This window comes from Agelaius tricolor, unplaced genomic scaffold (genome assembly GCF_023055355.1).
Source record: "Agelaius tricolor isolate 1412-34295 unplaced genomic scaffold, bAgeTri1.0.p SCAF_28, whole genome shotgun sequence".
In the NCBI taxonomy this organism is placed as follows: Eukaryota; Metazoa; Chordata; class Aves; order Passeriformes; family Icteridae; genus Agelaius; species Agelaius tricolor.
In genome coordinates, this window is record NW_027269288.1 from 1,636,656 (window position 1) to 1,706,842 (window position 70,187).

Consider the following 70,187-nt stretch of genomic DNA (forward strand, 5'->3'; position numbering starts at 1 on the left):
GGGGGTAAACCCAGGCTTGCTTCCCTCCTTTGCTGATCTGTCTGTCTGAGCTGCACTCTCCTCTCTCTGCTGCATCTATAAATATCCTCCCCATCTCAGTGACAGCCAGGTGCAGGACCATGGCTGAGGGACGTGGCAAGAGACTCATCAAGGAGAGGAGGCAGCAGCACTCAGCAAGAAGGGGGAGGCAGCTGGGCTCAGGCCAGAGATAGCTGAATGGGAGCCTGGGGAGAGCTGCAGGTGGGGAGAGGGACAGGGATCCTGGTGTGATGCCCTCCATGCTTCTGTTTCCTGCTCTCTTTGGGGTTCCTGGGATGCCTTGTGACCACCCCTTGTGGCTGCACATGCATCCTGGTGTGGAAGGGGTCTGCATTCCCAGCCAGGAGCATCCCAAAAGTGTTTGATCCTGTACCAGCTCCAGCACCCCTGACAGTGCCCAGCCTCGATGCACATGCATTGATTACACACTCAAGGCACATCCTGACCATGAAACCAAGTGTCCAGGGAAAGCAGAATGTCTGCCCCTACCCCTACAGCCCTTCTGTGCCCAGTGTGTGTGCACTGTGTTGTGGTACAGAGTTCACACTGACCCCACTCCCTGCTGCACCCACCTCTGCTTGCAGGCATCCCATTACACCCATCCCCTCTCCCCAGAGCTGACAGTGTATCTGAGAGGCCTCCCATTCCCTGGCAGGGATTTCAGGGCATTTCTGGTGTGGCTGTGTGTTGGCTCCTGCAAAGCTGCTTTACAGTGTATAACAGCCAGCACAGCTTCTCTGCAGTCCTGGAGCACAGCAAACCCAAACCTGGGGGGACGTGCAATGGCTGCTGGCTCTTGGCCCCTTTGCAAGACCCAGAGGACCCAGAGTCCTGTCACACATGGGGCTGGGAGGGCACCAGGGGACTAGAGAGCCCATGTGGGTAGCTGGGATATGCTGAAGGTCTGCAGGGTTAGGGGCATGGCACTGGGAGTGGAATCACTCAGTGCTGGAAGGCCAAAGCTGGCTTCTCCTCCCCAGAGCTTTTTCCAGAGTTTGGGACTGAGATCACAGAATCATAGAATTGTTTGTGTTGGAAGGGACCTTAAAGACCATCTCATTCCACCCCATATCCAACAGACCATGTTGCTCCAAGCCCTACCCAGCCTGGCCTTGAACACTCCCAGGGATGGGACAGCCACAGCTTCTCTGGGCACCCTGCGCCAGGGCCTCACCACCCTCACAGAGAATATTTTCTTCCCAACATCCCATCCATCCCTGCCCTGTATAAGTATGAAGCCATTTCCCCTTATCACTCCATCCCTTGTCCAAAGTCCATTTTCTGGAGCCCCTTTAGGCCCTGGAAGGGGCTAAAAGGACTCCCCAGAGCCTTCTCTTCTCCAGATGAGCACCAGAGTTGGACGTAACTCTGCAAGGGGGTTTCAAAAGAGCCAGGCAGATGGTGGCAGTGTGAATATCATCCCTCTGGAATGCCTGGCTCTGCTTGGGCACTGTGGGACAGAGAGCTGAATGATCCAGCACTGAGCTGTGACAAGCCCTTTCAGCAAATGGAAATGTCTGGGTCAGAGTAGCAATGTGATAGCTGGCAGAAAATTTGCTTTCCCACCAGCTGCAGGGGTGCAACTACTGTGGCATCATGAGGGATTTCCTGGTGGCTTGCTGTGATTTTGGAGGCCATCAGCCCTGACCTTTGCTCCAAGGTCCACTGCAAAGTCCCCTGTGTAGCTGTACCTGTCACCTGACAGCCCCGCTCGGCCTCTGCCGGCTGCCCTGGGAGTGTCTGGTGTCCTGAGGCACAGCTGTGTCCCTGCCTGAGCCACTCTGCGAGCCCATCCTGTGATACTGCTGATGACAGGATCTCTCCAGCACTGTCTCTGCACTGACTGCTTCCCAGGCAGGCAGGGTACACAACCTGGAGGGACCTGAGGTTCTGTGCTGTTCCCAGGTCCTGGTGATGAGTGGTGCAGACACGTCCCTGCAGGTAACAGCCCTCATCCATTCTGAATGAGAAATTGTTACCACTACATGCTGGGAGGCGGGCAGGGAGCTCTTCTCACTCCTCCAGGCAGAAAGCTGCTGCTAGCACCATGGGGTGCCCCAGCATGGGGTCTAGCATCTTCAGGGAACATACAGGGTACACAGAGTGGAATGGAGGGTGTGCAACAGCTCCCTGTCCCCACTGAGCAAATCTCCATTTCCAAGGGATGGCCTGACAGACAACAGAAGAGATGCCTATCCTGCCCTGTGTGCCTCGCCCATGGGTAGTTCCTGGGGCAGGGTAGAGCTGCAGTCACAATGCACTGGCCACGAGTGCATGAAGGAGCAAATAAGTCACTGCACGTGGCGTAGATGGGAGTCAGCATCTGTGGTTACCACGGGCAGATATTAATGATTGTTCAGCATTTAGATGGGGAAGCAGTAGTGGCTGTAGGGGGTCTGTTGACAGATGTCGAGTGTTTAATGCTGAGCAAGGTACTCACCTGGCTCGGCAATTCTGGTGGCTCCAAGCAAGAGGGATGCAGAGGCTGTGGGAAGGATGCTTTGTGTTTCCTAGGTAATCCCAGGAGCCTGTCCCAGGACACCCTTGCCCAGTGCCCAGCCTTTCTGCCTTGGCACAATTGCTGTGTCTTCCCAAACTGCTTTGGAGAGGGTTGACCCTCCGTCGGGTGACAGTAAACAGTGCGTTGTGAGCCCCGTGTGCTGTCCCCTGCTCCCACTGCCACAGGTCAATTGTGAGCAGAGTGTCTGTCCCAGAATGATGTGGCACGGAAAGCATCGGGATGGGGGTGTCCTACCTGTCTCCTACAGACAAGCAAGGGCAGCAGTTACAAGGGGTTTTCCTCTCCTTGCACACCGGGAGGGACGTGTAACCCCATCCCCTTCACACCTGGCCCCGGCCGAGTGCAGGGCTCCCCTCAGCGCTGCAAGTTTGTCTCTGGCCGCGGCCGGTGAGGAGAGCGGAGCGGGATGGGGGTCACAAGGTGCAGCGGGGGCTGTCGGAGCTCCCCGAGGGCGGGGGGTGCGGGACAGCGGGGAGCGGGAGCCCGAGGCCAGGCGCTGGCTCTGGGCACAGCGAGCGCGTGTGGCGCGGAGAGGGGGGCTCGCTGCAGAGCCCACCCAGCCCATTGGCTTGCGAGCGGTGACGGGCAGGCTGCTCCCTCCCTGCCGCCCGCCCGTGTGCTGCGAGCAATGTGCGCAAAGTGCCTTTGCAATACCGGCCACTGCCGGAGCTCTGGGCAGAGGTAGCTCGCTCGCAGAGGTGCTGGGACAACCGAGGTGGCCCTGCGCTGGTGTCCGCCGCCGGACCATGGCATGGGCACAGGAGGATCTGACATCCTCGCTCTCCATCGTCATAACCTTGGCTGCCTGCCTCTCGGCCACCAGCAGCGAAGGTAGGAACCGGGGTGGCCCTGGCGTGACGGGGCAGCGTTAGGGGCACTCGCGGGATCGCTGTGGCTGTTTGGATGCACCCACATGGGCTCAGCCCTGCCGAGCTTTGCTTCTCTGTGCTCCCAGGGGAGTGCAGCTCCAGGTTCCTGCCTGCCTGAGTTTGCTAATCCTGGAGCTTTTGCACCAGAGGCAAAACTTCGGAGCTGGTCAGGAGAACCCGACTCTGCAGCAATGCCGGCAGCTCTGCCTCCCTCCTCTGCCCAGGCTCTGCTGCAGCATGCAGGGGTGGCTGCAGAGAGGACAGGGACACCGGCACCAGCTCAGCCATGGCGATCCCCATCACTGGAGCTGGCAGCAGCGCGGGGCCGGGCGCGTTGGCTGAGCAGCATGGGCTGTGATGGAGCGAGTGGGTGGGCACAGGAAGGTGTGTGGAGGATGAGGGGAGCTGGAAAGAGCATTCAGGTGGGAAACTTCTCGTGAGAGAAAGGGCTGGAAACTTCTGAAGTAGGAAGCAGGGATGCAGCTGAGGATCCTCTCCCGACATCTTGGTGTCAGCCACGTCAGGCCTGCTCTCCCCAGCCAGCCACTCTACCCAGCTGCTGGCTGCCCTCATCCCCGGCCCTCGTCCGTGTCCCTGCTCCAGTATTCCAGGCCCCCCTGGGTTTCGGCAGTGCTGCTCCTGCCACCCACCCGCTCGCCTGTCTCCCTCTGTGCTGGCAGCGGCGGCACGGCTGCTTCCCAGGTCTGCTGATCTTCATCGCCAGGGATCTGCTGTTCCCGCTCCCGAGCATGTCCTTGGCACCGGCAGCAGCATCCTTCCTCCCTTCTGCTGTGCTTGAGAACCACGGCCAGCACGGCACAGGCTCTGCAGTGAGCCCTGGGGCCGGTGTCCCTGCCCCATGGAGATCTCTCCCTTCTCCTGCCCCTGCATCTCTGCCATCCTTCCAGCACACTGGGGCCCAAGGGCTGCCACCCCTGTGCCTTGTGCACTTTGAAGAACCCTGCTGGATTGGGTCCTTGTGCTTACTGCCATCATCCAACACCCACTAGCATTTTCCTCGCTCTTTCCCCAATTTCCAGCTATTTGCTGGTCCTAACTCTGTTTTCTGCCAAATGCCTACTTCCTGGCCTTCTTCCTGCTCCTTTTCCCATCTGCTTTGCTGCCCACACAGGGGGATGCATTGGGGTCTCACTACTGGGGATGGGCTGTGATGGTGCAGAATGGGGCCCCAGCACACCGACACTCCTAGCCCTTGCTTGGTCTTTGCTCTGGGATGCAGCAGCTGCCCTTTGCCCCATGCCCCGGGCAGGGAGTGGTGCAGGATGCTGCCTGTGCAGCGCCAGGCTCTCAGTGCTGCAGCCCCGCAAAACCAAACAGCCCTGCCTGGACTTGGCGCATGCTGGGCACTGACAAGTGAGGCAAGGGTCTCCTTGCTGTACTCTACGGAGGAGATTGCTGGATGCTGAGTTGGGCTTTATGGTGTCTGCATGGACAGCCAGGCCCTGCACTGCTGTCTGCCTGTCGCCAGCTGGGACGGACCTGGCTTTCCCACAAGATTTGTTGGAAAAGAAAGCTATCCTCAATCACAGCCTTGGTCAGGAGGTTGCACAGGGCTGGGGATATGCTGGGCTCTGGGGCAGACCAAGCAGTCTGGATCTCAATTAGACCAGACAGGAGGCACTGAATGGCATCAAGAAAAGGTGTGGGAGCCTGCAGAAATCGACTGGTGCTCCATCCACCACCACAATGATGCTCATGGCCGCGCGGATCCTGGGGCTCTGCTGTGCCCTGGCATGGGGCACTCAGTGCCAGCCAGGTCTGCAACATAAGCAGTGGAGCTGGGATGTGGCTGTGGGCTCTGCCAGTCCCCAGTGCGCCAGTGCTGGGAAGGGCTGGGAGCAGCGTCCGCACTAGATCGGCTGTGGTGGCGGTTGTTGAGCACCCTGGCATGGGATGGGACTGGAAATGTGGGAGATGCTGCAGAGTAGAGCCCAACCTTGGTGCATGCGACCCTCCAGTTGTGCCAGACTTGGCTGCCCATCCCAGAGCGTGTGGAGGCTACGGGCACGGTGTGAGGGTGTAGCCTGGCTGCCCATCATCTCTGCCTGCTCCCACAGCCTCTCTGTGCCCTGCATTTCTGGCTGTGCTGCCGAGCAAACCCAGTGCTGGTTTGGGAACTACAAGGTAGAAAATTACAACCACAAAGCAAATTTCAGGCCACGGTGTGCTACACTCTGCATGCATGTATTGGGAGGCAGTTGGTGTATAAAAACATGTATTAACCTGTTTAAAAAAACAGCTTCAACCCTAGTTTTTTTTCTTGCCAAGAGCTCCCAGTGCCTTTCTCTTTCCTGAAATATTTGTTCCAAGAAGTTTTAAGCTTATATTTTTTATTCCTTTCAGTCTTGTGTGCAGGCGTGTCTGAGAAATAACAGGAAAAGGGAATCGCTATTCCATGGGAAATCCCCCATTTCAGCACGGCAGCCATTGCAAAATGCATTGAAAGCCAAAACTCAGATTTTTTTTAAAGAGGGGTAAAAATTTGCAGGATGTGGAAGATTTTTATTTGGAGTACTGAAAAAAGAATTGTCTGAAATTATTAAATTGCTTTAGAGCAGGGAGGTAGAAAAATTATTTTCGATATATATAATATTTCAATATAAGATATGTCAATAATATGAAGTATGAGAGACTAAAAATATTTACACTATTGCAGATGGAGTTGCATAGGTGAAAATATTAAAGCGGGTATTTTATATTATAGCACAAATTGAAGTTAAATAATAAAATACAAAATATTTTCATTAAATTGAAAGAAAATCAGACAAGCAGAAATCACCACATTTGGAACTTGGGTGGGGGGTAACAAAATTGTATTTTCTGTCAAAAAATGGCACTTCAAATGCTGCTGCTGGGGGTCTACTCCCTCCCAGGTGGTGCCCCCCATCAGCTCTGCCCTCCGTCCATGAGACGGGTGACTTTCCTCCCCATCACAACATGGACCCCATGGCCCGTGGGTGAGCTTGGAGAGCTCCATGTGGGGACCTGGTGAAGCAGGGGAGAGGGATTTGGGGACATTTCCCCCAGCTTTTTGGGGCACATAGGGCTGGCTGAGCCAGACAGCAGGTGATGGGGATGGGGTGACGTGCAGGGGAGGATGCTGAGCCGAGGAGAGGATGCTCATCTTTTCCTTGTACCACAGTGATGGGGTTTTGTTCCTCCACTCAACAGGGATGGGGTGCGGGAAAGCACCAGAATCCTTGGGAAAGCCCAGCCGCTTGCTGCGCCGCAGAAACGGGGGCCACAGGAAGGGTTCATGGGGGTCTCCCCCGCTAATCTCTCATTGTAATCTCATTAATTGCCCCTCTGCTCAAACAGAAAAAAAGGTAAAAACTAATCTGCATGTTTATTCAATGCTTCTTTCCTACTTCTCTGCAGCAATGCCGAAGTCGAGGCTGCGGGAAAAGCAAGACATTGAAAGGGAGAGGAAATCGCCTTTTCCGTTTTAAAAAGGTTGTGGGGGTCTGTGTCTGGTCTCTGAGGAAAGGAAACAAGAGTGTTTAAGCTTATGGACTTTTGATGATGGGGGATGGAGAAACATTGGTTTAAAACAGGGAGCTGGTTTAGGCTACATTAGTGAAAAAAAAATCTGGGGGTGTTTAATTTTTTGATTGCTCCCAAAATGCTGATATAAAGCAAATATTTGCATAATTTTAGGTAGGCTTACGGGGATATGTTTCTGGTGCCATCTTCATTTCCATCCCTCTTGTATTAATAGCTTATAAAACTTCTGGAAAATCAACCTCCAAAATTTGCAGAAAAATAACACACCTGTGTACAAAACACACCTACTTTGGCAGGTTTTTCATTCTCCTTGAATTCTCGTTTCCTGAAATTGCAAGGGGTTGTTTCCAGTGACAATAAATGAGCACCCATTTTGGTGATGGTGGAAATGCATCTGATGAAGCCAAATTTAAGTACAGCTGAAAACCTGATGAATTGCTTCGGGGAGGAAAAAATTCCTTATTTTTTCGATTGCTGAAAAGTGGTTAGCAAAATATTTTACTCAAAAAAACCCTCAACAAGCCAGCAGCAAACCCCAGCCCCAAAGATGCTCAGGAAGGGTGGAAGCTCATCCCACACATCCCAGGTCAGTGCTGGGTGCCGGCGGCAGGGCTTGGGGAGCACTGGTTTTCTGGAGACATCCCGCCACCTCCGCTCTTTGTTCTGCTCGGGTCCTGTGTTCTGCCTGTCCCTGCTGGCCTCGCTGGCAGTCTTCGGTGCTGCCTTTATCTCCAGGGGCACATCCATTCATATGATAACTCTATTCATACCCTGACAGTTTTTGATAGTTCATTCTTCTAACCCAGCCTGTTTGCCTGGCCAACACTCAAAATGATTCCTCTGTCACAGAGGCGATTAACCCCTTCAGCCTTACCAGTCCCAAAGGCAGTGGTTAGATAATGCACTTGTATTACCTTCAATACGAAACAAAACCCGTGTCGGTGCGTGATACTCTGTGTCATAAACAGCTGTGTAAAGGATGGAACTCCTTGATGGATCGGATCCAGGCACACCAATAAAGCCTAAGTATGTAACTCCTTAATGGATCAGATCCAGGCACACCAATAAAGCCTAATGAAGTGTATTTGGCCCAGGGATAGTGGCCAGAAAACTATTCACTGTTTATCTAAAAACAATCGGCAAAGGCAGTGCTGCTTTTAATAATCCCTTCCAAGGGCTCGTCAGCCCCAGCCTTTAAAAATCAGGCCCCTCTTTCCCTGATACAAATTTCCCTGGCTTCACCTTCCAGCCATTTGTTCTTGTTAGGCTTTTCCTGCAGGATTAAAGAGCCCATCTTTTGCGGCGGTGAAAGTGGTAAACTCAACCTGTGCACCTCGCAGCCCTTGTGGGCATGAACAGATTGAGCTCTGCAGGTTCCCTTCTGTGATTTTTCTTTACCTCCAGCCTTGGTTATCATAGTTGTGCCTATGGTATCTTCTGCTCTGTGTCCAGTTTCTCATATTTAAAATGCTTATTTAACCACACCAGTGAGTGACAACAGTGCTGGCTGCAGCTGGATAGATGAATCCATCCCAGCTCCATCCCAGCATCAATGATGCCGCAAGTTCCAGGGTCTTTCCTTGGATGAAATACCTTCTGTGTTATGCACCTTCCATGCAATTATTAAAGACTTTTGTGATATTTAATTACCAGTGGTATGAGATATTCAGCCTGTCCCCTCAAAGGCAGTTAGTATTGGTATTTTTGTCTGTGAAAATGTTCCATTTTAGAAAGCTATTTTTAAGAAAGCAAAGGCAAAAGCCTTTAAAAGAAATTATCTTGCTTTTAAAATGTCATTGGGGTACAAACAGCTCAGCACAGTTTAGGGTGGCCAACTGGTGCGAGAGCAAAAATGTCCTCAGAGAAATTAGGGAAAAAGCATACGACAGCCTGAAAAACTGCCATGCAAAGCCCCTCCAGATAATCCAGATAAGCGAGCACATTTGTAAAAACCCACGTTTCCTTAGTGAGGATTCCAGAGAGGATAACACTCAAAGCTTTACCAGGACTGCAGGGACACAGGGACCGGTGGGAAGGGCAGAATGGCATTTTCAGGGTGCTGCAAGGTTTGCCCTGGCTCTGATACAGGCACAGATCTCCAGTGCCAGGTTTGCCTGAGTCAAAGTGGGTGGTATGGGAAGAAGTGGCAGTATGGCATAAGAAATCTTCCAGATCCCAAACAGGCAGGACATAACTGAGGGGGCACGCAGCTTACGTGTGGGGAGTGAGATAGTCTGGGAAAAGGACTTAGGACAGTGTTAGCAGCATACGTGGCATGAGCTTCAATGTCCAAACAATGCAGCAGAGGTTGGAAAACTCAGTGACTAAAGCTGAAAATGCATTTGTGTCTATTTTATTATACCAAACAGATGTGAGAAAAGAGAAGAAGGAGTCAGGACTAGTGTGAGGACACTGGGACAAACCCCTCTGGACACAGCTCCCCTTTCTTGGAATCTGTACGACAGAGGTGTTGCTGACTGCAAGCAGAAGACATTTATCTTGTGTTAGAAAACTCCTGTGTAATTTTTAAAGGCTGTCACAATATTGCATTACTGGTACCATGAGGTGTTTAGGCTGTCCCTGTACCTGAACTGCAGCTCAGAGGGAAGTCCCCATTTGGGTGCAGGTCCATTACCTGTTCCTCAAGCTTCTGGCTTTGGTCAAGGATGCCAGGAGCCACTCTTTGGTGGTGTGGGAGTTGAATAGATCTGTTCTCATAGGGCTTTAGCCAGATGAGATATCAAGGAGTGGCTGTGCCAGGCATGGGCTCCTCTCTGCTGATGGACAGGGCCATGTCGTTGTGCTGTCCCTCAGGCTGGGGACGTTGTGGAAGAAAAGACATGTGTGACTCCCAGATGGCCAAATCCAGACCTGAGGGCACCAGTTGTGCCTCCTCCAGGGCCACAGGGACCCCAGTGCTCCATCCCCAGCCTCACTGCAGTCTTGCTTCTTCCCCTGCTCACTTTTGTTGTTTCCATGGAATTTCTTGAATCCCTGACCTTTCTCACACCCCTATCCCCAGGGCCTTCCCACCTCCTCCTCTGGCTTCTGCCCTGAATTACAACAAGCTCAGTCACCCCTAGAGCCTGACTCCGGGACCAGGGACACAGAAGTGTGGGGTCACCCTCACTCGGAGCCCTGTCCAGCCCCGCGCACTCATCCTCAAGCCCTGGGACAGCCCAGGGCATCCTGACATTTCCAGTTTCAGCTTGCACTGGAACCAATGAGTGCCACAGTGCCAGGCTGCACACCTGTACTGGGGCTGCACACCTGTACTGGGGATGCACACCTGTACTGGGGCTGCACACCTGTACTGGGGATGGCTGCACACCTGTACTGGGGATGCACACCTGTACTGTAACACCCTGCCCAGTGGTGGGTAGTGTGTTTAATTTGGGTCTCCTACACCAGCATGCCCAGTTCTCCCTGTCTGTCCCCCTGCACACAGGCATTGGGAGTCTCTAAGCGAGGAGGATACATGACCATTTTACATCTCTATTTTCTCACCTGTAGTTTTGAGAGGGAACATCTTTTTGTTGTTCAGCTTTTGATGTGCTTTTTTTTTTTTTTCTGGGAAGAAAAAACCTGCCCTATAATTTCAAGGGTTTTAGCCTTAGAAATACTTTATTCAGGGTGTTTTGTTTTGTTTCATTTTTTGCATTATTTCACAACACCTCAGTCCTACCATGGGTAGGTAAGGTGCTCTTGCACTGCACATTATCTTACATGATATCATGCAGGGGCTGGAAGGATCAGGTTGATAATTTTATTTTTAAAACCTGAACTGAGGCTTTTTGTTAGCACTGATTGAACAAACAAGCTTTCTTCCTACATCAAAGTATCTCCTGCTCTGGGTATATTGAAAAGGGGTGACCCTCTGGGCAGTCCTTATGGGCATTGCCGCTCCTGATGCATTACAAAATGATATAAAATTAAATGCAGAAAGTTCACAGCAAAAATCTGGAGGTCTGAGAAGAAATCCTGAAATGGGAATTAGGGCACAGCCAAAAAGCAGTACTGCTTTCATTTGAAAATGTTTCTTTTTAGCTTGGTGGGTTGGTTTTTGGTGTTTTTTTTGTTTTGTTTTGTTTTGCTTTTTTTCCTTTGGTTTGTTTGGTATTTTTCATCTCTGTTTTTTTTTTTTTTTCTTTTCCTTTTTTTGTTTTGTTTTGTTTTGTTTTGTTTTCCAGCTTGATTCTGGCATTTCCAGAAGTGTGGAAATCCAAAATTCCTGCCAGATTTCATATTTCCTGGACCTACCCGCACTGCTTTTCTAAACTCCTTCTCTGGGCAGCCGAGGCCGGTGGGTGCCGAGGGTAGCCCCATCCCCACTGTGTCCTTACTATGTGCAGCCTTGTGGATGAGCAGCTGCAGGAAAAATCCTGCCTGAATCTGGCTGCTGGTCTGGCAGAGCAGCAACCCACTGCTGACCTGGATCTGTGGGGAACATCCCTGCACACAGCTCCCGAAAGGGGGGAGCTGACCTGCCCTCCAGGCAGGCTGCTCCTCCCTCTGAGCCCTACCCGTTGGCCTCATGTCTTGGGGAATAAATGGCTATTTTTCATTCCTTAAAGATAAATACTGCCCCAGGGATCAGGAGGCTGAAAGCAAAGCTTCCCATCCTGTCCTCTTGCCATATTCCAAGGCCAGTAAGACTTGACTTTGTGTCTCAGCTTTGCCTCCTGATTTGGAGAGGTCACAGATGCCTATTCAGCTGGCCTCTGCATTAAATGGCGGGACACAAACAGCTGACCCACCCTGGCCCCACCTGCCTCTTCCAAGTTTTGCCCCAGATTACAAGAAATGATTGCCACTGGCTGTTGTTCCCCTCCTCTCAGGAAGCCTTTTGCTGCCTCTCTTCCCATGCGGATAACCCTCCCTGTGTCATTCCCCCATGAAGAGGGGCTGGGGCTGTGGGGCTGCTGTGGGCTGTGCAGACCTGCTTGGAGTTGTGGAGCTGAGCCTGCTGGTCTTTGGGTAGTGGGGAGCAGCCAAGCTGTGCTGGTAAGAGTTTAATTATCGATGCAAAAGGCATTGTTGCATGGGAGGGGGGGGGGGGGGGGAGCCTTGCTGTGAATCTTGGGAGGCCTTTGAAGTTGTGATGGAGAGGAACTGAAGCCCAAGGGAACAGGGCTGCTCCCAGTGACCCTTCCTCCCCACGCCTGCGCTACAAAGCCCCTGCCTAAGAGGGAGATGGTGGAGTAATTAGAGGGAGGACCACAGTGGGTTAACAATTAGTGAGGGTGCTCAGAGCCCTCTTTGGTCCTTCACTGTTTTTCCAGAGGCTGGGACTCAGCACATCCACTATGTGTGTCACACATCCACTGTGTGTCACAACAGACTTGTTCTACCACCCCACCATGAACACGGGGTGGGCTGAGGATGCACAAGCTCCCCTAGATACCACAAGCCCATTCCTGAGCCCAGGATGCTTGGATGTGAGATTCCGATGTGCTCCCACATCTGTTTGTAGGGATACAATACATCCCTGCAGGAGCTGTGGCCAGCAGTGAAAATGTTGGGAAGGGTATCTAAGCACTCACTCTTTATATGTGATATAGATATATATGATACAGATATAAATAGAGATATGGATATAAATATATAGATAATATAGAGATATACATATGTTATAGATACAGATATAGATACAGATACAGATACAGATATAGATATAAATAGATATAGATACAGATATATGGCACGAGATATATGGTCCCAAGTAAAACTCACATCCTCTGGATACTAGTTCCAGTCTCAGGTCCCTCACTTATCCCAAGCAGGATATGGAATTTGGTTGATATGGGTATGGAAATGGATACAGATATAGATCCAACAGTAGAGATATAGGTATAAATACAATATATACATACATCATATACTGACTTGCACACTTTGACTCCTGCCTAGTCTGTATCTATGAGGCTGCAATGTCCACTACTCATGCACCATTGCACGATGCAACTTTATGCAGCATGAGGGTCTGCCCTATGTGAGGCTCTGTCTGCAGACCCCAGTTGTGCTGGGAAACGACCTGCTCTCTCCTAGGTGCTTACATTTGAATGGGCAATCAGACTTGACAGCTTTTCCACCAGGGCGAGAATTTCCCCTGACACCTCCTGGTGTTTTGGCTCAATACGCCGAGGCAAGGCCAAGGCACAGAATAGGGAAATGACAAAATGGTGCTGAGGAAAACAAAATGGAGCTCACGGTTTGAGACTGATACGTGCAGACAGTCCATAGCATCAAAGAGAATTGCCCAGCTGTAGGAGAGAGGTCTCCCAAACCAGCACTTTTTCTGAAAAAATGTTTGAGCTGAAAGGGGTCCTTTGTGGTGGTCTTGCTCACTCTGCGCCTTCGAAGGCGGGCGCTGAGCATCACCCCCGAGAGGCAGCACGGCCAGGAGCTCACTGCACGGGGCTGAGCAGGCACTGGCCACAGCAGGGGTGGCAGCTTCCCTTGGAGCTGGGCTGTAACCTGGGCTGTAACCAGCTGGGTTTTGGGAGAGTGTTGGTGTCCCCATATAGGAGCATGTCACAGTGCTGCTGGATGGACACTGGTATCCACAGGGGGTGTGCTATTCATGAGTTAACAGGAGCTCTAGGACACACAGTGCCTTTGTGTTTGTGCAGTTTGCTATGTGGGCTTAAAATGCAGGGCTCTGTGCACTTGGCTGAAGTGAGGGAGGAGAAGAAACTTATCCCTCTTCCTGCAAAGGGGAATCTGATGATGGGTGGGATGCAAGCTGACATAGGTTGTCTGGGAACCAAAGCAACTGAAAGGAGAAGACTCCTTCAGGTCATGACAACATCTCTGTGAGACTGGGTGATGACCACATGGTCAGGGTGGTGGGATGGGGTGTAGCAAGCTGGCTCCAGGTCCCACACACTGTTGGCAGACAAGTCTGGGGTACACCCCACTATATGCTCTCAGCATTGTTCCTCATAATGCGATGATCCCGCTGGACCCCAGTTCATGCAGGCTCCTCATCCTGCTTGCAGAGCAGTGGGAGGCAGCCACATCCATTGCTGAGCATCCCAGCGTGGGAAAGAGGGTGCAGAGACCACGGTGGGGGGGGAGAGAGGGTCTGCAAAAGCTGTCTCCTCCCTGCAGCCTGCCTGCTGAGGGTCACCAGGACTGTGGTCCTGCACTGCCAACAGGGAAACTCCCAAGCCTGGGCTCCTGCTGGGTGAATTACCCAGGGAAAATAGGCAGAAAATCTTCAGATTAACAATAACAAATAAAAATGGATTTGAGATCTCTGAGGTAATTACTCTGTGCTGAGGGCAAGGGGCCTCTTTAGCAGTGGGAGCAGTGCTGCGCAGGGAGTGGAGGGGCTTGGCCTGCTGTTGGGCCAATGGAACCACACAAGAAACCCTGGAAATTCTTTCAAATTGTTCTGCTAACATTAATAAATGCCTCAAAAGCTCCTAATCTGCTCTGTCAGGAGCATGACGTCTGGGTGTTTCACAGCCAGCTCACGTCTCTGCTCCTCTCTCCTCCCCTCTCCTTCCCTGCCTGGTAATAGTAAATGAAAGTGGCACCCGTTCCTCAGGCTACAGAGAGCAGCCTCATGCTGAGCCCAGGCTCTGCAGGGACTGGAGCCACTGTCCTGATATGCCCTGTCCCTGCTGTGACAAGCTGGTCCTGGCAACAAGACCACCATCCCTCCTGAGCCCAGGGACCAGCCCAGCCCTGTTGCTGCAGAGGGATGCTGTGACAAGGTGCCTCCAGGTCCAGTTTGGTGCTCCTCAAGGGTGAGGAAAGGCAGCCAGCAAGGATGAAGCTTCCTGCAGCATTGACCTCACTAGGTGGCTTCAGAATAAAGGGAGTGGGGAAAGCTGGAGGCACTGGGGGTCCCTGTGGGAGTCTGGTGCTCTTGGGGAGGTGTTGAGGCATCAGGGTCCTGGTGCCCACTGCACCAAGGGTCAAGGCACCTTGCTGGCAGCCTCCCCCAAGCCTCCATCCCTCTGGGTCTGCACCATGGAGCTGGGACTGGGGCTCCTTCCCCACGTGCTGAGCAACTCGAGCTTATCAGGCAAGGCAAGGCTCTCCTCTGCTTGATGCTGTGGGATCTGAGCGTGGGATCTGCACAGGTTTCCACAGGAAGCTTCTGAGCACATTGGAAGGCATCCTCACCTCTCCTACCATGCAATCTGCTCCCCTCTTCCTGCAGTTTGCCTCTGTCTCCTCTTTAAGTTGGGCTCCTGGTGATGGCAGGGATTTGGAGGGGTTGGCTTTGATGGACTTCTCCAGTGGGGTGTCAGCCAGGACCATGGGGAGTCTCTTTGTGCTGGAGCTGGGCACTGCAGCGTGCAATTACAGCAGCTGCTGGAGTGCAGACTTCAAACCAGTGATGCTGAGAGGGAGCTGAGCCTAAAGGGCTTCCAGAAGAGAAGTGTCCAGCTGAGAAATGATGCTCCAGTTGCATCAGTCTTGGCCCACGGTGGGACTGGTAGACAACCTGATGCTGGGAGTTTGTTTCCACAACCTTCCTTGCTTTGCATTCCCTCCAACCTGCTCTTTGCAGCTTCCTCCCCCCTCAAAGGTCACGCTGCTCTCAGTGCTGGGGCCAGGACTCAACTCTATCCTGAACCACCAGCTCTGGGGAGCATCCCTTATTGCCATCCCCAAACTCCATACCTGCCTCATATCCAGCCAGGCAGTCCCTGAAGAAAGATTGATGGATGGGGGGCATTTTCAAGGAAATGGCAAGTGAAGAGGGCTTCTTCATGGTGGCTCTGTTCCTTAGGGATGGGGACAAAGCTTTCTAACACAGCTTTTGCTCCTGTGTTTTCCAGTGAACTTGCTAGACACGTCAACAATCCTGGGAGACTGGGGCTGGATGACTTATCCCTCACATGGGGTAAGTATGAGGTGACTGTTGGCAGAGGGGGACCCCAGTGGGATGGGTCACCATGGGTCACTGGGGCAGGGGTCAGGGGATGAGTAGGGAATGGACATCTCAGCCCCAAGTCAGTGCTGATGAGGCAAACAGACCATGTCTGTTGGGAAAATGCCAGCCTGATAGACTGGCAGAGGGATACAGCTGTTTTGAAAATGCCATTTAACCCTCCATGTCCCCTGGTAAGGACCAGGCTGTCACCAGGTCCTGAACTCTGAAGGGACTCAAGAGCTGGGACATGCTAAGAAGTGTCTCATTCCTCACTGCACTGGGTGAGCATCAGGGGGAACAGCCCCAAATGACCAGGAAGCCCCAACCACCTGGAATCCAAGGAATTTCTGTGAGCACTGGGAACGAGGGGCAGGGGAGCCTCCCCTGTGGATTGCATCTTACAGGAATGGGAGTGCAGACTCACAGCCCTGTGGCATGTCCAAGAGGGATGGTGGCATGGTGACCCCCACGTGAGCCTGCCATCTCCACCAGCTGGATCCTTTCCACTCTCTCCCTTCACCTGCATTTCCATGCCCAGGTTTTCCTGACACAGTAGCTTTCTGGAAATAGTAAGTTTCAGATGTCAGGGTGACCTGGCTGGAAGGATTTTGCTCATTCATTTAGTGAACAGAAACAATCCCATAAATACCCACAGGACCAACTGCAAGGCACAGTGGGGCTTTCTGCAGGCACAAAACATGCAAAATTGGGGTGCCTACCTGGCTGTTGCTGCTGTGTTGATTTTTCATGTCCATTCTTTTTATCCTCTCTCTGAACTAAATGGTCCTAATCTTTTCAATTCCACCTCCCACAGAAATCTTCCCAGGTCTCTAATAATTTTCATTGATCTGTTGCTTGAGACTTTCAGTCCCCGCACTGCTTGAGCAGGAGTGATCAGAACAGTGAATTCATAAAAATACCAATGATCAGATTTCTATCAGACTTTATCATACATGTAAATATATTAAATTGTTAACTCAAGTCTAATTTTAGCAGTTAGTTGTTGCAATGATGAGTATCCTGGGAATGTAAGAGATTGAGAGGTACAAGGTCAGAGGGGACTGTGGAACTAACATGATGTGATCTCCTGCATAAATACGGGCCTTCAGACCTGTCAATTCATTCAGCTCTCAAAGCAGCCCAGCTTTGAGGAAAAAACATCCTTGGCTGCAAAATTGCTGGTGATGGTAATTCCTCCAGGTCCTGTGGCGATGCTGTTAACGTGCCCCTGTTAAAAGCGATCGCTCTGAGGGTTTGCCTGCCTCTGGTCTGCAGCCAGGGACCTTCCTCTGCCTCTGCCTGGGTGAGGCAGATGCTGTCCTCCTCATGGCTGCCCTTGGCTGTCACTGCTGTCCTGTCACTAATCAGCTGTCATCTCATCCCAGCCCTGCTGCCAGATTGTGGCATCCTGGAGGAGCCTGACACACATTCAGGGCTTCCTCTGCTCTCCTGCAAGGGAGAATGTTTTTGGGATTTTCAGGGAGACAGGGCTGTTTTCCATTGTTCACATCTGTCCTTAACCCCTCCCCAGGCAATTCCTCCCCACAGTCAGACCACCTGCTGCTTGCAGACTGCCCAAGATTATCCTTCTGGGTGTCCCTGTGCCCAGGCCCTTGGTCCCTGTCAGGAGTGCAGGTGGAATCCATTGCATCACTGAGGTGACTTGGGTGAGGATGAATCCACCTGGGCAGGCTGTGCTGGGCAGGTCCTTGCACTCCCAAAGCAGACAAAAGGATTGAGCCTACAGGAGCCTCATTCTCAGCACACCAGGGACTTCCTTGGCCAGCTAAGGTGCAGTATCCTGTACTGGACATTGACAAATCCAGAGCCCCACCCCATTTGGACTGTCAGCTGTGACTGCAAGGTAACCACAGGGGCTGGGGCTGAGTCTCAGGGCTCTCTACAGCAGATGTCCAGCAGTCCTTCACCAGCAGCTCTTGAACACTACTACATCTGAGTTCTCCATCTTATTGGTGATGTTTATTAACAATAAATAATAATATAATGAATAATCTATATAATAAATTAAATAATATATAATAAATTAAAGAGTAAGTAAATTTTAAAAAGAGTAAATAAATATAACAAAGAATAAAACAAAATTATAATACTGGATGCCAAAAAAGTAAAAGAAAACCAAAAAGGCTCACAACATTAAATGCTGTATACCACTCAACATCAGAGCCACCTCTTGGCCATGCTGCTGAGTCCTACAGGACCTTAGTCAGGCGTGGGGTAACTCCACTGTGCACTTACCCTGTGCTTTTGCCAAATTTTGGCCCTATTACCAACAGGATGACCACATACCTGTGTGGAAACTGTCTTGAACACCCTCAACTTTTCATATATTTTTCCAGCTGGATGTTTTAATGGCTCCTCTGAACACTGGTCTGGACCATGGTTCTTCCTCCATGGGCCATTGCATCACTAATCTGGAAAGTACATCTCACTCCTTTCCCTCCCTGCTGGTCCTTCACCTCCAGGCCCTTTCTGAGTAGGAAATTTGCTCTGGGATCTGTTTGCTGTCACCAGGAGCTGCATTAGGGTGCTGGTGTCTCAGGGAGGCTGGGGTAGAATCCTTGCTGGCAGTGCCAATGCTTTGGCTCTGAGCAGATGCCTCTCAAGCAGCCTCCACAGTGCAGTTCAGGTTTAGGTGGGAGAGATCTGGTGTGATCCCTGCACAAAGAAAGGAACTCCCTTTGCTGGTCACCATCTGTGCCCAGTGCTTTGGGTGTCCCTGGGGCTGTCCCTGCCCCTGCCCCGTGCTATAGCTTTGGGCTGGGGTTGTATAGAGGCATTGTACTGTGAAGCCAGATTTTCATGGAGGTCGTTTATTTTTGCTGCCATTTCCTTAATTCAGATACTCTAGCTGAAAGATTGGTGGCAGTGGCCCCCCATTCCTGCTACCTCCCAGCTGTCCTGCCTGGGCCACAGTGCAGGATTTCCCCACAGCCTGTCAGCTCCATCCGTGGGCAGACACAGACAGCATCCTCCTGCCAAGGGTCCAGCACTGCTGGCTGAAGTCATGTTTGTTTTGCTTTACCCACATCTCCATTCCCCCCAGGGCCACCACATGGGTGACAGACAGTAGGAGGTGGGTAGCTCTGCCTGGGTCTTTTCATGGCACTAAGCAGCACAGAGCCTTGGTCCCCAGCCTGAGGAGCTTCTGAAGAGGACTTGTGTCTGCTAGTTCACTGCCTAGTGCCCTATGGCTCGCCCTGTGGCACTGCAGGTCCTGTCACACCTGGGGATCCAGAGGAAAGGCAGCAGCTTCAGAGGCTTCATCCTCTGACTGGGAGATCCCAGAGCTACCTGCACAGCCAAGGCAAAACTGGACGGGTGCCACTTCATCACACCTGTGGGCAAGGTGAACTTGCCTCTCTGGAAGGTTACTTCCCTCTCTGGCTTTGCCAGGGCCAGCAAGAGCAGAGGAGCAGGAGCTGGGAGCAATGGGCACAGTGAGGGTCAGCAGTGCCGTGGGCCCTGGGGAATGTCAGGCCATCAGGGAGCCATGCCTGGCCTGTTTTGACATTTTCTCTTGACAGACAATTAACTGAGGGGTAATTGGCTGTAATTGCTGCTCAGGGGTTTAATTGCATCCCCCCCCTCACCTCCACCCCCCCTGCAGAGACACGTGCAGGAAGCAGAAGGGTCACCGGGAGCATCCCTGTCCCGCAGGCTGCGGTTCCTCTCAATTATAACTTCAAAGGGCTCCCGGGAGCTTTGCAGCTCGCTCCTTTCCCAGAACAATTCCCTTTGCATTGAAAATTAAACTCTTATCAGTGTGGTCAACCCCTTCCCGTGCCATGCCTCCTGTATCCCAGTTCTCCCCAGCAAAACGCCCCAGTGCCCCAGTGCCCTTCTCTCCCTTCTCCTTGCTGGGCACGTGACCTGCTGGATCAGAGGGAGCTGATCGGCCCCTTTGCAAATTGCCTTTCTACTGACTAATTAAAACACTGATGAGATAAGTCAACATATTATTAATAATTATTGTATCGTCTACTTTGATTTACAAAGTCAAACAGGAAATTATTTTGTTCAGACACAGGGCATCTAAGGAGCTTGAATGATGCCTTGCAAAAGGTTATTAGAATGGGAGCACCTTGAGTGCTGGAGGAAGGCCCCCCATGCTGCCCATGACCTCCCCATCCACCCCCACCAGCACCTTCTGTGGTGGCCCCACAGTTTCCCTCTTGCAGCAGGGGCTGGGGTCAGCCCAGAGAGCCGCTGGGCATTGCCACCCAGGCAGCTGCCCCATCATCTGTCACAGAGTCATGGACTGTCCTGAGCTGGAAGGGGCCACAAGGGTCATCAAGTCCAACTCCTGGCCCTGTACAATCCCCAGCAATCCCACCTGGCATGCTCCATGTTGGCTTTGCTGATGGGAATCAGGAAAGAACTTCAGAGGGCTTTGGATCTCCCCATCCCTGCCCCTTTGATCCTCAGAAAGGGATGTATCCTGAAGCCCCTGGGCACAAGGGTGTTCCTCCTTCATCCTACAGTACCCAGAGAGAACACTGTCAGAAAGGCACCAGATCTGCTGAAACCCTCAGCTGAAAGCACAGACATGGCCACAGGATGGTCTCCCAGCAGTATTTGTGCATTAAGAATGGGGATTTCAGCCCTGGGCCTGAGATATTTGCAGAGCTGTCCCTACACACCAGGGGACGTTTTTTACGTGGGTCTGATGCTGCAGCCAACAGCCAGTTCATGGCTGGGATGAGCCTCATCTGTCATGAAGCAGGGTCTCCCTTTGCCCCAAGCTCACTCTGTAAAATCCCATCCCCAGTGTGAGCTGTGCTGTGTCCTTGCTATTCCAGCCCCCTTCAGGTTCATCTCTTCTTCTCAGACCACCAAGAGATATTGGGGCTCTCCCATGTGCCTAGGCCATGTCTCTGCTCTCCTTCACTTTGAGGTCTCTGTTATATTTCTTGGGTTTCTCTTCCAAGCTGGAGCCTCTACCTGGGTCCAGAAGTACCAGCAAGTTACAGCTCAAGCTGTGGTGAAATTAATTTTCTTTGAGAAAAAAAAAAAAGTGTAGGAAAGGAACATTGGAAAATAAAGATTTAGACTGGTAATTGAGATAAAAGCTCATCTCCCAGTGCTTGTTCAGTAAATCCTGGGTTATTGCTAATTCCCCAGATGCTGGTCACTACCAGTAGTTAATCACCTGCAGTGAAGCTCAGGGTAGTTAACTGCCTGAAAAATCCCTCCTTAGGCACAGCAGTGACTGATTTCATGGGGATTATCTCCATTAAGTCCTCCCATCTAATGATTTATAGCTTCAATAACAGCCTTCTCTTTTTTTCCTCTCCCAGTGACAATGGTGTGAGAAGGTGCCATGGCGTGCTGGGAAGGAAAGGGCTGGATGTCTCAGTGGCCACAAAAGCTTTTCTATGCCAGGCAGACCTGGCATCCCTCCTGGAAGCTGTCCCAGGGCTGGGGACACTCGTTCCTTTGCACTCTAAGGATGGAGGGAGGCTGAGCTGCTGCCAGGGGGACACAGTCTCTCCTCTGCTCCTCCTCCTTCTCCTCTGCTGTGCCACACAGGCCCTGGGAGACTTATAAGACCTTACTCAGCTGCCCAGATATCTGGTGTTTGCATCTCTTTCCTTTCATAATCTGACAAATATTTTATAACTGGTGTTGACTTTAATTTAAACTATTAGGCAAACTCCTGAATGCAGATGCAATCACATCCTCCCCAGCGCGTGCGCTCACCACGTTAATTATGATGTCCTCATTTCCATCTCGCTGGGGGATCTTATCACACTGCTGGGGCCCAGCTGATCTTTGGTTCAGAAAACCACCTCAGCCCATGAACTGAGAGCCAGCAGTGCCTGGGGCGTGCAAGCTGCCTGCATTCCTGAACCAGTGGTACCCAGTGTCACAGAGGTCCCCTCCTGCCCACAGAGCCTGGAACTAAGGTGAAACAGAAAAACCCCTCCAGTCATGGGGATTCCTGAAGCAGGTCCTTTCATCTCCCTTCTGGTACCTAAAAGGGCCTACAGGAAGGTTGGAGAGGGACTTCTTGCAAGGTTTAGCAGTGATAGAATAAGGGATAGTGGCTTTAAGCTGAGGGAGGGTATGTTTGGATTGGATATTGGGAAAAAATTCTTCCCTGTGAGGGTGGTCAGGCCCTAGCACAGGGTGCCCAGGCTGCCCCATCCCTGGAAGTGTCCAAGGCCAGGCTGGGCAGGGCTTGGAGCAGCCTGGGATGGTGGAAGGTGTCCCTGCCCATGACAGGGGGTTGGAACAAGATGGTCACTTCCAATCCAAATAATTTCTTGGATTCTGTGATCCCAAAGGCCCTGTAACTCCTGGGACCTGGCAGGGCCTATGGGACCTTGGTTGACCTGTGACACGCTGGGAAGATGAATCTGTGGCATGTAAGCCATGAGCTCAGGTAGCCTGCCTGCCCCATTCTTAGTGCACTTTCCCTGCAGGCCAAGTGTGGCATTTTGGGCTGGTCTCAGACTGGGATCCCAAGGGACCGTGGGACAGAACTGACAGTGCAGCTGCTGTGCAAACAGCACTAAGTTTGGAAGAGTGATGGTGCATATGCAAACTCTCCAAATTCACCTCAGAGGGTGGAGGTGTGGCTGATACTGACTGTTGCTGGTACTTGGAGATGGGCATTTATCTCCTGCTCTGTCAACAGGGAGGATGCTGCCAGCTCTGGGACTGCCACAAGGGGACTGCCATGTGGGGATGTGGCAGTAGTAAGCTCCATCTCCTCTGCCAGATTTAGGAGAGAATGTCTGGAGACCAAAACCAACCAGATGAGCTGGATCCAAAGCATTTTGGTGCTCACAATCACCTCACCTTTCCCTTGCCCGACCCTCGTAGAGAGCTCTGCCCGCCCAGGCAGTGCCGAGGGGAGATGGCTGTGCATTGTGGGGACATCCCTGCTCACCCCCACAGCTCTGCCCTCACACTGTGTGGCTCCTCCCGTGCACAGCTCTGCTTCCCTTCCCCTGGGAAACCCAGCAGGGAAAAGACAGGAAACAGATGTTGTGTTAATTTGTGCTCAATTAATTTCGACAGCAGCTTCCACCCCCTCGGAAGCACCGCAGCAGCCTGAGCACCAGTGGGTGTGGGACTGGGGACTGCTCTGCTCTGCAGCACTGCCAGCGGCTGGCACACACTGCCAGTACCCCTGTGCCCCCCGGCCAAGCAGCAGGGCAGGCTCCTGGGTGTCACAGCACCTTTGACAGGCTTGTCCCTGGGCTTGGGAAGCTGAGGGCTGCTGCCCTCATCCCTCTGGCCAAGCAGACCTGTAGCCTGGCCCCTTTCCATGTTGTCCACCTGAGTACTGGAGTGCAGGGCATGTTCCCAGTGATCCCAGGACAAACCTGGGCATTTCTGGGAATTCAGAACACAATTTTTTTAAATGCATCACAAAACATTTTTCTTCCCTGGGAATGGTTTGATTTTGACCCCCTTTGCCAGCATATTCCCCTTAAAATGAGCTTCCATTGTAGTTTGCACCTGGAGCTGCTGCCTTTTCCAGGTTGCTTTAAGCTCTTTAGGACAGAGAAGCAGAGTTTTCTCCTAAATGCAGGAGAAAACTGGAGATGCTGGAGAAAACTGAAGAGGTACATGACTGGAGTGAGTGTTTTGATCACCCTCACATGAGCAGAAGGCATGATAACGTGTCCCCAGAAGTAGCAGGTCAGGGAGGTCAAACAAGGAAGGACATTCCCATCTGAGAGGGGAGAAGGGAGTGACTGTTTTACAGGTATCGCTGATACCTCTTTCCATATCTCTTATGTTCTGGAGGTGTGCTGCCCTCTCCTAGCCCTCTCCCTGCACTGCTGGCAGCCACCCAGCGAGGCTGGCAGGTGCAGGTCCCAGGGATCTGCATCCTTGTCACCTCCCACATCACCGGGGTGAAGGCTGCAGGCTCACCTCCTTTGAGCAGAGCATCCTTCTCTTGGGACTGCTGGTTTGTGTCTAATGAAACAAAGTCACCACTTGCATAAGAAAACACCATTTTTGCCCTGTCAGAGCAAGCCTAGAGGTTTATTTTAAAGTACTTAAAATGCTGCCTAAAAGATTTGTTTTCCTGCTCTGTGCAGCATGGCTGGGGATTTACCTGGCTCCCCCAGGTAAATCCCTGATTTACCTGGGACAGCTGGGTACACACGGGTGCCGAGATGGGGGGCTGCTCCCTGCCAGCTTCCAGGCAGAGCCAGGACCCCAGGAAGGTGTTGGAGGAGGATGCTGAGGCTGGGGGTAGAAAGGTGGTGATCATTTGGAAGGCAAAGGAGCAGAAGTGCCAGAGCCTTCCCCAGTTTCTGCAGCATTGCATCTGAGGCTGTCCCTTACAGCTGGATTGGGCACGGGGGTGGGACTTCAAAGCCTGTTTCTAAGTTTGGGGAAAAACCAGATGGTTTGAAGTTCTCCTCTGCTCCTCTTTCTCCTCCCTTTCTCTCCTAAGAATTCAGGGGTCCCAGATCCGTCCATGGGGGTATGACTGGAGTACCTGGTTTGAGCAGAAATGTGAGCTAAAGAGGTGGTGAGAAGCCCCCAGTGCAGCAAAAGTCTGTGTGTCCTGGTGAGGCATTTGGTGAGAGTGGAGAGGGAGATGCCAGGCAAGACTGAGCCCCCAGAAGCGTCATGTAGCTCCCAACAGCTAAGTTCTACTTGTTCCTCACCCATGGAGCTCATATCCAAAATATCACTACTTCTTCTCACTTCCTATCACTTAAACCCATTTCGCTCCCTCCCTTGTGTGACGCCCTGTCCCTCCGAACTCATCCAGACCACGTTCCATTGCAATCCTGCTTGCTGCAACCTGCTTTTGCCAGTATCTCTTCCCCAGGTTTGCCCTGCAGCCACAAGTATATGGAATTTTCACCCCTGAGCTGTCAAGCCATGAACATTCTGGTTCCCAGAGCCAGCCCTGATCCAGCCTCTCAGCTGGGTTGGGCACTGTGGGCTCACACTGAGGAGCCACACTGGCACCACCTTGCAGGGAAGAAGAGACCTCTGAGCCCCCATGAGTCCACATTTCTTGCTGACAGTCTTGTGCTCAGTACATGCTTCCCCTTCACCCTCTGGTATCCACCCAGAAACTCCTTCTCCAGATGGAAAGCACCCAGTTTAGTTTGTGCATGGGCAGTGCATGAGCCAGTGGAGATCCAGGTGAGCACAAGGCAGGTGGTTCCTGCTGCTGCTGGAAATGACCACCCAAATTAGGGCAGCTAATGAGTGTTCCTCATTTCCCTTTGCTCTGTGGCAGCAGTGACCTCCCATCCAGACACAGGAGCAGAGATGGCACACATCCCTGCATGCTCCCTGCTCCCCCAGGAGTTGGGAACATCTGGAATGACCCGTTTTCTCTGTCCTGCAGTGGGATTCAATCAATGAAATGGATGAGTTTTTCAGCCCCATCCACACCTACCAGGTCTGTAACGTCATGACCCCCAACCAGAACAACTGGCTCCGGACCAACTGGGTGCAGCGGGACGGGGCGCGGCGGGTGTACGCAGAGATCAAATTCACGCTGAGGGACTGTAACAGCATGCCAGGTGTGCTGGGCACCTGCAAGGAGACCTTCAACCTTTACTACATGGAGTCTGACCGGGACCTGGGCACCAGCACCCGCGAGAGCCAGTTCCTGAAGATCGACACGATCGCAGCAGACGAGAGCTTCACCAACGTGGACCTGGGCGTGCGGCGCCTGAAGCTGAACACGGAGGTGCGGGGCGTGGGGCCGCTGAGCAAGAGGGGCTTCTACCTGGCCTTCCAGGACATCGGGGCCTGCATTGCCATCGTCTCGGTGCGCGTGTACTACAAGAAGTGCCCGGCCACTGTGAGGAACTTGGCGTCCTTCTCCGAGGCTGTGACCGGGGCAGACTCGTCCTCCTTGGTGGAAGTGCGGGGAGAGTGCGTGGGCCATTCCGAGGAGAGGGACACCCCCAAAATGTACTGCAGTGCCGAGGGAGAGTGGCTGGTGCCCATTGGGAAGTGTGTGTGCAGTGCTGGCTATGAAGAGCAGCGGGATTCCTGCATGGGTGAGTGCCTGCAGTGCCTGCAAGGGAAGGGGTGGCTGCAAGGGGCTCTTGCCTCTTTGGGGAAGGGCTGAAGACAGAAGCCTGCTCACAGAAACTGGGACAGCCAGTCTCTGTGGAGGCCCAGGGCTGTCCATGCCTTTGCTGGCTGGCTTGATCCTTCCAAAATATGTGGCTGGTGTGACTGACAAACTCCCTGGGAGTTCCTGTGGCTCTGACAGGTCCTGATGCACAGGGCAGGGCTTTGAGATGGGGACTGGCTGACATCAGGACAGGGGCTGCTCTGGTTCCATCTTTCTGTACCATGGATCACTGGCCCAGAGATCCCAGCTCAGTGCCCCCAGCAGCTCTGACTGGTGCTGAGATCTCTGGTGTGCTCCAGCAAGGCACTACTTGGCCTCTCCAAAACACCCACTGCTGGAATGGGTTTAAAAGGGAGAAAAGCAAAAAGGAAAACACTGAGCTTTCATGGAACAAGGTCATTGCCTCCATCTCTCACCTCCCAGGGCTGCTACAGAGCCCCTCATGCAGGGGTGTGGGGAGCCTTCCCAGGGGCCCTCAGTGCCACTGGGCAGCTTTGAGCTGCCAACTGAACAAACTGTGATAAGGAAGTGGGGTGACCAGCAGCAGCACAGGGATGTGTGCATACAGAGCACGGGCTCCCCGGGAGAGCCCTCCACACAGATTTGTTTGCTCTCTGTTTCTTCATGGGATGTGTTGAGGGGGAGCAGCACAAATATGAGTGCGGGGCCTTTGTTTGAGTTTCATGGTAACGTCAAGTTAGGGAGGCTTGGCTCAAGGTCAGGACGTCCAACACCACACTGGAATGGATCCAGGGGCTGCTGGGACCCACGTTGGCTCCTGCAGGTCTCCAGTTAAAGAGTGGGAAGGATGGGCAGAATAAATGCTTTTATGTCAAACTCCTTCTGTCTGTGACAGTCGATTTGAAAGTTGTCCTGGGATAGATCTAATAACTCAGAAAAGGTCTTCCATCATGTTAAAGAGTGGGTGCAAGATGTATGTGGGGCCAGGTGTGTGCTACTGCAGGAGAGGGCACTGGCATGGGCCTCCTGGTTGGCTGTGCTAGCCCCACCACTACAAGGAGCTGCAAGTTGGCTCAGACAGACAAAACAGCCCTTCCTCTTGTTCCCCTCCAGCAGTCCTGTACGGCACACTCTGCCCCAGGACATCCCCACCCCAAAGGCAGGAGGCTGAGCAAGGCTGTGGCATTGGTGCTGGGCTCTGCCTGCCTCATTTTCATGTGATTCCTTGGACAGGTTTGCTCTCTCCTGGCAGTGAAGCTATGGCAGCGCCCCTTCTCTGCCCTCCTGTCTGTTTCTGGTGGGATTGCTCCTACCACAGGCATGGCACAGGAGGAAGTGTGGTCCAGCATGTGTCCCCAGGTGGCTCCACAGACAGCTCAGACCCAGCAATGCTCTCTGGTAAAACTCTCCAAGCCTTGTGGCATCAGAAACAGACAGAAATGTCACTGGACTTTCTCTGACATCAGTGTTGTCTCACCCTCCTGCCTTCCCTGTACCATTTTTCTGGCTCCAGCACAGTTTGATGACTCAACATCGAATGAACAGGGGCAGCACCTCCTTTCCTGCATCTCCTTTGGTGGGGCAGCAGGACATATATTTACACATGAAGGCAAACAGATGCAAATCTCTGATCTTGTGCCTGATTGGGGCAGAGTTCATTTTTCAGGCTGAAAAGTGCCTTTTGGGGATGATTTATAAGCCCAGCAGATCTGTTGGAGCTGGAAATTAGCCATTTTAATTGTCAGGCGGATAAAAGCAGGATTCCAGTGGCAGTCGCCCCAGCAATTTTTCATTCTTGGTCACAGGGATGAGATGGTATAAATCACTCCTTGTGGCCCTAATAATCTTTCTATAAATATCAGGGAAATTCATTTTTTGCTTGGGGAGAGGAGGTGTGGAGGGGGAGAAATTAGAGAAGATACTTTGCCTCTATGGCAGTGTTTAAAATCTGATTCCAAATTAATTTCCTTCTGCCTTTCACAGCCAGATGCCTTATTTGTCAAAGCTAAAGATATTTGAATAGTGGAGGTTTCTTCCTCTCCTCTTTAACATTCATTTTCCTAAGGGCCTGCCAGAGTGATGGAAGACAGTTCAGGAAACCAGACCATAGCCAGGGCTGTTCCCAGCCCTTCAGAGGAGAAGTAAGGCAGTGCCACAGACCTGGGGAGGAAGGGGTGAGGTGGGACATGGTGAAAGATGTATAGGAACATTAGGAACTTCTTTGCCTTTCATCCCCATTACAGAGTTGTAGAATCCCAGACTGGTTTGGGTTGAAAGGGATCTTAAAGCTTATCCTATTCCACCATCTGCCATGGGCAGGGACATCTTCCACTTGACCAGGTTGCTCCAAGCCCTGTCCAGCCTGGCCTTGCAGGGATGGGGCTTTGCTGTCATCTATAATGTTGGATCCTTCACTGCCCTTTTTTGGGGCAGGGGGATGGTGGCTGAGGTCTCTGACTCCTGCACTCATCCCAGCAGGATCCACATTTTGCCTTGCTTTGATGTCCTGCTGTTTGCAATAAGGATGTGAAGGGCAGTTTCCACGGGATTGAGGGGGCCAGATCTCAGCCCAGGGTCACTGGGATCAGGATTGTCTGAGGATGCCAGCTGGCTTGGCATTGAGTGTGTCACAACCCCCACACACCACACATTTGTCCCTAAATCTGTGCCTAATGCCTTGGCCAGATTCCTCTCCAGAGAACCCCCTTCTCTAGCTGGGACTGGGCACATGTGCTACAGTACCTTACTGGACAGATACGGGATTTGAGCTGGAATTCCTACATCTGTTGATGACATCCTGGGGTCTGCCAGCTCCTAACATTCCCAACATTTAGCCCCACAGTATCTTGTGCCACAGCCACCGCAAGGATAAAACTCCTCCTGGCACAGCACGGCCCACTTGTTTTTCCCTCTGTTTTCAAGGTTCTGAAGGACTTTTCTTCCCTCACCCCCTAACCCACAGCCTCAGACTGCTCTTTGCTCCTTGAAATGCAACAGTCCACACACAACACATTAACATCTCTTACACACTGCAAATAGCAACTGCTCTGCCTAAACAGCAGAATAAGCAAGAGCAGGAGGGAAAGGGATCTGTCCCAGCAATTTAACAGATAAGGAGACAATCAGCATAATTCACCTTATTGATATGCAACTGCTGTGCAGGACACATAGATACCCATTTCAATAAAGTCAGTGCAATTAGAGGGATGGGAAAGGGGAGCCTGGTTGTGCTTCTGTGGGCAAGGAAGGGCACATAATCCACTTCCCCAAAGGCTGAGAGCTGGAGCATTGGTACCCTGTCCTGTGTGTGGATGGATGGAGAGGTGGACATGGAGGGTCAGACAGGTGGGGGCAATGGCTCTTCAACGACATCCCTCCTACCCTCTTTGGGGAGGGCTGTCAGGCTCCTGAGCCACCAAGACCTTGGGTTTTGGTGGTGGTCCTTGGTGGATATACCTTGGTCCTTGGACCATGTAAATCCATGGTCCTTGCATGAGGGTCCCCTTTTTGAGCCAAGTCCTGATTATTTCTTGGGCTGCGTCTCTCACCAGGTATCAGTGAGCAAAACTTCAAGTTGGGCTAAAATCTGTTCAGCTGCTCACAGGTTGTACATGCAGAGGGAGTTTGTTTGCAGCATCAGCAGCAGTGCCATGGCTACAGATCATGGTGCTGCTCTCTGGGAGTTGACACAAACCCATCCAGCATCCAGCCATGGGGGACCCCCAGGAGCACAGAATCTCCCAGGAAGGGTTTTTGTTAATAATCAAGTGGAAAAGAGGGCAGGCCCTCTTTCCTGTTGTCAGAGTGGGTGGATGAGCCTTTGGCAGAAATGCCACTCTCAAAGAGCTTCTTTGTTGAATATCCAGGGCTTTCAGGAGCTGTTCAGACATTTCTGTCTGAAGTTTGGAAACAGGCATCTTATCCTCTGGGTGTTCTGGTTGCTCTGGCTGCTTTCCCTCTGTTCTTGGGACCTTCTGTTTGGCTGTTCCCTTTAGATGGAAAATGGTGATGAGGGAGCAGGAACTGAGCAATTCCTAATTCCTGCTCCAGCAGCCCATTTGTACATGAGGATGGGCGTTTGTAGCCTGAGTGAGAACAGCCACCAAACACAGGTCTGATGTGTGTGGCTGAACAAGGATCTGGCCCTGGGTTAGATTTTACCCAGCTCTGCTTCAGCACAAAAATGGCCTTTTTCCTCTGGGCAAAGGAGGGGGACACTGCCACTGCTGGGACCCTTTCCCCTCCAGCCCCCAAAATGAAGGAGAGGTGGGAACAGACCAAGGACTGCTGAGCTCTCTCGTGCCTCCTGTGGTACACAGCTGGTGGAAATGGATCTGGAGAGTCTGGTTAGCAATCTGGAAGCCAGTTAATTTTTTCCAGTTGGTGGGATTCATGCTGATGAACCAATCAGCAGATTTAATGTACCTTAAAACTTCCTTGTGGGCAACTTTAATCGAGCAATTAAAGCACCACAGCATTGCTAATTAAGAGGAGAAAATACCCAGCTTGGTAATTATGTGCTTGTGAATACAGCTTTGTATCCATGGACATTTATGAAGGAAGTCCCACAGCTGGTGGGGCAAGGGGGGAGCAGAGCTGTGTGAAAGGAGGGGAAACCCTATCCAGCTGCACCCCATGTTCTGTGCTGGGGGCAAAGCCTGGAACAGGGGCAGAGAAAGCCCTGGAAACACCTGAGGAGAAACATGCCAGGAGAAGGCACTGGATGGGGATTGGAGCAGCCTGGTCTACTGGAAGGTGTCCCAGCCATAGGTGGAATGAAATGGGCTTTAAGGTCCCTTCCAATCCAAACCATTTGGTGATTCCATGATTCTATGAGAATATCCTGTTATGGCAGCTCCAAGCAAATATCTTGGAAGATGTTTCAGTTTTCATGGAGTGGATTTCAAGAGGAATTTCTGTGCAAGTCCCAGCACACACGTGGTAGGCCCAAGCCACAGCCTTACCTGCCTGCAGCATCCTCTGCCTGCTGTCTGGTACCAGGCTGTACCTGGTACCCAGAGCTGGTGGCACCAATGCCCCAGGTGTCCCACACAGAGGGGCTCTGCCATGAGTGTACCAAGACAAAGCTTCCAATGCAAGGAGCAGAAACAGTTCCAAAGTGGTGCTGTGGGAGTTATGCAAAAGTCCTTTCTGTGATGCCAGGCAACAGAATCAAAAAAAGTTGGTGACTTATAAGATTTTCATTGTGGTTTGCAAGGCCATCAGCTGCTCTGTAAAATACAGGGAATACTTGCTGGTGAGATCATGTCACCTCCTGGTTATCCCAAAGCTCTGCATCCTCCCAAGAAAGAAAGAAAGAAGCCAGTTTGTCTTCCAAGATGCATAAGCTGTGACTATCTAGGAGCACAGAATCATAGAAAGGTTTGGGTTGGAAGGAACCTTAAAGCTCATCTCCTTCCAAGCCCCTGCCATTGGCAGGGACACCTTCCACTGTCCCAGGCTGCTCCAAGCCGTGTCGAGCCTGGCCTGGGACACTTCCAGGGATGGGGCAGCCACAGCTGCTCTGGGCACCCTGTGCCAGGGCCTGCCCACCCACACAGGGAAGAATTTCTCCCAATATACCATCTAAACCTGCTCTCTTTCTTTTTTTCATTAGGAAAGACTTTTTCCTGTAGAGGCTTATCCAGCCTTGGGGTGGGACCCTTGGATTCACACTTGTCTCATACCAGGATCTCCAGCTCACTGTCACAGACCTGGCTTCAGGCTTGGAGCCCAGGGGTGCTGGGCTCTGTGTGTGTAGCTAATTCAGCCCAGTGAGATCACTGGAGAAGGCAGGAAGCAGGACAGAGTGATCCCAGGATCTCCAGCATCACTCCCACCTCTAAAATGCAGTGGCTAATTGCATTTGCTTGGAAAACAAAACAAAGCAGAACCCCAGCACCTGAACCCATTCACTTATTTTTCTGCTAAGGAACAAACAAAAAGGATGGAGCTGCCTGCAGAGCACCACTGTATCTCACCAACACAACAATATAGGGTTTGTCCTTGGCTGAATATTTTGTGTGCCACTTTTCCTCTGAGTTTTCTGTGTTTCAGTGCTGACAGAAATGAAGGGTGAGAATGATAGTGAGCTGGAGTTCAGGGTAGTGATGGGGATTAATCAAATTTTATTTGTGCTTAGCAGGTCTCTGTGTCCCTCTGAGAAGTGGTGAGGAGCAGCTGGGCTATGATGGATGAGGACATTCAGCAGTTTGGGAATGTGGGTTTTTTTCAGGGGATTTTTATTTTGAACTCTTCCATAAAACTTGGCTGCCTTTGGGTGGTGAACACAGGCTGTTCCTCTGGATTTCCAGTGTGCACGTGCCTGGGAAGCTGTTGTTGGGGAGTCAGGACACAGAGCACAAGAAAGACCTGGAATTTTGCACCAGTCCTTACACTGGGGATAGTGTAGCACAGTACGGGGCAAGGACCTCAAATTCCCCACCGGCACATTCAGAGGTTTGGTGAGATGGCCTTGCATGGAGCAGATTCTCCTCCTCCCACAGAGCAGGAGGGCCCTGCCAGAAACTTGTTCTGCCCTTGGCAGGAGCTCCAGATGCCGCTTATGACACTGTTTATGTCAGGGCTTCTTCCCCTTCTGAAAACTGCTGCTGCTGCTGCCACTTCTGCAGGAAGGAGAAAGATCCAAAGGCTGGTGGAGCTCAGCAGAGGGGGCCAAGGGCTGTGCTGGCCCTGGCATGTCTGGGCACCCTCATTTTACAGCTGAGCCCCTCTGCACATCCACAGCCATATGGATGTGCTGAGAGGGCTCACATGCCCCCCCAAACTGCACTCCAGCTCCTGCCAGGGATGGGATGAAGCTCTTGGTGTCCTGTGTGTCCTTTCCTCTTTCATGCCTTGCAATGGACACAGAGTTACCTCCAGCACTGTCACCCTTCAGGCGTGACACCCCTTCCTCTAGACTGCGTTTTCTGGGTTTGCTTCTGGTCTGGTGAAATCTGTGGGGTTTTTTCAGAAGCTTTGGATACTTCTGTCTAAAACTCTTTGACAAGACTGAGTTTGGGAAACAGCTTTTTTCTAATTCTGGCACTAGGCTGCCTGTTTCCATCCTACTCCAGCAAGCTGTAGCCTTTCCCTGGGTAAGCTTTATAAAAAAGCCTTTGCTCTGAGCATGTCAGGGTGTCTCACCTACACAAGTCTTCACAGCCCCACCTCCACTCCCACAGAGGGATGTCTGCACCAGGCAGCAGAGCAGCACTCATAGCAAACTGGGACTTGGGTGTTTCCTGCTTTTATTTTTCATTTTTTTTAAGATGTAGGAAAGAGAAGAGTGTCAGGTATGTGTCCAACAGTACTAAAATCAGGCTGAATGGGGATGTGAGCAATCTGGTCTAGTGGAAGGTGGCAGGGCAGGGGAGCTGGATGATTTTTGAGGTTCCTTCCAAACCAAACCGCTCTGGGATTCTGGAATTCTATGCTAGAGGTGTGGTTCTAAGTGATTCTGACTCTAAGACCTGCTGATTTTTCTATGGCAGCATCATGCAGATTTCCAGTTTGGGATGCAGCCAGTCTGTGCACCTGCAGTTCTAGTTTTCCCAGCACTACAAGTGGAATTACTCCACTTGGAAGGCCAGGACCCTCCTAAATACAACTTGTTCTGGTGGCAGTGAAATCTGGGTATCACCAAGAAGGATGCAGGGTGTCCTTTGCTGTGTGTGCCATTTGCTGGGAGCCCCAAGCACAGGGTCCTTCTGGCTTTGCAAAGCTTTCATAGGTAAAAAATTCCTCTTGTTTCCCCCTCTGAAAGACTCAGGGGTACAATGGGGTGTGAAGTGGGTTAATTGTGGGAAGAAGGGCCAAGAAGTGGGGAAGTGATATGAGGTGGAGTCTGGGGCAATAGGAGACAAGTTCAGGGGTGTGTAGTGGTGAGATGGGTTGTATTGGTGATGGGAAGATCTGTGAACTGTGCAAAGGGTCTGCAAGGTGGTAGTGGGGCTGTGGACAGGCTAATGTGGTACCCAGGGACCAGAGATGACCAGGGCTGAGGCAGAGTGGAGACAAGCAGCACAAGGAGGGTATGTGAGCACCAGCATGACCTCTGGACCAGGAGATGACTTGAGAGCACCAGCCCAGCCAGGCCCCCAAACTCCCTCCAGGCCACAGAGCCTGGGCTGACCTGGGATTGCAGGGAAAGGGGAGCACAGCCCTGCTAAAACAGAAGATTTTGGGCAATGAGGCAAATGTGTCATTTTAAGACATGACTGAGAATAACTGGCTTCTGTTTCAGTGTCTGTGTCATATGGGAGCTGAGATTTGAGGCATCATGCTGAAACTGGGTTGAAAGGAGGCTGGGATTTTCTGTGCTGGCTTGTGCAGCCTGGGGGGCTCTGGGACTGGTGCCTGTCTCTGGCTGTCACAGTGGCTGTGATACCTTTATTTCCATCTCTATCTCTTCCCAGCATGGCCAAAGGGAGATACATGGCTGCTCTTCTGCTGCTTGCAGATGCCCAGATCTGTTGAAGGGTCAGGAAGGGTGGCACCAGTGTCACAGAGCTGCCCCATGTCACCCTCAGCCATGCCTTCACCCTGCCCAGACCTCCTGGGCAAAGGACAGAGCCAGGAGAGACTGACATGAGGGCAGTGCTGGCATTTGCAGCCCTGCTGGAGCAGCCCTTGGTGGTCCCACCAGGGCCACCTGCAGAGCCCTGCTTCCAGGCAGCACTTGAGAGGGAGAGGAGCAGCTCATTCCCTGCTAGCGGATCCTTGACAGGTCCATCCATCATCTCCTGAGCTCTGCCAGCTTATTAGCAGATGTTGTCCTGTCCCCAGAGGATGGAGGGGGAGTGAAACAAATGGACCGAACTCCAGATGGCTGGCAGGGCCCTCCACGTTCACTGTTCCTGAGACAAACCTGCTGCTGCAGGGTCCTTTGGGCAGGTGACACGTGACAGTGGGGCTGGTGGGCTGGGAAAACAGGCAAGGTGTGCAGTGCAGGGTGGGGGGATCAGTGCAAGCCCCACGGGATAGACCCAGACAGGTCTGGAGTGATCACAGGGGATTCATCTGTGCAATACAGGGCTAGAGATGTGCTCTGCCCAGCACAGGTTCAACACTGGGGTTTGTAGGCTCTGCTGGTGACACCAGGATCACCCGGGTGCCTGGGCTGCAGGAAGAATGCAGGTGTACAAGTCTTGGGCTGAGTGGCAGGTGAAGGGCTGCTCCTGTCCCACCGTGCATGTGAGATCAAACTGCAGGGATGGGCAGCTGGGGCTGGCACTGGGACATTGCAGCACTTCTGGTGGCTCACAAAGAGGCAGGACCTGAGATCCTCAGATTCAGAGCAAAGGAGTCTATCACATAAAATAATAGGAGTAAAAGAAACCCTTGCCTTCCCCAGGGCTCCAGGGAGGGCACTTCTGGCAGGTGGCCATAGTTGACTGCCGTGAAAACAGCAGAACAACCACTCCGCACCTCTCTGCTGGATGGCTGCAGACTTGGGAGGCTTCTGTGTGTGTCACAACCACGGCTGTGGAGCCCAGTGTGTTTTAGACCTGGTGCATTTGATTGAATTTTTCCTACTGGTCACGGCTCTGCTGTTTGCTCTTCCCAGAGCTAACCTGAGAAGTCCTGGCCTTTCACATGTCACTGTCATGGCATGAGAGAGCTCAGTCCAGAGCAGGACATGCCTGGCATCCTGTACTGAAGGTGTCTCATACTATGTGCAGGTTGGAGCTGGTGCCCTCTCCCCTGAAGGCTTTGCACATGTCCTGCTTCCCTCAAAAGTGGGCACTGAGACACTTAGAGGTGCATGACCCCCTGAGCAGTGCCTGTCCCAGCACCAGGTGCTCCCCAGCCCTCCCTGCGTGCTCATGCTGTCCATGTGCTGGGAGCTGGCTCCTGATGGCTCTGCCCTGGTGCACAAATTCACCTGTAATTTGTCATTTAGTATAATTTTCCCCTTGAGTGCATCTAAAATAATTGTGACTCATTGCTACAGGTAATTAATGGGTTTTTTACAGCATTAAATGCTAAGTGATTACAATTGCTCCGTGCAAATCTGCTGTGCTTTGTGTTCCCATCCTTCCTGCTGCCTGTCTTTTCCTACCTGAGGTAGCACTGATTTCTCTGCCCTTAATTAAATAGCAGTGGAGGGAAGCACTCCAGTGCCTCTGGAGCCACAAGTGGCTGGTTGCTGCATGGGTAGAGATGATGGTTTGCAGGTCCAAGGGACATTCACACAAGTTAAAGGCAGCAGTTCCTGTCCTGCACCTGCCCAGCACCGACTGGGGCTGTCCCATTGCTCAGCTCCCATCCGTGCTCATGCAGTGTCTTCATCCTTTCCCACACAGGAAAACGGGGAAATTTTCTTTTTTATGTTTTATTTTGGGAATTTGGTTTGGTTTTTTCCCACCAGCTGGCTGCCCCCCAGATTTGTCCCCACATGAGAACAGGGTGTATCTGCGCTCACATGATGCAGACTGGAGGGTGCTGCATCAGGGGGCACTTGGCAAGGGCAGAGACCCTGAATTTCTTGGTATCCTCAGGACCAGTCAGCACCAGAGCCTGCCAAATGTCTCGGGCTGTCCTTGGGAGGACAGGAAATCCCCTGAAAATCTGCATCCCCCGTGTTGTCTCCTCTCCTGATGCCCTTGAGGAGGTGAAAGGTGCCAGAAGAGCTGAGGAACAAAACCAGCCCCAAGCTGCTGCAATTTCACATCTGCCTTCCCTTGCATCTCCAATTTTGGGCATTTCTACTCCTTGCCCTGATGCCCTTTGGGGAGTGCAGAAGCAGAAATTTAGGAACAAAGTCTGGAACTGCTGGTCTTTGCTGAACCAAGGTGTGACACCAGCCTGTGCCACCACCTCTGGCACATCCAGCACATGTGCATCCTGCCAGTGGTATCACTGCTGCTGTTAACAGAGCATTTGGTGTAAAAGTGCCACAGAAACTGGTGACAGCGCCCAGAGAGGGACCAGCAAGTGCTCCCCACACCAGGGATACATGACTGGAGCACTGCCTTCAGCTGCCATTACTAGAGTGGCTCAGTTATAAAAAGGCCCTTGTGTCACTGTACAGTGTGTGAGAGGTGGAATATGCTGGTAGCATCAGTCCAGGGAGATCTGTGGCAAGGAAAGGAGTGTTATTAATAAGAAAACAAATCAGCACCTTGAAACAGAACAAACAGCATGGAGGGACACAGCCCACTGAGGATGCTGGATCACAAAAAACCCTTTTACATGCCTGAAAGCAAAGATTGAGGCTGTACGCAAATTTGGCCACTGGAGGTAAAGATGAGAAAATGAAGGTATTACTACCTCAGTGGGAAAAAACAGAGATGAGTCAGAGTCAGGAATAATCCTTGAATCACTAGAACTGGTCCTAAAAGTACCTCATGAGCACAGGGACCCAGACAGAGCCTGCTTTCCCTTATTTGGAATCTAAGTCTGCAGGAGAGGGCAGATCCTTCCACCCCCAGACAGATACCTGACATGCCACATGTCCCTCTTGAAGAAATCGATTTTTAACGAGAGACAAGCTGTTTGTTTGTGTGACAAATGATCTACCTGAGGGGCTGCTGGGAGAAGGGGTAGGATGAAGCAGAGCAATGGGTGTGAGATGAGCTCCTGTATCAGGAGGAGGCAGAGGAACTGCAGGCAGGTAGTATTGTCAGAAAAAAACTTTTTTCCAAGGCTGTCTCATTTGGCCTGAATTTCCCTCTGCCTCCAGAGGGAGGGCAGCAGGCGTGCAGTGCCTTTTTGCTGTACTATGCAACCAGAGAGGCTCTTTCCCTATCCTTTTGTGTAAGAAAACTTATTGCTCTGTGTGGCAGCACCCCAGGGTCTTACAGAGGGACATGTACCATGTTCCAGATGTGGAAAATTTAATTTCTGAAACTTCCCACATAGATGCTTTTGGGAACCTGGGCATAGCCAGTGTTTGTGGCAATCACCATGAAGTGAGGATTGTGTTGTAAATTTGCCCCATAAATGGTATTTTGGAATAGTTGCCAATAGATTTCCAGTGCTTGCACGGTTTGATCCTTGCAATGCTCTCTGTCCTGAGGGCAGACAGTGCTGGACAGCAGGCACAGGGGCAAGAATACCTGGAGCTTTGCAGGCAGCTCCTGAACAGCAGAGGCACCCAAGTTTGTTTGTGAAGCAGTGGGGAACGGGTGTCAGGATGGCAGTAAGTGCAGCTGGGGGAACAGAAGCTTCCACAGAGCCCAGTTTCCAGACAAGCAGCTGGAGGGGACTCGCCCAGGTGCAGGGGAGAAAGGCTGGTTTGCTGTGCACTACATGAGAGCAGAGCTGAGCTTTGTGCTGGTGGGATCTGCTGAGCTGTGGGATGATCCTCATCCAGGCACATCCCTCTGACCTGTGCCCTTCTCCCTGCAGCCTGCCAGCTGGGATTTTACAAATCAGCCCCTGGGGACCAGCTGTGTGCCAAATGTCCCCTGCACAGCCACTCGGAGAGCCGGGCAGCTCATGTGTGCCACTGTGACAGCAGCTTCTACCGCGCCGTGCAGGACCCCCCCTCGGCCGCCTGCACACGTGAGTGCCCCCTGAGTACCCCCTGAGTGCCTCCTGGGTACCCCCTGAGTACCCCCTGAGTATCCCCTGAGTGCCCCCTGAGTGCCTCCTGGGTACCCCCTGAGTGCCCCCTGAGTATCCCCTGAGTGCCCCCTGAGTGCCCCCTGAGTACCCCCTGAGTACCCCCTGAGTGCCCCCTGGGTATCCCCTGAGTACCCCCTGAGTATCCCCTGAGTGCCCCCTGAGTGCCCCCTGAGTATCCCCTGAGTACCCCCTGAGTATCCCCTGAGTGCCCCCTGGGTATCCCCTGAGTGCCCCCTGAGTATCCCCTGAGTGCCCCCTGAGTACCCCCTGAGTATCCCCTGAGTGCCCCCTGGGTATCCCCTGAGTGCCCCCTGAGTATCCCCTGAGTGCCCCCTGGGTATCCCCTGAGTACCCCCTGAGTATCCCCTGAGTGCCCCCTGGGTATCCCCTGAGTACCCCCTGAGTATCCCCTGAGTGCCCCCTGGGTATCCCCTGAATATCCCCTGAGTGCCCCCTGGGTACCCCCTGAGTATCCCCTGAGAATCCCGAGTGCCCCCTGGGTATCCCCTAAGTAGCCTCTGAGTACCCCCTGAGTAACCCTGGCTGTCCTGTGCCCACTGTGCTGCACTGGGGCAGTGTCACATCCTCGGACCCAGCTGCTGCTCCTGCCTGAGCCCAGCACTCTCCCCTGGCCCTGTACCTGCTGCCCAAGGTGCTCCACCAGCCCTACAACCCCAAGTATCTGTCTGGCATGTGAGCTGAGAGCCCTCCTTAGCTGCACTCCCTCACTGTCTCTGTGTCAGCCCCATCCTGCTGCTCTCCAAACGCCACTGACCAGGGTCAGAGAGTCACAGAATCGTTAAGGTTGGAAAAGTCTCTGTGTTTGTCAAGTCCATATATCAGCCCAGCACCACCACCATCTCACCTCTAAACCATGCCCCCAAGTGCCACATCCACACATTTGTTTGAACACTTCCAGGGATGGTAACTCCACCATTTCCCTAGACAGCCTGTTCCAAAGCCTGACCGTCCTTTCTTTGAGGCAATTTTCTCTAATACCCAATCTAACCCTCTTGTGGCACAGCCTGAGGCCATTTCCTCTTATCCTGTCCCTTGTTACCTGGGAGAAGTGATTGACCCCCACCCCAGCTTTCTTTTCCTAGAAGTGCACTGGGTGGTCAAACACCCCTAGGAAGCCATGGGGTCAGTGCAAGTGTTGCTGTGCTCTCCTCTGTGGGTGACATCAGGGTTTGTCATATGGTCTCAGCTCAGCTTTGCAATATGCTGCTTTGAGGGGCCCAGTGCTATTAAAAGAGGACAAGGACATCCCAGGGAGTGTCCTTCCTTTCTGCAGTTGGTCCAGGAGGACAGACAGGTGTGGCATTGCTAGCTGAGGCCAGAGTGAAGGAGGGATAAGCAGCACTTGACTTGTATTTCCCTAAGGAATATCCACCCAAGTTTATTAGTCTGACAAGGAAATGTGAGTTCACCTTTCCCTTTAGGTGAGCATATCCAGCTCATCAACTGTGGCTCTCCCCACAAATCTTCATGCCTCACCATTGCTTCCTGCTTCCCCCAGAACTAATACCAGCTCTTGCTGTCTGGCATTTGGCATCCTGATCCTGATGGTTTTACCTCCAGGGCATTTCACCCTGTGCCCTGCCTGTGTCTGCTGTCTCATGTCCAGCACATTCGCTGCTCTGGGCAGTTCTGTGTCCCTTTGTCGAGGTTTAGGGCAAATTTGGAGGAGAATTTCCAAATTAGGGCTCCTCCAGTAAGCAAACCCCCACAGCCCCTCCCCCCCAACCGGTTCGGGAAGGATTCCTCGGAGAGGAGTGGAAAGAACCTGTTTATTTAACAAGCACAGCACCCCCCAGCACACAAAATGAACAATACCGGATGGCACCGCTCTGAAAAAAGATGACAAATTCAGAAAAATCTCTCTTGGGGGGGTGGTCACTCTGTTCTCAGTCCCTCTGGCGCTGGGGCTGCTGCTGCAGGCCAGAAGGTGCAGGATCTTGGTGTTTCTCAGGTCCCAGTCCAAAGCAGGTTCGAAATGATCAGAAAAAGGAAAGGAGAAACCGTCCAGGAAGAAATTGGACAGTTTAGCTAAACTAGCTAATGAGCAAAAGCAAGCAGAAGCGAAGCAAGCAAGAGCGAGAGAGCAAAGCAAAAAGCAAAAGCAGCAAAAGCAAAAGCTGCAGTCTCTGTGTCCCGCCAGGCTGACAAGAAAACCAAAACAAAACTTTCCCTCTTCAGAACCAGTCTTAAAGGTACAGAACATGATATCCAACATTAACAGAACACATGAATGGGGATACAAGCATCATAACGCCACCCTAGGACACCCTTGCAGCAGTGTTTGTGAGCTCAGGTCCTGCTGCCCAAGGCACATCTCCATTTGATGGGGTCTCTGGTCTCGAGATGACCCCAAGGTGTTAGAAAGTCTCTTTTTCCCAGCCCCGAGACCAAAGAAGAAGACGGGATTCCTTGGCTCTCGTTCTCAAGGTTGTTTCTTTTTCCTTATCTATAACATTCTTTCTCTGACCTGCTGAGATTTGTCTGGCAGGTCAGTTTGTGGAACACTGACTGCCCTCAGGGTGGTGTTATCTTTTTATACTAAAAACTACATGTACTTTATTTACAATAATTTTCCAATACCTATCCCCTATGTTAGACAGTCTGTCTCTACTCTAAACCAATCCAAAAGTGCCACCATCACAGCAGAAGATGGAGGCTAAGAAGAAGAAGGAGAAAGACAGAACACGCCCAGATTCCTCCATCTTTCCTCTTGAACCCCCATTCTAAAAACCCCAAAATTCTACTTTTCCACCCTGTGGAAAATTCACTATCATTCTACTCAAACTCTTGTGGCTTATACATCTTCATACAAAGTTGGTAGCTTTTTCCATGGGCTAAAATCAAAGGCACAGGTGTTTTTGACCCCATGCCACAGTCTCTGAGGCCCCTGCCAGGGTCTTGAGTTCTCCAGGGTAGCCAGAGGAATGTCCTGGATTCCAACATCCATTGGTCCCACATTCCACCATTTCAATACTCCAGCAGCCCTTGCTCTGCCTGAATCCCTGCCTCTCTTGCAGGGCCCCCCTCTGCTCCGGTGAACCTGATCTCCAGTGTGAACGGCACCTCGGTGACGCTGGAGTGGGGCCCGCCGCTGGACAAGGGTGGCCGTGCAGATGTCGTGTACAACGTGCGGTGCCGGCGCTGCGTGGGCGCCACGGGGCCGTGCGAGGCCTGCGGCAGCGGCATCCGCTTCGTGCCGCAGCAGATGAGCCTGGTGCAGGGAGCACTGACCGTCACCAACCTGCTGGCACACACCAACTACTCCTTCTGGGTGGAGGCCGTCAACGGCGTCTCCGACCTCAGCCTGGAGTCCAGGAGAGCCGCGGTGGCCAACATCACGACAAACCAGGCAGGTAGGAGGAGCAGACCCACCTCCAGACTTGGCCTGCGGGGTGATGCTGATGTTGCTCCATCATTGCTCCAGGCGGTGTCTGCAGGAGCCAGAACCTGCTCTAGCAGTGAGGGGCTGATTTGGTGATGGGCTTGGGACAGCCAAGAAATGGGTCCCATGTCCTCTATGCTGCTGGAGGTGGGTTCAGGGAACTGGAATGGGATGGGGATAAATTGCTGCCCAAGGTAACTCTTACCCTACTCTGCTTCTGCTTCATGGGGTCCTTTTCCCTTCTCCATTCCCTTCACTTCAGCTTGCAGACACTGTTGGAGGCTCCTTTTCTGCAAGAGACAGGGGAGAGAGAGAATACTTGTTTATTGACAGGAACACTAAGGAGAGTATAAATGTTTCAGGCTGATCCTCCAGCCTTTTGTCCCTTCCCAAGGGCCAGGCAGCAGTTCATACTCTGCTCTTACTTCACACCAGTGCCAGGCCCTGGCAAATGACAGCAATGTTTGCTGGGAAAAGTCTCTCTTATGCACATCTCACCTTTGCAAATCCCTCACTGCAAAATGATCTTTCCTCAGGAAATTCCTCTGAGCAGTGCTCTAGCCCAGGTAGGACAGGACTTTGTTCCATAGCATTTTTCAATGGAGCACACTGTCAGCAGAGAGATCAGGGCAGGGACTGACCTTCATTGTCAGTCCTCCCAGTTTGAATGAGCCCACAAGAACTTCCCATGATGCTGAGCCCCTTCTGGTCTTGTGGCAGAGGTACCAGTGGGAGAAACTTGGGAGCCTTGCTGGTTAGTTCATGGCTGGCATGAGAACAGGTCCCTTTGTCACTAATGCCAGCCTGTAGCACTTCTGCAGCATGTGGAAATGGCTCAGTCCTGCTGGCTTGATCCCTCACAATCCCTCCAAGTGCTGATGAGCTGCCTCAGCCTGATGTCTCAGACGGATATGCTCTCAGGAAGTGCTAAGTATTCCTATTTTGACCATTCAGTTGCAAAATGGATTCTGAGCAGGTGCTGTGAAAGCAGTGGGGTTGGGAATTTAGTAGTTCAGCTTCTGTGCTCCAGCTGCTGCATGTGGCAGAGCCCCCTGCCCTCCAGGGGTCTGAGGGACCCCAACACTGCATGGGGGGACCTCCTGGCTGCTGTCACCCTTGTCCCCCCAGCCCCAATGGCTGAGGCAGCTGCAGCACAGATTCCCTGGGCTGTTTGGAGAAAAGGCATTGCCCATGCTCATGCAGTTTAACTGATTCCCACCATCCCACCCTGTCCCATCTCCCCATCTGGTGCAGGGTGCTCTGTACCAGCAGCATTTTCTGCTTCTCAGAGGAGCCAGCCCCAAAGAGCTAAAATTGCTGCTGCAGTCCCTGTGGCCTCTTTTGGTCTCTGTGCTGCTCTGGCGACACCCCTGCACTGCAGCCATGGCCACTGCAGCTCTGTCTTCCCCAGAGCTGCCACGTCCCATTTTTCACCTGACAATGAAGCTCACAAGTGGGGCCCGAAACCTTCCCATGAGTCAGACCCTATGGCTGCACCTGGCCATCACAGCACCCACTACACTCTGGGGAACTCCCAGTGGATATTTTCCCAGCAGGAAAAGAGGCTGGTGAGTTGGTTCCTTCAGCTGTGACAGCTACAGTTCAGGCATGCCTACAGGTACAAGAACAGATTCACAGGCTCCCAGCTCAGAACTGGGAAGATGACAAATATCCCAGGGCAGTAGAGCACCCCCAGGCACTTTTAGACTGCTGCTCAGACCCTGACCATGCTCATCATCTCCCCTTTCCCTCTTCCCCTGCCCTTCTCCCTTTACCAGAGGTAGAACAAGAAGGGACTTCTTGTGCAGTAGGGATCTCCTGTTGTGAGCCGCTGGCCCATTGGCACTGGCACGAGCAGCAGCGGTGCCCGACCTTCCAGAAACGTCTCCAGTAACGGAGCTGCTCGCTTGGTGGCACAGGCACACACATACACGCACCGTCACTCCAGCACACACGCACACACACACACCATCACTCCAGCACACACACCATCACTCCAGCACACACTTCACGTAGCTATTCTAGAATCACCAATGACAAAGAAGTGGAAAGGGTCTTTGCATGGAGCTCTGAGGAGGAGGTTTATTCCAGCCATGCATGAAGGGGTCCAGGGACAAAGATAAAAGAACAGTGGAGAGTCCAGGTTTAAATATGGGGGACAAGGAGGGCAGAGCAGAGCATCAGGGCCAATGGGCTGAGGGCTCAGGGCAGTACGGAGGCAGGACAAGGGGTGGCAGCCAATAGGGTAAAGGGGGCTGGACACTGTGGCCATATGGGGCCAATGGGTAAAGCAGGGAAGGAGAACATTCTAGGGCATATACATATAAGGAAAAAGGGGTGGAGAGGCCAATGGGCCAACCAGGGAGGTAGAACTGGGGTACATTTGCATACACAGCAAAGCATCCTGGGAGAGGCTTTGCTCAGTTGCCTTGTACAGCAGAGATTTTTTCCAACTTAGGGTCTGTCCATCCAAGGAACTGTAATGGACCCTTTTGTGTAGGCCCACCAGCCTCCACACTCTCCATGACCTGCAACCACACTGGTCCTTCTCCTTTCTGGCTCCAGATCACAGCAAATCACCTGTGTCCCCTCCTGCCTGTGCTGGGACAGGGCCCTCCTCTCTCATCTTCTCAGAGCTTCCTTACTCCATGGGAAAGAGACTGATGCAGCCAAAACAAGGAAAAGCCTGTTTGCAATTCCCATCACAGCACTCATCTCCACATGGCTTTAATTAAACCAGAAACCTGGTTTAAGTCAGGAGTCCTGTCTGGGCCTCTGGTTCCACCCTTCTCTGTTGCTGTCTCCTGCTGCCCCGCCTCAGCAGGCACCTAACCCCCTGTCTGGTCCCCAGCCCCATCACAGGTGGTGGTGGTGCATCAGGAGAGCACAGGCCAGAACAGTGTCACCTTGCTGTGGCAAGAGCCGGACCAGCCCAACGGCATCATCCTGGAGTATGAGATCAAGTACTATGAGAAGGTAACGCTGAGCTTGTTTCTCAGAGAGCCCCTGCTATCAGCCAGCCTTGCACAAGGGGCTTCTTTGGAAGACCGTGTGGTTGCCGTGCTAATGCAGAGAAGGTTTTGTTGTTGATTTTCCCCAGGACAAGGAAATGCAGAGCTACTCAACTCTGAAATCCAAGAGCACCACTGCCACCATCTCTGGGCTCAAGCCTGCAACCCGCTACATTTTCCAGGTGCGGGCTCGCACCTCTGCCGGCTGCGGGAGGTTCAGTCAGACCGTGGAGGTGGAAACGGGGAAGCCAGGTGAGTGTGTGCAGGTGTGGGGTGTGGCAAGTGTGGGGCAGGGAGCCTGGGGCCTGGTGATGCCCTTCTCCATGGCCACTGTTCCTCTGCCACACAGGGAGGGGACCTGAAGGCACATCCCCCCAGTGTTTCAGCCTGCCGGGACTGCTTGAGGTTGCATTCCTGACATGTTTGGAACAAGAGGAAACAGACTCAAGTTGAAACAGGGTTCAGGTTGGATAATAGGAAATATTTCTTCACTGAAAGAAGATACTGGAACAGGCTGCCCAGGACAGTGGTAGAGTCACCATGCCTGGAAGTGCTCGATTAATCTGTTGATATGGCACCTGGGGATATGTTTAAGTGATGGCCTTGGCCATGTTGGGTTAATCGTTGGACTCAATGATCTTAGAGGTCTTTTCCAACCTTAATGAGTCTGTGATTCTATGCTTATACATTAGAAAGAAAAGGGAGGAAGGATGCAGCAGTTAGGCCAGGGAGGACCTGCAGAGGTCCTGAGGCTCCAGTCTCCTCTCTGTACCTGTTTGCTGTGTCACTATGGCTTTCTCAGATCTCTCCTTGACTTCCCCACATGTAAATAGTCCCTGTACACTGGGAGAGGCTCAAAACTGGGAATAGATGGGACAGTGCTTCATCTTTGAAGACCATTACTGCATTGTCAGCCCAAGACTTTGTCTTTGACGACCATGGGGTGGGTATGTGCCTGAACTCAGCAGTGAATTCCAGCTCAGCCCCTTCCTACCCTGCTTTTTCCAGTGTCTCTCCGGTACCACACGATGACAATTGTCTGGATCTGCCTGTCACTCATCACTGGCCTTGTCACCTTGCTGGTGGTTCTGATCTGCAAGAAGAGGTAAGAGTTTTGTTGAGGATAGTGAGGTTTCCTGGAGGCCTCCAGCAGGGACAGGAGGGAGGGGAGCACTTGAGCACAACTTTTCTCCTTTCAGTTTGTCCAGAGCATCTATAGGTCCAGGGTTAATAAGCAGCCAAGGGACTTCTTTTAAGGGTCACCACTTTCCCTGAGGCAGAGCCAGTCTCCAGATCTTCCCCTCATGCCAGCAGGCTGAATAGTAATAAATCAGTGTGTATATTATAATATACGATATACGGAATATCAGTAGCACGAGCAATAGCAATACCAGTAACAGAACCACTACCAGTACAAGAGGTGACTGGATGGACCGGTGGGTAGGTCAGGGGTGGAGAGATCTTTTCTACAGCAGACAGATCCAAGGGAGACTGTGTGCTTTGTATGAGCATGCTGAACCAGGCACGTGGAGCTCACATGCTTTTAGCACTGCCAAGCCTTGGAGAGCACCTGGAGAGTACCAAAGTGTCAGTCCAGTGAGATGCAGGGATGCAGCTGGTGGATGGCCAAGTGTTTTCTCTGCCTGCCCACAGCCCCAGCATGCACTGCCTTCTACCCTGCTTTTGGAATGCTTGTGGGAGTGAGGGATGGGGGCTTCTATTCTGACCCTTGTCCTCTTGTGGCAGGCACTGTGGGTACAGCAAGGCTTTCCAGGACTCTGATGAGGAGAAGATGCATTATCAGAATGGGCAAGGTAGGACACTCTCTGGGAAGAACTCCAGCCCCATGGATGGACAGAGATGGACTGTTACCCCCTGACAGTGCTGTGGTTTCCAGGGGGAAGGTCTTTGTATCTTGCCTCCTTCTGGGAACGTGTCTTAGGAGACTTGAGTGGGCGATCTGATCTCAGGGGCATCCTGGTAATGGGGTTGAATGTTGAACACTGTGCACTGAGAGTGCAGCAGGATCATGCCAGAGAGCAGCAGGCCAGGGGCAGGAGTGGGGGAGTGGGACAATCATGTGGAGAACACCTGGGCAGCCAGGTCCTGAACTGCTCTGAGGACCCTGCTGCACCAAAGCGTGACTTAGGGTTCCTTGTGTTGCATCTCCATGGCTCCTCAGCCTGTCCTGCCCCTGCCCACCCTCTGCCCTGTGGCTGGTGTCCCTCCTCCCAGCAGGGCTGCCTGAGAGTGCTGATCTCCTCTCTCCACTTTGCAACCTGGCAGTGAAGTTCCCCGAGTCCAAGTTCTATGTGGACCCCCACACATACGAGGACCCCTGCCAAGCTGTGCATGAGTTCACCCGTGAAATAGAGGCCTCCCGGATCAAGATTGAGAAGGTCATCGGGTCTGGTGAGTGCTGGTGCCCAGCTGCCCCTTGGCTTGGTGTCTGCTCAGGGAAATCCATACTCTGAGGTTGAGCCATGCCCCTGGCCTGCTGGGATCAGAGCCGTGCTCAGCGGGGCTTCATCTGCTCCTGAGCCTTGTGAGATCAAAACCTTGGACAGAGTGGGGGTTTGGGGGAGTGAAATAAACCCTTTGGAGCAGCCTGGTGCAGGGGGTTGCTTGTCAGCAGGTGTGGGACTGGTGGCTCAGGCTGACACAGCAGATGGCTCAGCCTGTCCCCATGGGTGTCCCAACATGCACCCATGAAAAAACCTGGGTGACAAGATGCAAATGAAATTGCAAGCAAAATGGCACATTTTCAGAACAAAAGGGAATTTTGCATAGGAACAGGGACTTTTGGAGAAGGACAATGCAGAGCTGGAGCTGGAACTTCACCAGCTGCTGCCTGACACTGAACCCAGAGGAATGATGCCATTGTAATCACTGCCCTTGGCTCATTGCCTTCAGTGACAGGCACCAGAGAGAGGTGGTTTCATATGTTCCCACCCTTTCTGAACTAGAAACAAGAGCTGATCAATCCTTTCAGAGGATTGAATTGTGGAGGGGTTGGAGGGGATCGAAATCCAGGCTGAAACCCAGAGGGACTGAGGCATGCTGTGAGTATGCTGATAGACTGGATGACTCATGGTGTTGGTGGGTGAGCACAAGAAGCTGAGGAGCTCTCCATGCTCCCACTTTCCCTTGCCTTGCAGGGGAGTCTGGAGAGGTGTGCTACGGCCGCCTGAAGCTGCCAGGGAAGAGGGAGATTCCCGTGGCCATCAAAGCACTGAAGGCAGGCTACACAGAGAAGCAGAGGCGGGACTTCCTGAGTGAGGCCAGCATCATGGCACAGTTCGACCATCCCAACGTCATCCACCTGGAGGGGGTGGTCACCAGGAGTACGTGGCTGGCAGGGGAGGGAGTGTATGGCAGAGCAGAGCTGGGATGCATCTCCCTGCGGGCAACCTGGGAGATGTGGGTCAGGGCTCACTTTGGGTGCACTCCATCCTTCACTGCCCCAGGTGGCTTTTCAGATTTCTGCATTTACCTGGGACAGCCATCCCCTTGCCTTCTCTTCCAGAACAAAGTTCCCCATGGCAGTTCCACACCGTGCTCTGCAGCATGCTCCAGATTATTGTTGGTTTGGGAGATGTCCTACTCAAAGGCATTTATTTTAAAGGCTGCCTGTACTGAATCGTAATTTGAAGTCTTCCTCCAAAAAGGCACATTCTGATGCAAAGCCTCACACTAATGGCATGCAAATTCCAGCAGGGTAACAAAACTGACCTAGCCATGTCAATAGCACCTGGAGGGAGGGATACCTGTCTGGGTTGTTGCCACATCCCCATCATTGGGCCAGTCCTGCCCAGTGCAGGGGTGACACCAGTCTGAGGGGCTGCAGAAGACCCACAGACCTGAATTCATGTCTCTCCCAGTGAGAACCTGGCACTGGGCTTCCTGGAGGAAGGTGACTTCTCTGCTAACTTGACCTCCCTTGTCTTCTGCAGGCAAATTGGTAATGATTGTTACTGAATACATGGAGAACGGCTCGCTAGACACCTTCCTCAGGGTAAGGAGCGAGTTTGTATTTTCATTCCCTGCACATCCCCTGGGGCTGGTTCCTGCTCCTCAGCCTCACAGCCAGTGAAACCCCTGTTTTAGAGAGAGCTGTGGGTGCTGGGCTCTCACCTCTCCAGCAGACACAGGCTCCAGGCATTGTGTGTGACTCCCTGAAGTGACACTGAAAAAGCAGGGACAACAGCCTGAGCAGATGTCACAGGCACTGAGAGGGCAGGAAGTGGGCAGGGGCACAAGCAGGAGGCAGTGGGGTCAGAGGATGTACAAAGCCAAAGATGAGAGGCACTGGGAGCTGGTTTAATGACAGGAGCACCAGCAGGATGGTGGTGAGCACCACAAGCGAACTCTGGGTTATTTCCTTTCCAGAAACACGATGGGCAATTCACCATCATCCAGCTGGTGGGGATGCTGCGGGGCATTGGGGCAGGCATGAGGTACCTGTCTGACCTGGGCTACGTGCACCGGGACCTGGCTGCCCGCAACATCCTGGTCAACAGCAACCTGGTGTGCAAGGTGTCTGACTTCGGCCTCTCCCGCATCCTGGAGGACGACCCCGACGCTGCCTACACCACCACGGTGGGTGGCTCACAGAGCTGGTCCCTGCTGCTGGTTGCTGCCCCAAAGCCTCTGACACATGGAAAAGTCAGAGACTCTCAAGTCAGAATAGGTAGGGCAGGAATGGCGATGTCACTTCCTGCTGATATCTGAGCCAACAGTTCAAACCCAAAGAGCTCCTGAGCCTTAAAGCGTTGTCCTTGACACAGGGACATCCCAGAACTGAGTGTGCAGTGAACAAAGAGCAGCAGGATGGCAGGACAGGGAGTTATCAAACATCCCCAGCCAGCTGCTCCCATGGGTGTGTGTGGCCTCTGTGTCTCCACTGGAGTCCTTCCCTAGGCTGTGTAGCTCCATCCACTCTGCAGTTGTCCTAGAGCCATCAATCCATAGGGGTGTTCTGGTCCACCCTTCAACATTGTGGCCACTCACTGGTTTTTCCATGTGACTCTGCCTCATTCATGGATGTGGAAAAGGTGGGAATTGATTTTGCAGCCTGTGGTTTTATTTCATGCAGGACACTTTTGTCTGTGAAGCCCTGTTGAGATTTTTCTGGCCAACCTGGCAGCTCTGTTTCTTGATGTCCTCCTCCATGGGAGGTCATTAGGAGCAAAATGAAATACATTTTCATGAAACACATAGAATACGTTAAATAAATTGAGCTCTCTTTGCTCTTCTCTAGCCATGAAAAGAATTGGTGTGCTCCCCTGGAACATATCTGGTGGACAGACTGTTCCTGATGGAGGCCAGTTTGGAGGCAGCAGAGGAGTCCAAGCATCATTTGTCAGAAAGACCACAACTACAGAAGCAGAAAGAGCTTCAGGTTCCTTTGGGGTAGCTGATGCTGAGCATGTCCCAGAGTAGCTATAGCTCTGAGGAATGAGTGCACCATGGCCCAGCCTAAAGAACACGGCCCTCCATGGTCTTTGCTTGGCTTCAGCAAAGTGGAGAAGCTGAGCCAGAGGGGCTCCCTGTGTGTGTGTGTGTGTCTATGCATTAATCTGCCCCTTCTGGTGTCTCAAGAAACAGCATGTAATTCCAGATAATTTAACTTTGGGCAAGGTTCCTGCTGCTTGGTTTCTGGTGCTTTGAGGTACCTTGGTGCAGTGAAACCCACCAGAGCTGGTTGCTCTGGAAGAAGACTGGATAGTGCATAGTGTGGGTAGAGCTGAACCACAAGGATGCAGTGCCAGAGTCAGATCTCTGGTGAGGTCTCAGTCAGGGTACCCCGCAAATGCGGTTTCTTTTGTGTTCAGAAACTTGTATTCCTCCTGTGTTGTCTTCAACATGCTCAGGATATTGCTTCACCCAAGGAACTCTCCCAAAAGACTCATTGTTCATCTTCAGTCCTTATCGTGGCATGTGATATGCCTTATCATGGCATGTGATATGCCATGATATGCCAGAGCAGGCAGGACTCAGCTGGGTAGAGGCAGCTCTCCCTATACAGGTATCCCTGAATGGTGGTGGCACACCATTCCTGCCCCAGGGCTCTGGGAAGCCCACCCAATGTCCCCTATGCTGCAACTTTCCTCTTCAGATGGCTGGCAACCACATTTCCAACTTAAAAGCATTCTTAGTCCATATATTGATTTTTGTCAGCATGGTCCTTTAATTGAATGCATCTGCCTTTTCAGTCCTTGCCTGTCAAAGCGGGGAAGGACAGGGAGCACATCCCATCACTCTCCCTGTCTGCTCAGGTCAGGCTCTCTGCTTGCACACACACAGTTAGCTCTGTGCTTGTGTGCTCTGGTAGCCCAGGGCTCCTCTTCATCACTTTGAATTCCTTGTCTCTTGAGCACAGGGGAATCAAATTGTGCATGAAGACCTTGTAAAAGAGCACAATGTTCTCCTTGCTCTGCTGGAAACACCTTGAAGTTGTCCTTCACATACACCCCTGGACTTCTTTTGGGCAGATTACTTCCTCAGTCCTTTTTAGAAGATGCTACCCCAGCTTGTCCAAGAGCTGTCCCATCTGCAGAGCTCAGGATGCTGATCCCTGCCTGCTCTGAGCCTCCACTCTCGCTCCTTTTCCAGGGGGGGAAGATCCCGATCCGCTGGACGGCTCCCGAGGCCATCGCGTACCGCAAGTTCTCCTCGGCCAGCGACGTGTGGAGCTATGGGATTGTCATGTGGGAGGTGCTGGCCTACGGCGAGCGGCCCTACTGGAACATGACCAACCGCGACGTGAGCGCTGCCAACTGCCCCTCCTCCTGCCCTCCCAGCCAGCCTGGCAGGGGCCCAAGGATCAGCTCTTGCCTCTCTTCACATCCTCCCAGGGCTCTGCACAGGGTGCATGTCCCCTCTGTGCTGACAGCACTCCATCCCTGCACTGCACAGCCTTTGCCTTTGCAGTCCTGTGGCACCCAGGAGTGACCAGAGCTCATATATGGACTTACCTGCTGGCCTTTCACAATCCTGCCCTATTCCTGGGGACACTGACTTAAGTTCCCAGTACAGATGCAGGCAGGGAGATCACTGCCACACTGGCTGTATGCTCTGTGGCTGTCCACAATCCTGCCTTTCTGCTGGCTGGAGAGAGTCAGCTCATGTTGTGCCACATTTTCCAGTCCCTGGGAGGGGTCAGGGCTTCCTAGAATCATTGCAGCCCCACTGGACCAGCCTGCCAGTTCCACTGCTGGGCATCCATCCCTTCCAAATGAGGCTGCTGAGAGCCTCAGGCTAGCACCACCCAGCTGTAGGCTTTGGGCTTGTCTGAGTTGTGTGGAACCATTCTCACCTCAAGAGTGGCATAAAATCTGAAGGGAAATGTAGGTTATAATCCTGACCACAACCTGAGGGCAAAATTTTCAAAAGGAGGCGGTAAAATTAGTATTTCAGCTCTGCAGAACAACAGGACTCCTTTTTTTACCTATGAGTACTATAAATGCCCCCGTGCTGGGAGCCCCCTCTCTTCCTATTTTTTTTTTATTTTGTGGTGTCTTTGGTGACAGTAGGGCATGAATGCAGTGGCTTACACTACCTCCTCCACAAAATTTCTTCAAGCAGCATTTCCTCCAGCCTTGCCAACCAGTGCCACACCCCAGCTGTAGAAAAACTGAGTGTGAGTGCAGCCATTATGGCTTGTCTCCTGGAGGGAAGCTGCAATATTTTAGGCCACTGGACCACTAAACAACTCTGTTGTCATAGCACTGATTTCCTGTGTGTGTGTGATGTCCAGTAAAGGTCTCCCCTGCCTGCAGAGCAGGCTTTGTCCCTGAGCAAGGCAGTCCTATCCAGATAGCTCAACTCCTCTTGGAGACAGAGTTATCCCAAATACCCAGGCCACTCATAGCTGCAGCTACCTTAAGCAAGCTTAGTGGATTTCAGCTCTTTAGTGATTATCAGCTCTCTTACGATTTCAGCTCTTTGCTTGCTTGCTAAGGTCCCAGAGGGCTAGGGGGAGAAGCAGATACAAGAGAGAAGGAAAGGTCCTGGTGTTCCACAGCGATGGTTTATTGAGGGGTCTGTGAAGGGTTCCGGCGACGGCTCTTCTTCTGCTGAATGGGCTAAAACAGCCCCTTTTTATAGGGTACAGAGGGATCCAAACTTGTCCAATAGTAAGGGTTAGGGGAAAGTGACCTATGGGGTTACAGAGATAAGCTGGGGTCTGAGAGGCGGAAGACAGGAGCTTATTTTGCTGTCTCATCATGACTCAGCAATTCCTACTGTTAAGTCTCAGCCCTCCACGGGGTCTTAGACAATTCTGTGGGGTCTGCTACAGTCCAGCCCACTGCCAGCTCTGCACAGAGCCTGCAGGCAGCCATTCACTTGTTTAGCATGGAGCTTGTGCACATCCCTCTGCTTCCCATTCCACGGCCCCACCAGCTTCCATGGATCTTCCCATCGGTGGGGCTGGAGTGGGATGGGGGTGCAGCCCCCCTGCAGTTGTGGCTTCCTTGCAGGTCATCACCTCTGTGGAGGAAGGCTACCGCCTGCCTGCCCCCATGGGCTGCCCCAGCCCCCTGCACCAGCTGATGCTGGACTGCTGGCAGAAGGAGCGCAGCGAGCGGCCTCGCTTCTCCCACATTGTCGGCATCCTGGACAAGCTGATCCGCAACCCCGACAGCCTCAAGTGCACAGGCACCATCAACAGGTGAGGGCTCCCTGACCCCTGTGTGAGCAGGGCCTAATGACTGGATACTGCTCAGAGCATGTGGGCTGCAGTTCTGACTGGCTGTAGCACCGATGGCTGCCCTTGGGAGCATGGACGTGCACAGGGCCCGTGGACAGAGGTTGTGGTGAGTAGGGAGGAACTTCCTGCACTTCATCCCCTTGCTCCCACCACGGCATTCCCATGCCAAGGCCAAGAAAGTGCAGCAGTGCCCATGCAGCAGCATCCCTGCCTTTACCTGCCTGTTAGGGCTCTCTCTGTCCTCTGCATGATCTGCAGATCAGCTGTGTCACAGCTGTGTGCCCAGGTGGGCAGGAGAACAAGGGAGAGCTGTGCCATCTAGAATAATGTGGCCAGCAGGACCAGGGCGGTGATTTCCCCCCTGTGCTGGGCACTGGTGAGGCCCCACCTTGAATCCTGGGGTCAGTTCTGGGTTCTTCATGACAAGACAAAAATGGAGGGGTAGAGTGTGTTCAGAGCTGGGGAAGGGTCAGGAGCACCCTGGCTCCAGACTGAGGGAGCTGGGAGGGGCTCAGCCTGGGGAGAAGGAGGTTCAGGGGGACCTTCTGGCTCTCCACAACTCCCCAACAGGAGGGGGCAGCCAGGCAGCAGTTGGCCTCTGGTCCCAGGGAATGAGGGACAGGAAAAGAGAAAATGGCCTCAAGTTGTGCCACAGGAGGTTTAGGTTTGATATTGGGGAAATTTTTTTCACACAAAGGGTGGTCAGGTCCTGGCACAGGCTGCCCTGGGCAGTGGTGAAGTCATCATGGTTGCCCTGGAGGTGTGGATGTGGCACTTGGGGACATGGTTTAGTGGTAGCCCTTGCAGTGCTGAGTCAACAGTTGGAGTTGATGATGTTAGAGGGCTTTTCCAACCTTAATGTTTTCCTGATTATATAGGTGCATTCAGGTGGCCCTCACAGCCTGTTCACCTTGGACCAACGTTTCTTGTCTAACCCCTTCTGTTCTGCTCCCAGGTTCACCCAGACACGCCTGGACAGGGGTCTCCTGGACCTGAGCAGCTGCTTGACTGTGGAGGACTGGCTGGACTCCATCCGCCTGGGGCACTACCGGGACAACTTTGCCATGGCTGGGTACTCCTCCCTGGGCATGGTGATGCACATGAACCTCGAGTGAGTATCAGGGAGCAAACAGCGCTGTCTGGGTGTGCTCAGGCCCACACCAACCCCCCAGCCCCAAACAGTGACCTCCTGCCTCTGCTGGCTTGGCCTGGTTGGTCCCTGGTGCTGGAGAGGTATCTCCAGGCACATAGTGGTGAGACCTGGGACAATGTCCAAGGCTTCACTGAGCTTTGAGGGAAGGTGTGCGAGTTGTACTGAGAGGCTGTGAGCTCCAGGTCACCTCCAGTGCTCTATGGTGGCTCTCCAATGTCACCATAGGCCCATAGGAGGTAATTCAGGTTGCAAGGTGCTCCAGGTTGGGTTGCTAACCCAGCCTCCTGGTCAGAGCAGGGTCACGCAAGAGGTTGCTGTCTCCTTGTGCTTCTCATCTTTGTTTTCCCTGCAAAAGGCACCTCTGGACTAGTGTGGCTGTGCTATTCTGCACAGCTTCTCTAGGATCACTGGGAAACAATCTTAGCTGGGCATTACCTTGGAGCTTTGTCAGACCCCTGTGCACAGGACTGGCTCCCTGCTCAGTGCAGCCAGGAGGGAGACATCACTGGAAGGTCATTCACACATTACCAAGGGTGGGTTAAGTAGATAGAGCTGGAGATGTGTCTCATCACCCTCCTGCTGTAAGGAACTTGATTTCCCACCTGTCTTGGGAGTTTCCAAGGTGGAGCATCCAAGCAGTACCAGAAAAGAAGGCAACTATGCCAGCTCCTGCCCTTATATCTGCTTACATCTCTCATCCCTTGCTGTTACCAGGAGTGACAGCCTGTTCAGCCTCTAAGGAGCCTTGTTCCCTGTCCAAAGGCAGACAGCTGCTGGACAGTGGTTCCTGTGGCAGTGAAAGGGAAGGCAAAGAGACACAGAGAGTTGTCATGTGTATTGATCGGAGCTGTACATGGGGCCTTTGCTCTGGGATTGAGCTGATAGTGATCCTTGTTTGTCATGCACATCAGAGAATCTTTTGAATGGGGAAGGCTCATCATCCATCCTTCTGACTGGGTTATCTGAGGGCATCTCACTAAAACTGAATCCAATTTCACAGCATTGATCTTGTCACCTACGAGCCTGTCAGGAGTGATCCAGCTCCTGCTCCCACAGGGCTGTCACAGCAGCCTTGTCAGGAGGACATGTCCAAGAGAATGGCAGTCTGTCTGTCCCTGGGAGAATGTCCATGGAGCCTCGGCAGGACCAGCCTTGTGCTCATGTGCAGGTGGAGCAGAGCCAGGCACAGGCTCCTGGGCTGCTCCATGGATGCAGTTGTCTCCCTGGGGCCTGGCTCAGGTGTCTTTGACAGTGTCTTTGTTCTCCAGGGATGTTCGGAGTCTGGGCATCACCATGATGGGCCACCAGAAGAAGATCTTGAGCAGCATCCAGGCCATGAGATCCCAGCTGCTGAACACAAATGGCCCCAGGAGGCATCTCTGACCAAAAGCTCTGCAGAGCTGCATCAGGCATTCCTTAACACTTACCCTGGCAAAGGGGCTGCAGGGTGGTGAGCAGGAACAGGGGCGCCAGGAGCTGGAGCCCTGCCAGCATCTCTGTGATTTCAGCATTGGTGGAAACGTGGTATTCCAGATACCTTGGTGGTCCTGCTGCTTCCTTCCCCCAGGTGAAGGGGGGAGCAGCCTTCCAAGCAGACGCATCATGATTCTGCTATTTCCCTGTGGGACTGGGGGTCTCCCCACAACTATGCAGGACAGGAGACAACCCCTTCACCCAGTGGGATGGTCCAGCTGCTCCTGCAGGTGCAGGGGCATCAGACATATCAGCAATAACCAGGAGCAGTGGGCTGGGCTTGCCGTGGCACACAGCTCCTTTGGATCAGGCAGCTGGGGAGCTCCTGGGATCTCTGAACTGAGCAGGCTCCACACACTGCACACAGCAGAGACAGCCCTGCTCCCTGCACCTCCCAGCACACTCCAGCCTGGGCCTCCCGAACTGCACCAGCCTGAAGGTGACTTCATGGTCCACCTCCACCAAGAGCAGGAGGCCATGGGACAGAAAACAAGGTGGCAGTGCCAGGAGCACCTGTCTCTGCCTTCAGACCATCCTTCCCAGCTGGGAGGAGAGTTGTCCAGGGACTTCTACCTGGAGACTCAAGAAGCCCTGGAGTGCTGCAGGACACTCTCCACCTCTTTAAGCCACCAGCACTACTCCATGGATCCAGCACAGCCCTCCAGGCAGCCCAGGCATATTTTCTAGGGCCACAAGCTCGGGTTTCTCTACCAGCAGAATCGTCCTGGCCTCCCCCAGAACAGAGAGGAAAGGGAGAGTGTGGTCATGGGAGCGCATGATAGAGGGATAGAAAAACAGCTCTTCTTTGTTCTTATACTGTCCTAGAGAAACCCAGGAGCTGTGCCATCACCTGGCTGCCAGTGCCCAGGGCTGCTGGATCACCTGCAGAGGAGGGGTCCTGGCCGTGTTTCCAGCTGCAATCACAGCGTCCTATGGCTGGGGACAGAGGCTCTGGGCACAGGATCTCCCTGCTGGTGACCCCAGTGTCTGGGAGAGTGGTCTGTCCTCCACAGGAGCATCTCTCTCATCCAGGTGAGCTTGCCTGGTGCTGAGCAGTGGCCTCCAAAGATGTGTGGAGCTGGTCCAAGAGGCTGAGCTGGGTGCAGAGGTGCAGATGAACTGGGGAGTGGGGCAGGCTGTGGGCTGGGAGTTTCCTTTTGGTGTAAATACAATTTTCTATGGGTTTGGGAGCTGTTTTACTGAAGTAGGATGTTAGGTACACAAAATGGTCTCAAAGCACAGAAGCCTCAGTTGTGGGGCTGAACTCACTGCAAAAAACACCTGCTGGGAGCATGGCTGGGGTGGGGGGTGACAGGAGGGGAGAGAGACTGGAGAGGAGCCTCACTCCCTGCAGGGTCCAGCCTGACCCACAGCAGCCTGTCCTTCCCACGGCACAGCAAACTCAGCATCTCCAGTGCAGGTGCTGGTGGGATGTGGCCTGAGGGCTGCTCCTGCCAGGCCTGTTGGGGCACAAGGGGGTGGGGGGTGGGTTGAAGCCATTTCTCAGCTGCAATAATCCTGGCTAAACCAGCCTGTCCAGGGCTGGCTTGGCTTTCCATGCAGAGCACTTGTGTGCTGATGGATTCTCTGACTATGGCGGGTATTTTACTTCTTCCTATGGAAGCTTTTTGTGAGGGGGACAGATGGAATGTGTTGTTTCATTTGTATTGCACCCTACATCCTGCACTCAGCCCTGGCGCACTCCCTCCCCACAGCCAGCATGTGATGAAGCTCATCCAAACCCTGCAGCACAGGGGGCTGGTGCTGGCCCTGTCCTCTCTTCCCAACATTTGGGACTCAGTCATGGACACGCTGGTGAGAGCAGAGGTCAGAGCAGTGCCACACCTGTGTCTTTGGGGTTTGCTGGGCAACCCCAGCCAGGTGGGCTGCAGGATCTGAGGCTGGGAGCTGCCAGATGGCCCCTTTCCAGGTGGTTCATGAGTCAGATCCTGCAGTGTGGGGTCCCTGGGCTGCTCCTGGCTGTGGGGATGGTGGGGCAGGGTTTACCTTTTATGTTCAGAGTGTGTGCTTCCCCCGGACAATAAAAATCCCTCTTTCCGTGATCCATCTCCCTGCCTGTAATTGTCACTGGGCTGCACATAGCTGTCACCACTTGCAATGAGGATAGGGGACACCCCAGCTGCTTCAGGAGGACCAGCACTGAGATGCTCAGCTAGTCACCACCTCCCTTGCTCCAGAAAGCCTCCCACAGGTGAAGGATGCTTCCCTGCAAAGCAGGAGCATCCATGGGATGGGTCCACAGGGACAGGGAACAGCCTAGAGATGTTTGTATGCTCCCAGGGAGGGGTGCTGTGGGCTGGAAGAGGACACCCCAAAACCACCAAGTCATTGCTATGTAGGAGCATCTCATGCAGGACATGAAGCAAGAACAAGATATCTTGTGTGCACAGGCTGCTCTCAACCTCAGGGGTGTCTTACAGGTTTTTCTAGACTCAGCCTTACCTTCTTCTGGAGATGCAGATTTTTTTTTTTTAGAAAGAACAAAAATGAACACTAAAAAACCAAACCAGTAAAACCTCAGCCCTCATCTCCTGAAGTCTGAGCTGAAGTATATTGTAGGTCTGCTTGCAAAACTCTTCCTGAAGGTGTTTAGCTGTGTTCCAGCTGCCCTTCAGAGAAGGATTCACCAGCAAATGATTGCAGGACAAAGAAAGCACCATTTTCAGGAAATGCCCTATAAAAGCAGAAGGGCCCCACAGCACAGGGTGGGGTTGGCTCTGAAGCTGTCACTGCCTGCTCACGTGCTCCCAGCCTTTGCCACGCTTCAAGGACAGAGGTGACTGTTCACTGGCCCCAGCTCTGCTCCCCAGCCCAGACATGAGGAAAGGCCAGCCCAGGGCTCTGTCCTAGCCCAGCCTGCCTGCACACTGTCAGGTTATCCTGCCAGCCCCTCCAGAGCTTCCTTCCTCACAGGCCCCCTCCCACTGCTCTTCTTCTTCACAGAAGCACAGGCCCCAGGCTGGACAAGCTGCTCCTGGTCAGTGTCCCCTGTGCTGAGGCTGAGCTTACAAGTCCTATGCTCTGCATTCCCCTTCACCTATCCCATTTCTGCATTTACATTTCCCATCATTATAACCCTGACTCTCTCCCAGACCCTTCTCCTGTACCCAGAGCAGCTGTGGCTGCCCCATCCCTGGAAGGGTCCAAGGCCAGGCTGGACAGGGCTTGGAGCAGCCTGGAATTATGGAAGGTGTCCCTGCCCATGGCATGTGGTGGGGAACAAGGGCTTTCAAACCATTCTGTGATTAATATTGTTAGATGGAATCTCTGAAGGTCACCTCATCCCACTCCTCCAGGTGCCTCTGCAGTGCACACACCTGTGCAGGTTCTGCTCAGAGCCCCATCACATCATGCAGACAGGGGCAGCAGCTGCATCATCTCTTGCTCATGGTCCAGTGCTGTCCCTGTGCACAGTGGGACAGCCTGGGCATGCTGGAACCTGTTACTGTTCAGTGAGGACACACATTTCTCTGCTCTATTTCAGTTATTAATAAAGCCAGTGTCCACATTGTGCAAAACGTGCAAGATTTTCTTACATTTCTTAGACCAAACATTTGGAAGGGTGGATGATGCTGGTGCCTGCCTCCTTCCCTGGGCAGGGGCACTCAGCCAGGCTGCTGTGCATGGCTTTGTGTGGGGAGGGCCCTAGCCACTACTGCATCACTTTGTCAAAGCCTGTGAGCATCATGCCCAGGGCATCACCCTGCTCACAGCCTCAGGAAGATGAGGCACAGTTGTGTCATTTTTAAAGAAATTGCCAGGGAATTGCCAGCCTGGCAAAGGTCCATCACTGGAGACACTTCTCCAGGACCCAGAGCCATGTTTTCAGACCTCCTGCACTCCCATCATGACCAGGCTGGGGCCAGGGCTGCACCAGGATCCTGATGGCTGAGAGAAACTGGCTCAGCAGGAAACCCCTTGGGAAGAGGATCCTGGGGAAAGGGCTGGTCAAGAGGCAAAATCTTCCATCCAAGGAGAGGTGATGGACATTCGTGTTCATATACACCAGCAAATAAACCCCTTCCCGTACCAAAAGAGACCTCAGGATTTTCACATCTACTTAAACGTCCCCCAAGAGGATTTCATCCCATCTTGCACACTGGGAGCTGGTCTTTCCCTGGTAAAACAGCTTTTCTTTTCCACTCACACCAGCATCACCTCAGGCTTCCAGTAACTCCTCTGGGAAGCATTTCCCCGGCAGCTGCCCGGCCCGGTTTGGCCGTGTCATTAGCAGGGAGGCTCTGTGAGCTCCGTGTGCCTGGAGGTGGCAGTCTGGACCTGCGGAGCCCCTGCCGAGCCCTGCTGAGCCCTGCCCGGCTCTCCCCGCGCTCCTGGCGCTGCCAGCCCCCCTTGCAGGGGTCACACGCGTTCCAGGGCTGGCAGGAACAGATGGTCAACTCGGCTTCGGATTTCCTGATCTGATTCCTGTCTGATCACACACCAGCCTCCTCTGCCAAGAAGGCTGTATTCCCAAACCACCTTCTCTCCTTGCTTTTAGCACAGTCGTTTAGCATCATGTCCAAATAAATTACTCAGGATAATTTGATGTAAGATAGAAATATCAGCCCCAGCTGCTGCTTTAACTCTTGGAAGGATTATGGGTCAAGTTCTACATGGGTTTTGAAGTGTCCTATAGGTCATATCTTGAAAACCACCATCAAGGACTGAGATTCCATCATAGCTCATCCAAGGATGACAGAACTGCCTGCTCTGCCACCAGCCCAATGTCTCCCCACCTCAAGCCAGGCAGGCTTGGGGAGAGATGAGCTGGGACTGCAGCCACCCTGACTTCTGCTGCAGGCCTGGAATATGGGCAGGACTCAGAGCAGAGAAGCAGGTCTCACATCAGGAGAGCAGGTCTCACATCTCAGAGCAGTCACCTGCTGTGACAGGAAGGAGGAAGGCAATGGCCCTTCATCCCCTCCTGCAAGGGGAACTCCCTCTCTCATGTGGGTGCAACCCTGGACTAAGGAGCCTGGCTGAGCCTGCAGGCACAGGATGCACATCCCAGGCAGCCCCACTGCTCCCTGAAGCATCCACTCCTCAGGGAGTGCCAGGGGCAGCCCAACAGCCCAGCTCCTCAGGGACCTATGTCCCAGCCCCACAGCCTGGCATGGCAGGGTTTGCTGTGCCTGTGAGCAGGATCCTCATCTCTGCACCCTCAGCAGTTTGTTGAGCCCTCATATGGAAACCTCTTCTGAACAGGCTGTCAAAAATCTCCAGTATCCAGTCAAACAACAAAGCCTCAACTTTCCTGGGTGAAAACTCCTGGCAGTTGTGTTTTGGGAAACCCCAGTGCACATCTCCTGCTTATGATGGTCTTTCTAGAATAGAAGTGCAGATAATCTGCAAGTGCCAGAAAAGTTTCTGGATGCAGAGCTGGAAGTATTTCCCTACACACCATCCTACTTATTTCAGGAAGAAAAAAACAAAGAGCAAGAATTTGTTTACTGAGTTAAAAGGACAAAGGGGTTGCACACCACATGGGAAATTTGTGGAAAGGGTCAAGGCTTTGGAACTTGTTCATCTTGAATCCCAGCCATGACAAGTTTTTTTTTATTTTGCTAATGCTGAAAAAAGGTGAAATTATTCTCAGCACTCACTGTTGTCTGCCTGACCCCAGAGCCTTTTACTCTTAAAGATTTCTTATTACTCATCATGTCTCTCATTTCCTCCCTGCCTTCCAAACCTCTTCTCACAAAGTTGTCCTGAAAAGTGGTCCTTGCAGGGAGTGGGCAGGGGGTGACACTGAGCAGGTAACAACAGGCAATATTCAGGTACATTCCTTCCCAAGCACAGAATGGTGCAGAGGATGGGTGAACCAAGGACCCAAAGGAATGGCAGAAGATGTGCTTGGGGAGGTTTAGGCTGGAGATCAGGGAAAAGTTCTTCCCCCAGAGGGTGCAGGCACTGCCCAGGCTCCCCAGGGAATGGGCACAGGCCCAAGGCTCCAGGAGCCTTTGGACAAAGCTCTCAGGCACAGGGTGGGATTGTTGGGGTGTCCTGGGCAGGGCCAGGAGCTGAGCTGGATGATCCCTGGGAGGATCCTTCCCAATGACAGAATGTTCCATGATTCTGTCATTCCATGATTCTAAGGAGGAGAGGTGAGGGATGTGGTGCAGGCCATGGGGAGCAGTGGCCTTTGTTCCTGGACAGGAGCTGAGGGAACATGGCAGGACCAAGGCAGTTGGGGTGGATGGGCTTTGGTGGCCAATGGGACGTGGGCTTGGGGACCAGCAGGTGAGGCAATACAGGCAGGGGTGTCCCAAAGTCACCAGGTGATCACCAGGTGAGCTCACACCTCAGTGCAGAGGTGATGAGAGGGAGAGGCAGGAGATGGCAGAGAGGCAGGAGCAGCAGGATTACAGTCCCTGCCCAGCAGGACTGATGACATCTCTCATGGACACACAGCAGGAACATGTGAAACCCCATTTAATGCCTGGGTCCACTAAACCTGTTATCAAAAATGAGGTTCCTTATTACAAGTCCTTTATTTCTCTCATATTCAGAGCTGCCAGTGAAGGGTCAGCAGCACTTATGAAATTTTCAATTCTTGCAGGTTTTGAATTTACATGTTTTTTTCTGTATCTGAGCTGGAAGAAGATTATGAATAAAAGATTAAAATTGGAGGTCTCCAATCATTTAAGAGCAATGCAATGAGCATTTATTCCAGGAACAAGCAGGAGCCAAACACCACTCCCTGCATACCAAAAATTAGCAGCAAACTTCAAACAGGGCCTAAACAAAAAGGCTGTGCTCTTTGATGTGACACTGCTGGGGACCTGCAAATCTCTGGGCTCTGCAGGGTCTCAGGAGCAGTGCAGCAGCCTCCTTAACTCCAGATCCTTCAGAGGAGACACAAATCCACCAGCTCCATTGCTGCAGTCCTGTCACTGAGAGGTGGAAACATTGCATGGAAGCGCCTTGCCCAGGGAGTGGAGTTCTTCAGGAGAGATGGGTGGCGGGAACAGGAAGGTGGACAGGACAGATTCAGGTGAAGTAGGATGTGGCTAAGGCAGGAGGAGGAGGAAAGGAAGACAAGGAGCACAGGGAAGTCAAGATAGGCCTGAGTGGGGCAGTAGATGAAATAAGAGCCCAGGGAAAGCTGTGCCTGGTGTGGAAAAGGGCTTTTCATAAGTAGAGGCAAAAATTTATTGAGCACAGGCTTTGCAAAGGAAACAAAAGCTCTAGTAAATCTTTGGTGTCTCTGCTCAGAAAGATGAAAACAGGATGGGACTTGCTGGTGTGTGGCCCCTTCTCTGCCCATGGGCACATTTCCGTGCATGTCTCACCAAGCAAACAAACCCCAGCCCTTGCTCCTATCAATACCTGACCTTCCTCCCTGAATCCATGCTTTTACAGGCCCTTTCATTTATCAGTGCTCTGGTACTTCAGGGAACAGGCACAGGCATGGTTTGTCATTCCCAGCACAGCTCCTCTCAGGCTGTGTCAGGATAAGGGACATACAGCCTGAGGGGAGGTGTGAATCTCCTCAGTGCTGTTCCTGCCTCTGTTTCCTGGTGCTTTCTGAGTGCTGCTCCTTTCTGAGCCAGAAACTGAGCTCTTGCCCCTCCATGCCTCAGCTCCTTTGCCTGCACTGTGTCTGAGTGATCAACACACAGCTGTGCTTGCAGTGGGCTGGGACTGCCTGTTCAGAGAGCCCCAGGGGCTGGGCTGGCAGTGGAGAGGCAGCAGAGGAGTCTATAATCAGGAGAGGCTGGCAGGACCCCTGCATGGGACACACAGTGCTGCAGGACAACCTGACCTGTGACAAGTGACAGCGACACCATAAACATGATGCAGGCCAGGAGAACCTCGAGGCCCCTTTCACCAGCCCTGCCCCATCCTATGAAATTTCCAGGCAGTGAAACCTCTCTAAGCAGCAGAACTCATCAATAAATGCTGCAGATAAAGTACCTAAATGTAATTACACAGCTTTCTGAGACATTTCCCCACCTTCACCTTTTTCAGCAACAAGGGCTTGGCCCTTCAGCAGCAGGCAGCATCCTCCCCCCGAGCCATGGCTGTCCCACAACCCCTGGGCGGGCACAGGCAGCAGCAGGAGGGGCTGGCTGAGGGTTTGCCCGGGCTGCAGGGAGAGCTGACAGCCTTGGGGCAGCAGTGCCCCCACAGATAAACGGTGGCAGGCTCAGCTTGTGTGTGCACATGGCAGAGAAGGAATGGGGCAGGGACCTGCAAACAAAGCCTTGCTGTGCTCTGAGCCTGGAGACGCTGTCCTAGGAGAAAGCGACCACGAGACTTCTTGTAGCTCACCTGCTCTGGTTTCCATACCCTTCCCTTGCCCCTGCTCTCCTGACCCTGTGTTCAGCTGCTCCCTGAAAGCCTTCCACCTCCTCTCCTTCAGCTTCCTCACAGCCCACTGAGGGCAGTGGGCAGGGTGGGAGAACATTTGGGGTGCTCAGGGATTCCATGGTACTCACCTAGGGATAGGAGAAGGGGGGACTGGTTTTAAAGTGAAAGAAGGCAGCGTTAGGCAACGTGCCCATTCCAGATATTAGGAATTAGGATGTTAGACATTCTGATAGATAATAGGATATTAGGACTAGATATTGGGAATAAATTCTCCCCTCTGAGGGTGGGGAGGCCCCGGCACAGGGTGCCCAGAGCAGCTGTGGCTGCCCCATCCCTGGAAGTGTCCAAGGCCAGGCTGGATGGGGCTTGGAGCAGCCTGGGCCAGTGGAAGGTGTCCCTCTCCATGGCAGGATCTCTCCCAGTCTCAGACTCTGTGAGTCCTGTTTAGCCTCCCTGAGAGTGTCCTGTGAGCAGGGCAGTGCCCAAGGAGGACAGCTGTGACAGGGACAATACACTGCCTGCAAGAGGATGGCAGCACAGAGCTCCTTCCTGGCAAATGCACAGTTACAGCACATTTGAAATTCCCTGCACATGTATTCAGGAGGGGCCTGGGCTGGGGGGAGCTGGGTTTTGTTTTCTCTCTGCAGAGTGCCTGTCAGAGACGCCCCCCTCTGGGAGGACAGGATGGACAGACAGACGTGGCTGGGCTGAGCAATGCTCAGGGTGTGCTTTGGGAGCTCGGGGAGCTTTGATGAGCCCTCCAGAGCTGACAGCTGACAGCTCCCTGCCCCTGCAAAGCTGTGCCTTCAGTCTGATCCTCTCCCCACCACTGACAAAATCTCATCCTCAGCCTTTACACACCCTCATTTCCCCTGACATGACGGCTTTGGAACAGGGACTGAGCCCTCTCTGCCCACCCTGCCCTTGCTGAGAATCCACAACTGGATCCTGTTCCATTCCAGAGCTCCGGTGCAGTCTGAAAAAACCTTTATTCTCACAGCCTGTAACTGGGACATCTCATTGTGGCCTTCCAGTGCTCAAAGGTGGCTTTAAAAAAAGAGGGATTTTAACTTTTTTCATGGGCAGAGAGTGACAGGACAAAGGGGAAAAACTTCAAACTGAAAGACACTACGTTTAAATGGCATATTGGGAAAAAATTCTTCCCTGTGAGGGTGGGGAGGCCCTGGCATAGGGTGCCCAGAGAAGCTGTGGCTGCCCTGTCCTTGGAAGTGTCCAAGGCCAGGCTGGATGGGGCTGGGAGCACCCTGGGACAGTCAAGATGTCCCTGTGCACAGTAGGGAGTGGAATGAAATGAGCTTTAAGGTATTTTCCAACCCAAACTTCTCTTTGGGTCAGTGATTCGATGGGGAGGGCCTGTGTTGAGGATCAAGCTGTTGGGGTGAAAAGAAGCAACTCAAGGATGAGCAGCACCAGGCCCAGTTCTCCAGCAGCCTGATGAAACAGCCTTGGAAGACAAGAGGCTCTGTACCAGCTGCTGCTCTCTAGTCCTGCATCATTTGTTTCAATTTTCCAGGTGCACCACCATGGCTGTATTCACATCCACTACCATGTCTGTATCCACATTTACTCTTCAAGCCTCTCTACATCCCAGAGCTTTGCAAGGGGTATTGGAGGGCTTGGGGGACACTGTGGAATTTAGGAGCAGTGGAAAGGGTACACTGGTACACAGGGTTGGCACCTAGGGCAGGTTTTCAAGGGCCAGCATCACAGCTGGGGTGACATTCACAGCTTTTAAATAATGTTCAGTGGCCATGGGAGGCACCTGTGCTGACTGCCCACAGATCTTGCTGTGGCTCTCTCTCCCTGTGCCTGTGTGTTTGTGTGGGTTTGGAAGCTCAAGTGCAGGACATGAGAGCAGACACATCGTGAGTTTACACTCAGTGGGAAGAGGAGGTAGGGAAGGCTCCATCTGGAGAGGCCATGGAGGAAATTTCTGGTATTTTTGTTTGTTTGCCCTGAATCCTTCTTTTCCCTGTTGTGGTTTCAGTATCTTCCCTTGGGGCAGAGCTGGGGGTGCAAGCCTGCAGCTTATGGGGCCAAGACAGGTACACCCTGCCCTGGTCACCTCCAGGAGGTTGGGTTTGCCCTCAAGTGAGCCCCCTACTACATGTGGGGTTGTTGGTTCTCAGTTCCAGCCCTCTCCCTGTGCACAGGTCACAGTGTGGGATCCTGCCTAACACCCCAGACCAGTGGGAGGCCTGGAGTCTGGAGGGTTCGATCACCTTTTCAGCCACTACCCCTGAACATTTTAGCATCCTCTGTGGCCCTGGGAGGAGGGTGAGGGATGCCACAGCCTCATTGCAATCCCTGATGAACCCCAGCCTCGGTGGCTGCTCCTGCCAGTCCTTCCTTTGCTCTTCCCCCGATGGTACCTCCCTGCTCCTGCACAGCTCTGGTACCCCTGACTGGCAAAGTTACTGCCTCAGTGTCTTCCTGATGCAGGACTGATCTGATCTGATCTGATCTGATCTGATCTGCTCTGGGGAGAAGGTGTCTTCCCTGCCACTGACCCACTGGCACCACAGAGCTGGGGGGAGCTGCCTGGCAGTGCCCTTGGTGCCAAAATGAGTTTTGGCTGGAAAGCTTTGGGAGCCTAGGAGGTGCCTCCTGGCTGAAAGCAGGTGCAGTCCCAGGGAGACAGCAGTGTTGTGCAGGGGTCCCCAGGTTTTTCCCTGGCACATGCCTGCACTCTACTCTTGAAGCTTCCACCCCATATCTGGCCACAGCAAGGAGCCTGGTCACCCCTGGAGCACAGCCTGAGGGCTCAGGATACCTGGCTGGTGGCCAGGACACACCTTGGGGAGGGCAGGACCCACCAGCTGCCACTGAACTGCAGGAGGATCTCTGCTGCTTTTTGTGCTCCTGACAGAGGCTTGGACTAGGGGTGGAAGTAAGGCAGGGCTGGAAGGGGGTGTGATGGGTTTCTCCTCAAGCCAGCTTTTATGAGCTCTCAGAGAACCTGTAACATCCAAGATAGCCCACCTACCCCAAATGCCATAAAATTAGCAGGATGGCTTCTGAGGTAGTGTTGGAAACAGAAAAAGGTTTAATAAAAGACAAAATAACAAAGCTCTTACAGAGAAAAACTGAGCCAGGGGCAAGTTCTGTTCTCTTCCTTTTCTAGTGAATTACCTACGTGGGACCTCTTGGCCTCTGTCCAATTGGCAGCCCCAGGTCTGAGGTGAAGTCCCAAAGGTCCTATGAGGTGTCTTTGTACCAATCTGGGAGAGAAACTTCTGGGCTTTTTGCCTTTTTAAGCAGACAAAGAATAATTTAGTCACTCTGTCAACAGGGGGCACATTCCTACAGTGGTGGGATGGATGGAATGTCCTGCAGACAACCACGGGCTGTTCTAGGCCAGCACCAGCGATCAGCTGCTTCTCCACACAATCTCCATGGCATCCCTGAGCCACGTGGAAGGTCAGGATACAACAAGAGGAAACAACCTCAGATTGGGCCAGGGAGGATATGAGGAACATAGGTTGGAAAAGAGGAGCAATTTCTTCCCTGAAAGGGTGGTGAGGCATTGGCACAGGTTTCCCAGGGCAGTGGTGGAGTCAACATCCTTGGTGGGATTTAAAAGATGTGTGAATGAGGCACTTGGGGACATGATTTAGTGATAGAGTTGGTAGTGCTGGGTTAATGGTTGGACTTGATGGTCTTAGGGGACTTTTCCAACCTTAATGATTCTGTGATTCTATGAAAGGCCAAAGCAGAAATACTGCTGGGAGTTGGAAACCTGGCACAGGAAAGGGAAAGGCAGCAGGCTCTCCCAGTGACAGGCTCACCAGCTGCCACCAGCTGCTGTACTGCCTGGGCACGCTGGGGAGAGGCACCAGGAATGGGCCAAGTGGAGCTAAAATGGGAGTTTCCTGTCTTGTTCCTCTGTGCCTTCTGTCAGAGCTCCAAGAGGAGTGGGGATGGCTCCCTGCCCATTTGTCTAACTTCCAGCTTGTGTGTTCTTTAATCCTGCTTTATCTCTTCCTGCTCATCAGCCTTGATCATGGGTTCATCAGCCTTCCCTGCATGCCTCCCTCCACCATTCCTTCTGGGAGTTTGCAGCCAAGTCCCCCCCCAGCTACTCCCTCACAGAAAATGCTCTGCTGCTGCACAGCAGAAACTTTGGAATCATAGAAACACTAAGGCTGGAAAATCCCTCCAACATCATCGAGTCCAGCCACTAAACCCAGCACTTCCAGGGCCACCACTAAACCCTGTAGCCAAGTGCCACCATCTGCAAGGTTTCTGAAAACTTTCAGGGGGGTGACTCCACCACTGTCCCGGGCAGCCTGTGCCAATGCCTGACAGCCCTTCCAGTGAAGGAATTTTCAGTAATATCCAACCAGAACTTCCCCTGGCACAGGCACCTGGGAGCAGAGCCTGACCCCCACCTGGCTCCAAGCTCCCTTCAAGTAGATGCAGAGAGTGATGAGACCCCCTGAGCCTCCTTTTCTCTAAACTGAGTGCCCGAGCTCCCTCAGCTGTTTCTGTTCAAACCTGTGCTCCAGTCCTTCCCCAGCTCCATTGCCCTGCTCTGGATATGCTCCAGCACCTCAGTCCAGCTCCTGCCATGGGCTTAGGGTCCTGCCTGCAATCTGCCTCTCCAGCCCCAGCAGTGTCCCTGTGCCTGCTGAGGGGATCTGTGCTCACACCCCACCTCACATCAGTAGGGTCCCCCCCAGTCCCTTCCAGACAAGGGTAAAGCCCCTAAAGAGATGCCTTGGAGGCAAACAGACCTCGGTCATTGTCTGTCATAGGGGCTGCCTTCTCCTCACCTCGCTAGCCATGATCTGCTTGGACTTCTTTGGGCTCTCACCCACCTCTAGCAGCACTGAGGAGCAACTGCCCAAATCCAGGGGCCAGGAGAAGCCTTCAGCAGCCACAGACTCCCATTCCACCCACGTGCTTTACTGACCTGCAGGGGCCAGAACCTGAAACGGGCGAGCGCTGCCTCGAGCTTCCCCGGGACATCACTGACTGGCTGGCAAGTCCCTCCCACAGCCCCAGCCCACATGTGGCTCAGCCCTTGGCTCCCCTCTCCCCTGGCCACTCCTCATGCTCCTGGGGTTCTCCCCATGCCAGGCAGGGCTCCTCCGCCTTTTGCACTGTGCTTTTTGCTGCCAAAGCAGAACAAGGCATGAAATATGAATGAGGCAGCGTGGTCTGTCGCGTGCTGCTGGGCTGGACCCGGATTCAATTAGCCCTGATGTTTCTTTCATGAGGGAGAAGCCTTTTTCTCTCTGGAGCTCTTTTCTGTGAGCTCGGAGCTCAGTCACGGAAGCAGCCGGCTGATTAACCCCCCGCTGCTGCTGCAGGCGGGCCTCTGCTGCCCCTGCCCTGCCACCGCTATGCCCTGCCAGCTCTGCACTGAGCTGCCACCTGCCTGCCTCCCTGTCCCTGAGCTGGCATTCCCAGGGCTCATCCCAGCCAAATGCAGAGGGGTTTTCCCACGTGCTGGGACTGGGCAGGGCCGGACGTGGAGCAGCTCTGCTCGGGAGGAGGTCGGACCCTGCCTGGTGGAGGCTGCAGTTCAAGGTGTGCAACCAAAGACCTCCTACACCAAGGACACAGCTCTTGTTTTCTGCTCCAG

General features: G+C 52.8%; 1 protein-coding gene across 2 annotated transcripts; it reads left to right on the forward strand.

Moving 5' to 3' along the window:
* Positions 1 to 3,155: 3,155 nt before the first annotated feature.
* Positions 3,156 to 58,305, forward strand: EPHA8 (EPH receptor A8). 2 transcript variants are annotated; one of them, XM_071448752.1, is made up of 17 exons: positions 3,156 to 3,391; positions 15,756 to 15,820; positions 25,209 to 25,872; positions 38,271 to 38,426; positions 41,528 to 41,863; positions 44,744 to 44,868; positions 44,993 to 45,155; positions 45,912 to 46,008; positions 46,650 to 46,717; positions 47,190 to 47,315; positions 48,062 to 48,247; positions 48,857 to 48,918; positions 49,293 to 49,502; positions 51,519 to 51,668; positions 53,387 to 53,577; positions 54,572 to 54,727; positions 56,038 to 58,305. In XM_071448752.1, exons 1-17 carry the CDS (start codon positions 3,307 to 3,309, stop codon positions 56,150 to 56,152), a joined length of 2,955 nt encoding a protein of 984 aa, XP_071304853.1. In that variant the 5' UTR covers positions 3,156 to 3,306; the 3' UTR covers positions 56,153 to 58,305. The 2 variants fall into 2 exon arrangements, with proteins under 2 accessions (XP_071304853.1, XP_071304852.1); XM_071448751.1 differs by lacking the exon at positions 3,156 to 3,391 and adding an exon at positions 6,647 to 6,776.
* The last annotated feature ends 11,882 nt before the right edge of the window (positions 58,306 to 70,187 follow it).

Bases quoted from the DNA above. Each gene is read 5' to 3' on its own strand.
- EPHA8 (XM_071448752.1), top strand. From the start codon at position 3,307: ATGGCATGGGCACAGGAGGATCTGACATCCTCGCTCTCCATCGTCATA. The intron at 46,718-47,189 runs GTAGGACACTCT...GCAACCTGGCAG, and splicing joins GCATTATCAGAATGGGCAAG to TGAAGTTCCCCGAGTCCAAG. The intron at 51,669-53,386 runs GTGAGCGCTGCC...GCTTCCTTGCAG, and splicing joins GGAACATGACCAACCGCGAC to GTCATCACCTCTGTGGAGGA.